The following is a 72,089-nucleotide window of genomic DNA, read 5'->3' as shown; positions in this document are numbered from 1 at the left end:
TAACTAAAGGATAGATTAATCTTGTGTTAATGTTAGAGTCACCGGAGTGTCTGACCAAAGGTCAGATGACTGACTGTCACTACCATGTATGACTCTTTGTAACTGTGTTGGTCACTACCATGTCTGATTTAAGGGGAGATAACTGTGTGCTACTGTGTCTTACCAAAGGGGAGATAACTGTTGGTCACTTTCATGTCTGATTTAGAGGATATACAAATCTGTGTTGTCTGACCAAAGGGTAAACAAGTCTTGTGTTACTGTGTGATTCCATCACTGCTGTGTCTGACCAAAGGGGAGATAACTGTCAGTCACTACCATGTTTAATTTAAGGGGAGATACATTTTTGGTACTGTATCTGACCAAAGGGGAGACAACTTTCAGTCACTTCCATTTCTGATTTAAGGGGAGATAACTTTGTGTTACTGTATCTGACCAAAGGGCAGACAACTTTGTTTTTCTCTTCTATGTCTGACCACTGTCAGCCACTTCAATGTACTTGGTATATACTATTTTACTTAAGCTTGTTATGTGATTGGAAATGATGACCTTGGCAACATCAGGTGGTGTCTGCTGTAAAAACTTGTGACTGGATTAAGTTACTACTGTCGGAAGGAGGGAGATAATACTGGGCCTGGTTGACAAATCGTGATAATATTTCACATTTATTGGTGTTAAGATGCACCATCAAAACCCCCAACAAAGCCACAGTGTAATATAGACTGTTATTAGATCGTTCACTTCATACCTGAATTTCACCTTTTATATTTATATAATAATTTACAGTAAAATGAGACAGTACCCAGCCTATTGTTTACTATGTTACTCTTAGTTTCTGGTAGGTAACTGTTGATGTCCACTAGAGCGGTGATGTAGATTCTGGGTATTAAACATTGTCCTGTATCCCATGATAGTAAAGGTTCTGGCTGTTTAAATATACCCCTGTCGCTATATTCTGAGATATTTAAATCGCCTGACCGTAGCCCATCAGGTGTTCTAGTGACTACAATGCTTCGGTTTAACACAGTCAACTCGATCTTGTGTGATCATTGATTTGAGCGTACAAATGAGAGACAATTTAAAGTGACGTCTGCGGATACTACAGTGATTTATTTCACTGCTCTCTGGCATACACATTCCTCACACTTAACCGCCCAGCTAGACAGTTCAATATTGGAATCAATGGATTTTACTTACGAGGTTCTATTGACATTTTGAGTAGACTATGATGATATTAACAACATGAAATTATTATATTCATCGTGGTCTCCAGGGCGTCAATGTGGCAAGCTAATGACTTATTACCATATTAGGAGACATGTATCATACTTCGAGTGATGCTTCTAATCCCGCCTCCTGCCAAATATGTAAAAATTAAATGTGGTTTTTCTTTCCAGTATAGCAGAGTTAATCTTATATCTTTTTTGTAGTTTTTAACTGCAGCATCACTGGTCTTTGTCTGTCAGACCGTCCGACTGTGCGACCAGTATTTAACAGGACGGATCAGGCATTGCCTTGGTGATGTCTGGTTGGTGTATCATACTCTGGCTAATTCTACAGAGAACAAACATATTTATCAAGCCCCCCCCCCCCCCGATGAAGCTCTTTGGATTCTTTCTAAAACTGTTATTAAATGGCCTCCTTGAATCTGATATTAGTAATTTAAGTATTTGGTTGAAGATGTTGAATTCTTTAAACCCCTCCACAGTTACGGTGTCTTTATAAAACCAATTTTTGCATGGAAAAAGTAAAGGAAAAAAAAAAAAAGGAAAAGAAAAGGAAAAAAAAAAGAAAAAGAAAAAGAAAAAAAAAGAAAAAAAAAGGAAAAGAAAAAAAGTTAAATGTTTTTACAAATATGAAGTTGTAACTAATTTAACTAAACTAAGACTAATACTGTATATAACTCCATAGTTACCAACCCAGGCACACTATCTGGAAAAGATGAAGTGTTCATGCAAACATCTTCTTGAACTAATTTAGTTGTGAAAATATAAGTCATGTTTGATTTTGGTCTCCAAGGAAATTTTCAATTAAAGAATATTCAGAGAAAGAAAATAGCAATTTGTTTCTACTACTGTGTTTGGTGGCCTCATTTCACATCCTATAGATTTCCTATCTGTTAAACGATTTCCTGAGGCAAATTTGTTCCTCCATGTTGGCATCATCAGTAAGCCACCACTCTAATCTACAGTAATCCACAGATATTTTAGCTATAACGAAATCCAACTCTTATTGGATTTGAAATGAAAAAATGTCTTAATTGAAAAACAAATTTTTTGACTGATAGAAGAATTGGAACAGATTTAATGTAACAATGTTTTTCCTGAGGAGGATTCGACAGTCTTGTCATCTTCTATCAGATTTGATGGCACGATCGCAGAAAAACGTTCTGTCGTTCGTAACATAGGGTAAATACCAAATGGTGTGCAAGAGAATGAATGTGGAATATATCGGAAACAATTATGGAGCCTTATCTGACGATTGATAGAATGACGTGTCGGAATAAGGTACGGAGGAGATAGCTCGGTGTAATGACAATCACAGTATGACAATGTCTTGGTGGTGTGCCAGTGAAAATTAAATTGAAAACAGACAGGAAAGCGTCCAATCAGTGATGGTTTTAATGTTGGGTGTAAAGGGTTTTTTGATCTGTCGTGAGTGACGGTATCTTTGTCTCCTACTGTTACATCCACAGCAGCAATCTGTGTAATAGTAACAGACTTGTCAGACAAGATAGGGTGGGGATGGGGAGCAGGGCTTTTTCTGAGGGCTTTTAGGGGCCATTAATGGGCCCATTCCCTATTGAAATTATTTCATATTTAAGCCAAATTCCCAAAATTTGCAGTTACTCCTGAAAAAATCTTTCCGAATTTGTTGATTTTCTTCCCAAAATGAGACAAAAAAGCCCCTTCCCAAACCAGCGAGAAAAGCCCTGGGGAGGGGAAAGATTTTGCAAAAAAACCAGTTGTGTAAAGATACAGCTGTGGATGGGGGCGGACATTGTAGTCTTACTGAAATAGCCCTGCAGGGTAAGGCTACAGTAAGCTGGTAGTTATTGGTGATAAATATGGGGACAGGTGTCGAGGAGACTCGACATATGAGGACAGGTGTCAAGCAGACTCGACATATGATGACAGGTGTCAAGGAGACTCGACATATGAGGACAGGTGTCAAGCAGACTCGACATATGAGGACAGGTGTGAAGGAGACTCGACATATGAGGACAGGTGTCAAGCAGACTCGACATATGACGACAGGTGTCAAGCAGACTCGACATGTGACGACAGGTGTGAAGCAGACTCGACATATGACGACAGGTGTCAAGCAGACTCGACATATGACGACATGTGTCAAACAGACTCGACATATGACGACAGGTGTCAAGGAGACTCGACATATGACGACAGGTGTCAAATTAATGGATACTCAACATATGAGGACAGGTATCAAATTAATGGATACTCAACATATGAGGACAGGTGTCAAATTAATAGATACTCAACATATGAGGACAGGTGTCAAGAAGACTTTACATATGAGGCCAGGTCTCAAGGAGACTAGCTATGCAGTAATGTATTAAGAAAATAAAATTATGACATGAAGCTGCAAGTTTCTCAAAAATGTTAACGTGAGAAATCTATGTGAGGTGTTATTTGGGGATTGAAGGGAGATAACCCTGAAAACAATTACTACAAGGGAGATGAACCAGAAAACAATAACTACAAAGAGTACAAGGGAGATAACCCTGAAAAATTAATACAAGGGAGATAACCCAGGAAACAATTACTACAAAAAAGACAAAAAAACAAAAAACAAAAACAAACAAAAATGAAAGAAAGATAGCGTTTAAAATGAAATCCCTATAACATTTCCATCAGACCATAGATGATGGATGAGGTAATGTAATATCCTTGGAGGTGACCATCAGAGATAGTTTACCTTGGTGTGACCTCATATACATCATTATGTCATCACTATTCCTGTAATGAGGTGTTAACTACCAGGTCTTTATCTGAAATACACTCTTCAAAACTTCTTCTTTCTAAATTAAAAAAGTGAGATTGTTAAATTGATAAAATTAGAGACAAAATAGATTAAAGCATTCCTTAATGACACTTCTGGTCAATCAAAGGTCATCTCAAGGTCAATCAAAGGTTAATTATTCAGAGTTGTCATTAGTAGAACATAAAAAAGACAAAAAAAAAAAAAAAAAACGAGATCAAAAACATTTGATATTACCAAATGATAATTTTCTGTATCTTATTTGATAGATATTTGTTGTGGTTAATCCTGGGTATTATTTTTTTAGTCTTAGATTTGTAGTCGACTGAAAAAGTCAGATTTAAGTTTGAAAATATTAATATGCTATAACCCCTCGCAATGTCTGAAAATATTCTAAGTCCAAAATAAGTACAAAAAAAGCACAGTGGCATTAGCTGAAAAATTCTAAGTCCCAAAAAAGTAGGAAAAAAGTACTCTGAAAAATTTCAGAGTCCAAATAAAGTACAGAAAAAGTACCCTGAAAAGTTTCTAAGTCCAGAAAAGTACAAAAAAAGTACTCTGAGAAATTTCAGAGTCCAAATTTAGTACAGAAAAAGTACTCTGAAAAATTTCTAAGTCCAGAAAAGTACAAAAAAAGTATACTTTTTTGGTACTTTTTCAAAAAAGTAGGAAAAAGTGTATACTTAAAGTAGCATAAAAGTATACTTTAGTGTGCTTTATTTCGGTATGGGTTATTCAGAGTTGTCATTAGTATTGTGACCTCCTTATCAGAGTCTGATGATTGTTAAGGTTGAGGGGTATAGATGTTCTAATGTTGAAAATGTGTTAACTTCCAAAATGGAATTACAATAGACATTCATGGATTGAATGTTTGAGAAGATTAATTAATTATCTTTAAGACCATAGTGCCCTCAATCAAAGGAAATAATGTATAAATATAATTAAAAATTTACAATCTGTTGAAATGGCATTTCCTGTTAAAAATATCTACATGAATTAAAATAAAGATCTTTATGTTATATTGTTACTCATCAATCTCTAACTCTACAGTTTAATAGATTTACGCCCCACGAGGCACAGACTGCCAATAACTACAGGGATTATCTGTGTAATTATAAAGTCGTGTAAATTATGATATCCCGCCCCATTATCTATACTTACTGGGGCTGTCAGCATATCTAACAGTGTATAAAGTCATTCATCGCCTCCTGTGTAGATGTTCAACGACCCCGCCAAAGATTTCAATAAAAAGCAGATTTCTGTTGAAGACATACGAAGATTAGATATATAATTATTCAATGTACTTTCTCACTATAGAAACATATCCATTCTTCATTTCAGTGAAGCAAAAATCTATATAGGGAGAAATGTTTCAGTAATGTACGTTTTAGCTGTGTATGTCTTGAACAAATGACGCAGAAAGATAATGAAATTGTAGTCGTATAACAATCGTATGACGATAACGCTAGAAAATGGGTACGGAATGAATTGTCCATAAGGCACGCGTGTCATGGTAATAGAATGATCGGAGAAGGGAATACTGTTTGAAAACAATTTACGGGTCGAATCATAAAGGAAGAATATGTTCCACACCAATAATCGAGGTCGATAATTGATTTTTTTTAAACAGGACTTTTGTAAACCCAGATTTCGTTGGTAATTGTCTCAGGGTATTTGACTCGTACAGTGAGATGTAAATTGGAGTTTGATCTGATTCATTGTGGCAGAATGCTGTTGGAATGCTCTTTCACTTTATTATCGATACAAATTATATGATCAACCGTAGCATTAGGCAGCAGTTAAACCACTTTATAACATCTGTTTTGATTGGTTGAATATGGTCACATGGTACTCAACTGTCATAATCTGCTGTTGAAGGTTTGAACTCCAAGATGCCATCACAATTTGTGTGAAGTATGTCTTTTTAAATCTCACAGTAACGTTAATAATACTGAAAGACAGCTTCTCATGCTTAATATTTGTTATGTTTTAAATGAATCCGTTTTAAAGGAATCCATTTTTAGAGGAATTCCATTTTAAAGTAATTCCATTTTAAAGGAATCCATTTTAAAGGAATTCCATTTAACAAAGTATATCATGGAAGATTTTGCCTTCATGTTGATGTTTTTGAAGTCATTAAGCCAATAAACTTAACTATCTCAGATGAAGCTATCCCATAGAGCAGGATGGTGTTGTGATGTCTCCCATACCATGATCCAGAACATTCTCTTGATGGCATTGTCATAATCATTGTTATAATTTCTGCCAAACAATGATCTTGCGATACTTACAGGAAAATATCATCGGGCCCAAGACTCTGTTACAGATATCATTGGGCCCAAGACATCGGGGCCCAAGACTCTGTTACAAATATCATCGGGCCCAAGACATCGGGGCCCAAGACTCTCTTACAGATATCATCGGGCCCAAGACATCGGGGTCCAAGACTTTGTTACAGATATCATCGGGCCCAAGACATCGGGGTCCAATATAGACTCTGTTACAAATATCATCGGGCCCAAGACATCGGGGCCCAATGGAGAATCTGTTACAGATATCATCGGGCCCAAGACATCAGGGTCCAATATAGACTCTGTTACAGATATCATCGGGCCCAAGACATCGGGCCCAAGACCCTCTAACAGATATCATCGGGCCCAAGACATCGTGGCCCAATATAGACTCGGTTACAGATATCATCGGGCCCAAGACATCGGGGTCTAATATAGACTTTGATACAGATATCATCGGGCCCAAGACATCGGGGCCAATATAGACTCTGTTACAGATATCATCGGGCCCAAGACAGCGGGCCCAAGACCCTCTAACAGATATCATCGGGCCCAAGACATCGTGGCCCAATATAGACTCTGTTACAGATATCATCGGGGCCCAAGACATCGGGGTCTAATATAGACTTTGATACAGATATCATCGGGCCCAAGACATCGGGGCCCAATATAGACTCTGTTACAGATATCATCGGGCCCAAGACAGCGGGCCCAAGACCCTCTAACAGATATCATCGGGCCCAAGACATCGTGGCCCAATATAGACTCTGTTACAGATATCATCGGGCCCAAGACATCGGGGTCTAATATAGACTTTGATACAGATATCATCGGGCCCAAGACATCGGGGTCTAATATAGACTTTGATACAGATATCATCGGGCCCAAGACATCGGGGTTCAAGACTCTGTTACAGCTGATATCATCGGGCCCAAGACATCGGGGTCCAATGGAGAATCTGTTACAGATATCATCGGGCCCAAGACATCGGGGTCCAATGGAGACTCTGTTACAGATATCATCGGGCCCAAGACATCGGGGTCCAATGGAGACTCTGTTACAGATACCATCGGGCCCAAGATATCGGGGTCCAATATAGACTCTGTTACAGATATCATCGGGCCCAAGATATCGGGGTCCAATATAGACTCTCTTACAGATATCATCGGGCCCAAGATATCGGGGTCCAATATAGACTCTCTTACAGATATCATCGGGCCCTTGATATCGGGGTCCAATATAGACTCTCTTACAGATATCATCAGGTCAAAGTCTTGGTTACAATCAATGATGCGGTAATAATTTCATGGCTAATTAACATCCCCCTTGACATGATCTGGGTAAACTTTCTCGGTTTACCCCAGTCCAACCTAGCTGTGACACTTTTCTACACAGCTGTATGATAATGTTATATACCTACTAGGAAGTGTCAGCGTTACTGTTCCTCGCCATGGTAACCGTTATTCTGTAGTTACCTGGTCACCTTAGCGATTGTTCTTGAGTTGGTCACGGTTCATGGTTCATGGTTTTGGTGACTAATTGACATTTTGGTGTTGATAGATTCTGACAGTGCCTTTGTATAAGAGGTGTATTACCTCACAACTGGTGTTGTAGAGATACGATCACTCTCGCCCCGGGTAATCACTCCTTACACAGGTAGGGTATCGCCGTAGTAAAGGTCCATTAGCATTTTAACAATGTCTCATGAAAGGTGAGAGGTCGTATATATCTTGATCACAATAATTTTGGTTTATACTTTAAAATTGGATTACAGAATCATATGGATGTATTTACATTTTCAAACATGACCTTTAACCTTATATATTGTGAGTATAAGTTTTATGTGTGATTTTAAAGAGATTTTGGGATATACGATACACTGGTTTGAACTGTTTGAATTGTTTGAATGTACCAGTGTAGATGTGGATAACTGAAATGTTTTATCTGAAGAGTTGAACTCACATGGAGTATAGTAGCTGACGTGGTATATACCTGATGATTTTTAAGCAATAAGATCCAGGTGGAAAAAGGTAAACAAAACACATGGTTTTCACACTCTTAAGGTGGAAAGGTTATGTGTAATACTGAATGGTTTACAATATTGAAGATTTCTTGTTGATGAGTAAATACTTCACATTTTAAAGAACACTTTTCAATCTCTGTGCATCTGTTTAAATGAAAACACTTAAGTGCAAGATCATTTAAAATTTCACATGAAGGAACTCTTTGATTTGTAGAAGTAATTTCGATCTATACATCATGATATTTGGTTTCTAGAGCTTTTCCTGATGAAGTAGTTCACTTTGTGTTGTTTGACTTGTGACTTGAATTTGTTCTTTATCATGCAATTGTGAGTGTTGAGATTTCATTTTGAAAACATGTGCAAGTTTTGAATTGAAGATAATTTCAATGGCAGGATGCATGGCTGTTTTTAGCGGAATGATAACAGTTAGTTTATGACATGTAAAGAAAATATTAAACTTAAATTACTTAAAAAAAACCCAAAAAACCCAGACATCAAATTTATTCTAAAAATTGTTTGAGGTAAGCATAAAAGTTGTAATAAAGTTCGTCTGATGTGGAAAGGATTCAGTCGTAACTTCTAATTAAGATGAGAAAAGATCACAGTTCTATAGTTCTCAAGGGGATATGCTAAAGTTGATAACTTTTTGTGTCATGGTGAAGGGAAAATTCAGGTTTGGATCGATTCAGGTTTACTGGGCTATAAGGGGACTGTTGTGAGATGTTTTCAATAGTAATAATATTTCTGTCTGACATTCCTATACAAGTTTGTACACCTTTATAGAGAACTTCTAAAGTTGTAAATTTAAATAGCTGCTATGAGGCCTGAAATCTCTGTCTGTCGTATAGCATTGTTAATCGATGAATACGATTTTGTTGTGTGTTTGAGCAGCGTGCTTTCTGTATACGCTGCAGCGAATACGCTCCCTGCTGATAAGTATACTGTCTATACACTGATAACATTTTTATAACACATTGATTGGATTTGGGACAAAAATGTTTTGATGCGAGAATTTAACCAGAATTATTTGACGTCACAAATCATCACCATTTCACTATTTTTGTGAGTGTGAAGTGAATCATTGGGACTGGCATCCTTGTAACACAGGTAAGAGAGGTCATTTCGATGGTAATTATCATGACTATAATGACTTTACCTGTACAGGTAAGGGAGGCTATTTAGATGTTAATTATCATGTCTATAATGACTTTACCTGTACGGGTAAGAGAGGTCATTTAGATGTTAATTATCATGTCTATAATGACTTTACCTGTACAGGTAAGGGAGGTCATTTAGATGTTAATTATCATGTCTATAATGACTTTACCTGTACGGGTAAGAGAGGTCATTTAGATGTTAATTATCATGTCTATAATGACTTTACCTGTACAGGTAAGGGAGGCTATTTAGATGTTAATTATCATGTCAATAATGACTTTACCTGTACAGGAAAGGGAGGTCATTTAGATGTTAATTATCATGTCAATAATGACTTTACCTGTACAGGTAAGAGAGGTCATTTAGATGTTAATTATCATGACTATAATGACTTTACCTGTACAGGGTAAGAGAGGTCATTTAGATGTTAATTATCATGTCTATAATGACTTTACCTGTACAGGTAAGGGAGGTCATTCAGATAAGAAGCACTTTGTGGTAGATGCAAATTACATTGCAATTATGTATTGTGAACCAGAAATACTTTTCATTATCTGAATCAGCAGAATGTTTGTTTTACATATAAAACCATACACAAGTAGGACATGATGTATCGCATCCTTTATTGATTAAAAACAAAAGAATTAATTGTTAATACATGAAGTTTGCGTTTGTGCCACCAACCTGGTGAGGATTTATTGATTAGGAGTGCAGTGATTGATCAGGTGCTCCAATTTTACCTGTGGGGAGAAATCTATAATTAGTTAATCGAGTACATCATTACCCTATCATAATGTATCTCCTGAGAGGAGGATTTGTCAATGAGAGCTGGAGGGATGATATCTATCTGTCAGGTGGGATACAGAGGATGTCCAATCAAAGCTGTGGTTTAAGGCTTATAACTGCTCTGTCAGATCTACAGACAATTCTCCTCTCCGTAAATCTCTTTATTCAACTTCCATTGATATATCTGGAAAAAAAATGCTGATGCTATTAGTCCCCTATCGCTTCACATACTGTCTGTCTGTCTGTCCGACTGTCTGTCCATCTGTCTGTCCATCCACTCAGTTTTCCCCACTTTTCTCAGCTATGCTTTAAGGAATAATGGTGAAAGTTGGTATATAACAGACTATAACATCAGTAGCTACAGATAAAGAGTTTCAGGGTTATTGTTGATATTCCTACTATCCCTGTAGTATATGTAGTCCAAACACGTACAGAATTCCTTCATTCCTCTCAGTTCTTTAAGAAGTGATAATGAATATTATCTCCTGTAAATGAGGACAAACATTCTCACCGATCCGCCCAGAATATTCTCGTCTGTCGTCTCATTAATCCGAGCCTTTGTGTTTTTACAGGTTGAGAACGTATAACAGTGTTTCCACCAGTGAGGTAAGTCTACATAAGTAACACCATCGTTTAATGGACGATTGGGATAGATCTCTAGTCGTTAAGTACCGTCATTATCAGCTCATGAACACGGTCACAGAGGGACTCATTTGCCACCTTTAATACTAACACACTCTAAAGATTACAAAACATTTTGTCAGTTAATGTAACATTTCAGAAAGTATAGGAAACATTTTTGTTTCAGCGGAGTCTTTAAGGGCTGGTAAAAAAGAACCTCACTCATATTTGTACTTTAGAGGAGTTTATTGCATTTTATCCGACCTGGTATAAATGTTTGTATTCTAATGGTCAATTTGGGTAACTGTTGTTCATCTGTCTTACTTTTCTTCAAAACTTTTTAAGAACTGAAAAATCTAGGATCAGGTGAAAAGATACAGGAGGTCTTTATGCTAATGGTAAAATTGGGTTGCCGTCGTTCATCATTCAAAATTTTTCTCGAAAAACTTCTTCTTAAGAACCGAAAAACCTAGGATCAGGATGTTTAGTTAAAAGATAGATGGGATCTATGCTCTGATAAAATAGGTCCCTATTGTTCATCAATCAAGCTTTTTCTCTGAAAGCTTTTTAAGAACTTGAAAACCTGGGATCAGGTTAAAAGATACAGGTGGTAGAGCTGTGTTGTAACGACCTTCACCTACCTTCAAGGTCACACTGATCTTATATGCTCAGACTTCCATCAACTTTAGATAAAGGGCCAAAGAGTTTAGAGCTACGTCCCATAAGTTTTGCAAACCAAGACATTTCTTAACATAATGATGGTGAAATGCTAAACATTTATCGTGGATTTCGGTAAGGTCATAGACTGTGAAATATAGCCAGTCGGTAATTTAAATGGAGCTAGTGATAAAGTATGAAAATGCCCTTATCCTACTTTTGAATTAAAACTTATAAACAACATAAAAAACCATAAAAGTTTAAAAGCTAGGTTTTAAAGTAGGAAAAAAAATTATCATTTTTTTTTTTTTTTTTTAATTTTTTTATTCCAATTAAACCAAGTTCCAGAAATCATTACCTAATCCAGTCTTTTGTCATTTATTCACAAAGGAATGATACTTTTACTTAGTTATGTAACAGTTAAAGTCGGAGCTATCTTAAAGGATTTGGATTTCAGGTTGAGAGTACTGTTTGTCATTAGAGTACTCTTAAGATGAATAAACAAAGCAAATATATAAATAAAAAAAGTTACCTTTCCTTGTCTTGTGAGATTTGTTCTGAGAATTCTGTGTGGAATTTCCACCATGATTAAACAATTAAAAGGTAAAGGTACATTACACAACAGAGAGTCTCGTAAGGAAATCTTACAGTGATAAAATGGTTCAAGTTAACACTTTAACAATCCCATTGTGTCCTCATTGGTAATTAACGATGCATGTTAATGTCGTCGGAAACAAGTCTTCACAAACAATAACATTAGGAGCAGTTTCCATCACGGTTTGAATAGGAAATGAAACAGAATTTGTGTCTTTGTTCCTGTCAGGGGAAAAATTATTCTACGGTTAGCCCCCACCTCCTCCCAATGCTATCAGGAACCCTACCACACACCTACACTAAACAGCTGGAGTAGCCATCCACACTTCTGCTATGTCCTCACATTCAATTGAACCATTTTAATTCAACAAATTTTTATTGTAAATTTATTTTTTTGTTATTTAGTTAACTCCCTCTCCTCAACTTAGTGACGCACTCTCCTCAACTTAGTAACAGTCCCTCTCCTCAACTTAGTAACAGTCCCTCTCCTCAACTAAGTAACGCCGTCTCCTCAACCAAGTGACGACCTCTCCTCAACTTAGTGATGTCCTCTCCTCAACTAAGTGACGCCCTCTCCTTAACTTATTGATGCCCTCTCCTCAACTAAGTGACGCCCTCTCCTTAACTTATTGATGCCCTCTCCTCAACTTAGTGACTCCCTCTCCTTAACTTAGTAACAGTCCCTCTCCTTAACTTAGTAACAACCTCTCCTTAACTTAGTAACACCCTCTCCTTAACTTAGTAACACCCTCTCCTTAACTTAGTAACAACCTCTCCTCAACTTAGTAATGTCCCTCTCCTCAACTTAGTGACGCCCTCTCCTCAACTTAGTAACAGTCCCTCTCCTCAACCAAGTGACAACCTCTCCTCAACCAAGTGACAACCTCTCCTCAACTCAGTGACGACCTCTCCTCAACTTTGTAATGCCCTCTCCTCAACTTAGTAATGCCCTCAGTAATGCCCTCTCCTCAACTTAGTAACGCCCGCTCCTCGACTTAGTAACGCCCTCTCCTCAACCTAGTAACACCCTCTCCTCAACTTAGTAACACCCTTTCCTCAAATTTGTAACACCCTCTCCTCAACTAAGTGACACAGTAACACCCTCTCCTCAACTAAGTGACACAGTAACACCCTCTCCTCAACTAAGTGACACAGTAACAACCTCTCCTCAACTAAGTGACACAGTAACACACTCTCCTCAACCAAGTGACAACCTCTCCTCAACTTAGTGTCGCCCTCTCCTCAACTTAGTGTCGCCCTCTCCTCAACTTAGTAACACCCTCTCCTCAACTTAGTGTCGCCCTCTCCTCAACTTAGTGACGCCCTCTCCTCAACTTAGTGTCGCCCTCTCCTCAACTTAGTGTCGCCCTCTCCTCAACTTAGTAACACACTCTCCTCAACTTAGTGTCGCCCTCTCCTCAACTTAGTGTCACCCTCTCCTCAACTTAGTGACGCCCTCTCCTCAACTTAGTAACACACTCTCCTCAACTTAGTAACGCCCTCTCCTCAACTAAGTAACAGTCCCTCTCCTCAACTTAGTAACAGTCCCTCTCCTCAACCAAGTGACAACCTCTCCTCAACCAAGTGACAACCTCTCCTCAACTCAGTGACGACCTCTCCTCAACTTAGTAATGCCCTCTCCTCAACTAAGTAATGCCCTCAGTAATGCCCTCTCCTCAACTCAGTGACGACCTCTCCTCAACTTAGTAATGCCCTCTCCTCAACTAAGTAATGCCCTCAGTAATGCCCTCTCCTCAACTTAGTAACACCCTCTCCTCAACTAAGTGACACAGTAACAACCTCTCCTCAACTCCAAAGACAACTCACAAGTGTGAGTTTGGTATTTATAAAACGATTGTAGATATTGGTCTCTGATTGACTCCCAAGGATGACATGGCTCTCAAACAGGGAAGTGTTTCTATCTTAGACGTGGGGCTGTTGAGTGTGAAGTTGTATCTTAGACGTGGGTTGTCGAGTGTGAAGTTGTATCTCAGACCTGGGCTGTCGAGTGTGAAGTTGTCTGGGTACACGGGAATCCCTACTATGTTGTTCTGTTCCTTGATCAGTTTTTCCAAACCATTTACTCAATAGTGTTATTTCTTGATGGTCAGTTACTATCTTGATAAAAAATCAAGTGGAATCGTATACGATTTTCCATTGGCCAGGAGATTATCTCCAAATATTGGTTGATACTTAACACAACTCTAGAGAGAAAATATGTAAAATAATCTGATATAAATATTCTAGTCATCAGCGATCGATCATCATGGCTCTTCTGTCTGCAGCATCCTTGATCACTGATAGATAAACCTCCAGTACAGATATGGAAAGTTGTCTGATCAGTCTCAAGTGTGGCTTCTAATCAGGGGAGATAAGTTTGTATGGAATTACCAAGGGGAGGTAATCTTATTTCAGCCAAGGGAGATAACTTAATAAACTGTGTTTATGGGCTTACATATTTGTTTGTTCAGCTGTATGAACAATACAAGCAATTGGAATATGTGTGACCTGATTTTTTACCACATGCAATTTCAGATAAAAATTATTAGTAAAAAATATAAATTATTAGTGAAAATTATTCATTTTTCCTAATTAAACAGTCCAGTTTGTCCGCCACCTACCTCCAAGGGAATGTTTTGGTACAAAGATTGATCAAGACTGGGGGAGTTTAAAGGTCAGTATATTGTTGAGAAATGTGTTATTACCTTTTATAATATAGACATATTTTGACTTGTTCTGATTCTGAGGATGTTGTATTCCTTACATGTGGCCTAATTGTTTAGGCGACCTGAGACGAACTGACCTATTCTAATCGCTGTTGTCCATCACCATGTGTTTTCTGTTCACAAACAATTTACATTTAAATGATCCAGAGGCCTAGATACCTGATATTGGGCCTGTAGCATGCTAGGGTGAAGGGCTACCAAGTTTGTTCAAATTAATGACCTTGACCTATATTCAAGGTCAAATAGGTTTTAATCTTTAAACAATGATTTCACCATAGCCATGAGACTTCAACCTGATATTAGGCCAATAGTATCCTTGGTGAAGGACCTGGAAATTTATTGACATGAATAAACCTAGCCTACTGTTTATTTATATAAAGTGGTAATCAGTTTAGTATCTGCAGAAATGACCTCAATCAACTTCACGGTTTCTGTAGAATCAGGTGAACAATACAGGCCCATTTTGCCTCTTGTCACTGTGATGTTGCCGTTGTAGTAGAAGATGCTGTATACTCTTCCATGCTTTAGTAATACTCATTACCCTTGTTCAATTATATCCTGTGTTGAACAGTTTCTAGACATGCAGAAAAAATTATTGATTTATCTATAATGGATATAAGTGTGTACCTGCATGGTTTTAGACAGAAGTTTAAAGATAAATTAGACATAGTTTGATGAGAGAGAACCTTTTTTTTCTGAAATTTCTTAGTTAATTGTCATGATAAAATATATTAATTGAATTCCTGATAAAAATTCATGGGAAAATGTTTTTTAAAACAGGTATTTGGTTTTCCATGTGGATTTAATTTAGAAGTTAGTGGAAACCATTATTACAATAAAGCTTCAATTTAGATTCACTAACAGCTAAAAATGGACGTGAAAAGACATCTGTATTTTTAACTTGGGCTGAATTGTTTGTAGGATGGCTAATAAAAATGATATTATTGAAATTATGGCGATATGGGCTATCCCATGTCACAAAGGGCTACCCACATCAATAGTTCATACTGACGACAATGTACTGTGTATTTAAGTATCAGGGAGCGATCTCTGGCCCGGATCGACTCGTATTTATAGGAATTTGAATGGTGGGAAGATGTAACAACAGGTTATGTCCTGTTGGGATGTATTTTGTGTGATTGACAATAATGTTGGATCTCCGTTTATAACGTTTATGGCACGGCAACAATTGTTAAAAGTGTGAAGTGGATGACAATTGTGTGGGGAAAGCAATCTATATATGTATATATCAGAACAAGCTCCACATAGAGACCCAAGGTTAAAGCGTTTGTGCGACCCTGATGCGACTCGTTGATCTGTTGCCTCGGATTATGTCATGAGCTATATGTTGTCGGTAAATAATACATCACGTTTAGCGTGACCTTGGGAGAATGGTAAAGAAACTACAGAGTCGGAAACATTTCATTTGTGACTTTCTCTGTACTGTATTGTGGAATATATTTACAGCAAAGTATTTAGATGGGAGAGCCCTGTTTACAACAAGATGGAGACTACCCGATGTCATTATAACTCTGATAGATAATAACTCTGATAGATAATCTATTTAGTGAATTGTCAAAAGAACGATGTGAACAACAGAAGCAGGGATTGCTCTCTTATCATTTCTGGAGTTTTATAATAATAGCTTGAGATATGAAAAATAAAACTAGAGAATTAAATTAACAAAAAAATTTTCAACGTAACATGGTTATACAAAGACATTGCTGATCTTGAAAACAATACAAAACTTGCTGTTTTGTATTTCAAGGATAATATTCCTAGAATTCTGTATTCAGGAGATTTGAAGAAATGGTTGGTGGTGGTAGAGATTGACCATGGTCAGCTGAATGACTGTCCAGAGGTCTGGTCAGTGTCCAGAGATGAAACCAGTCTTAATTGACTATACTGTCCAGCTGTCGTTGTTTTTAAAACCCTTATTTCATTTCGGCTCTTGATAAGCTGATCAAAACAGCCGATCATTGCCAACAATTAATTTGGACAGATCTGGCCAAAAATGTATTAAATCCTTCATTCACATCGATAAGATACATTTTGTTGTACGATTCATTGATGACACGTTTAATCTGATTCTCATTAATTTCGTAGATTTGACACGGTGACTCGCTCCGGGACTGACACAGGACCAGACGGACAGCCCTTAAATTATGATTTCAGATCACCCCGAGTCAACGGAAGACATTTTCTGTAGTCATGATTCGGTTTTCAAAAGGAACTGTTGTGGTGACGATATTGGATTTACTATAATTGATAGGCAATCGCATGGTGCCTTCCGTGAGGCAGATTAAATCATTGCGTTCCTAATATCACCGCTCCACAATTCTTCCAACGGCGAGATACATTGATTTTTATAGCCTAAGTTGCATTTCCGATCGGGTCTTGGAAGACGTTTTGGCGCTTTGATATTTTTGGTGGGGTATGAGCCGGAGGGGGATAGTGTCTGGCCTTTCTGTGAGCGTTACAGGCCGATTATGTATTGGAATAGTGTCTTATTTATATGATACAACATTCTTCAAATTTGGTTTGTCAATTCCAACAGATCAAGGTTATATGAATCGTGAATGAGAATATGGCACACTTGGGTAGGATGGTCAGGATGTGGAGGCGTGTAGAGATTGGCTGTTATCACAGAAATCTTTCTTGGGAAACTTTCTCTGTAGCAAATCTAGCAACAAAGCTATGTAATTGTATTCCTTTCAATATTCAAGATTAGAATAATCAATTCTGACATGACGTATTAACTCTAACCAGGTTAGGAACGGCTGACTTTAACATGTCCTCCATGGGTTAGTTATAGCTGAATAACTGCTTTTCCTTATAACTAGGTTAGTAAAACTTGATTAACTTGTGTTTTGTAAAACTAGGTTAGTAAAAGGTGTATATAACCAGGTTATAGTAAAAGATGACTAACTTGTGTTGTCTATGACAAGGTTAGTAAATGTTGGCTAACTAGTGTTACACTAGGTAGTTCAAAGGTGACTATAATTTATGTACTCTATGACTGGGTTAATAAAAGTTTATTAACTTGTGTTCACCATAACTAGGTTAAAAACAGGTGATTAACTTGTGTTCTTTATAACTAGGTTATAGTAAAAGATGACTAACTTGTGTTCTCTATAACTAGGTTAGTAAAAGGTGTCTAACTTGTGTTCTCTATAATAGGTTATAGTAAAAGATGACTAACTTGTGTTCTCTATAACTAGGTTATAGTAAAAGCTGTCTAACTTGTGTTCTCTATAACTAGGTTATAGTAAAAGATGACTAACTTGTGTTCTCTATAACTAGGTTAGTAAAAGGTGTCTAACTTGTGTTCTCTATAACTAGGTTATAGTAAAAGGTGTCTAACTTGTGTTCTCTATAACTAGGCTAGTAAAAGGTGTCTAACTTGTGTTCTCTATAACTAGGCTAGTAAAAGATGACTAACTTGTGTTCTCTATAACTAGGTTAGTAAAAGATGACTAACTTGTGTTCTCTATAACTAGGTTAGTGAAAGGTGTCTAACTTGTGTTCTCTATTACTAGGTTAGTAAAAGGTGTCTAAATTGTGTTCTCTATAACTAGGTTAGTAAAAGATGACTAACTTGTGTTCTCTATAACTAGGTTAGTGAAAGGTGTCTAACTTGTGTTCTCTATAACTGGGTTATAGTAAAAGATGACTAACTTGTGTTCTCTATAACTAGGTTAGTGAAAGGTGTCTAACTTGTGTTCTCTATAACTAGGTTAGTGAAAGGTGTCTAACTTGTGTTCTCTATAACTAGGTTATAGTAAAAGATGACTAACTTGTGTTCTCTATAACTAGGTTATAGTAAAAGATGACTAACACTTGTTCTCTATTAGTAGTTGAATAAAAGATGACTAACTTGTGTTGTCTATAACTAGGTAGGTGAAAGGTGACTATAATTTATGTACTCTATGATTGGGTTAATAAAAGTTTATTAACTTGTGTTCACCATAACTACACAGGTGACTAACTTGTGCTCTTAATGTCAAGGTTAGTAAAAGTTGACTAACTTGTATTCTCTATCAGTAGTTAAGTTAAGTTGACTAACTTGTGTTCAATGTAACTAGGTTAGTAAAAGATGACTAACTTGTGTTCTCTATCAGTAGTTAAGTAAAGATGACTAACTTGTATTCTCTATCAGTAGTTAAGTAAAGTTGACTAACTTGTGTTCAATGTAACTAGGTTATAGTAAAAGATGACTAACACTTGTTCTCTATTAGTAGTTGAATAAAAGATGACTAACTTGTGTTGTCTATAACTAGGTAGGTGAAAGGTGACTATAATTTATGTACTCTATGATTGGGTTAATAAAAGTTTATTAACTTGTGTTCACCATAACTACACAGGTGACTAACTTGTGTTCTTTATAACTATAGGTTAGTAAAAGATGACTAACTTGTGTTCTCTATAGATAGGCTAGTAAAAGATGACTAACTTGTGTTCTCTATCAGTATTTGAGTAAAAGTTGATTAACATAACAGTTGTGTTCCCTTTAACTGTCATTAAAATGCTGTAGCCTCTCCCAGCCAATTCATGCCATATTACACAAACTGCAACATGGAGCCTATTCTGGAATGACGTATAAAATTGACAATTTTAACATGAGACATCATCTCTCTAGGTACATTAATAGCTGTGCACCTACTGTGTGATTTTTACATGTCGTAAATCAAATCATGTACGCAGAAGGTAAACCTCCACTAACAGTGCAAACTGGAGAAAAGATCGTCCATCTCTCAACGAAATGTCATTGCTGTTTCCATAGAAACGGCCATTATCAAATTCAGACATTGTTAAATGAATTTTATGGATTCAAGCATTTAGATGACAGAGACGTTACGATGGATTTAAACTTGTTAGAGATGCGGACTCTGATGTTGGCTTGAAGAGTTTGATTCTCCAGGTCGTCAGCTCTGTAAGGACTTTTAAGGAAAGCTTGTACTGAAGTAATTGGGTCATATACCTAGCAGTGTACGCCTACTCTTGATAAATACCACCAGAATCTACGTAGACGTAGCGGTCCATTTTTCTTTATTATTCAAAAACTAGCAAATGGCATTTAAAGTATCCTGATAAATATTGATTCGAAATGTCAACGGCTTAAAGTGAACACTGTAGTACTACTTCTTTATAACTTTGTAAAATATCTTGAGTTTTGTTACATAATAAATGAAAATTTAAAAAACATTTAGATGTTAGAGGAATTTGGTAAGATCTCTACTATGATGATAGAATGTTAATTGGGATTTTTATCAGTATTTACAATGCTTTTCCAATTATATTTTTTTAGCACATGTTGTACCATCAGGATATATTCTATATGACTTTGTAGAATTCACAGCCCGAGTAGTTTACAGTAATGGTCCCATGTTGACTGCTATGATCTAACCATCGGCTGTCAATTCTCAATCACATACTTCCTATCAATCTTTAGGATAACCGATACCTCAACAGATGGGAAAAAAGAAGTAATACAAAAAAATCATCTGGATTATTTTTACGAGTTCTATTTAAAATTGTAAGAAATGTGCTAATTGGACAATTCTCTTATCCACCACACATGTCAGGGCCATAACGTACTAACTCTGTGACTGAAAATTTCATCGGAAAATCCACAGATTTATCAAACATATTTCTGATAAAACCAGAACTCCATCTGATGGAAGACTTAACACCTATAGTGGTGTATGACACGGTACAGTACTGTCTCCGAGGTCACACCTGATAATAGGCCACCCAGCTCTACTGCGATTGTCTCTGAGGTCACACCTGATAATAAGCCACCCAGCTCTACCTGATTGTCTCTGAGGTCACCCCTGATAATAGGCCACCCAGCTCTACTGCGATTGTCTTTGAGGTCACGCCTGATAATAGGCCACCCAGCTCTACTGCGATTGTCTCCGAGGTCACGCCTGATAATAGGCCACCCAGCTCTACTGTGATTGTCTCCGAGGTCACGCCTGATAATAGGCTACCCAGCTCTACTGCGATTGTCTCTGAGGTCACACCTGATAATAAGCCACCCAGCTCTACCTGATTGTCTCTGAGGTCACCCCTGATAATAGGCCACCCAGCTCTACTGCGATTGTCTTTGAGGTCACGCCTGATAATAGGCTACCCAGCCAGGGCTCCGATAAACCACTCGTCCACTCGTCTTGCCCGGGTCAAAACAGTCAAGTGCCGAGTGAACTGTTGGGTCAGACTCGTCCTAGTGCCGAGCAAAAGTTTAGACCACACAGTCTGTGTCGAATTGTTACTAATCCAAAGACATTTAAAAAAAAAAGATTTTAATATCATATGTCGATAAGATGAACCATACACATACCTTAGGCTACCGTGACATGTGTTTACAAATGACTTCACTAGTACGGGCCGGGTCGTTCAAACGCTTGTAATTTACTAAAGCATGCGTCTGATAATAAAGCATCAAAGAGATGCTGTTAACAAACCAGTGCGCATGCGGGCGTTTCTTCACAACTTCCTTTACAACAACGAGCGAGCGGCTCGTTGATTTCTTTTTCAAAACAATCACTGACGAACGTTAAATGACGGTAATGAGTATTAGTAAGTCCGACAAACTAGAGATCGAAATGACACAAGTGTTTGGTTTAGGTTGGTTTGATTCATTTAACAGATGGACTGCCTCCTGTGCGTGCGATATGCATGATTGTGTGTGGCGAGTGCGTATGTGTTTTTTGAGGTTGCAGCGTATTCCTGTTTAGTTTCTTTACGACTCAAGTGAGGGCGAAAGGTGAAGGGTAATTCCATAAAGAATAGATGACGAAATACGACATTTAATATATCATGAACTGACTACTACTATAATATAAGAGGCTGCTGGTCGGCCCTTTTTCTATCGGAAATGATTTTGCCGACTGCGCTGTGTACATGTAAAACCTATAACATTGTTGGAGTATCACGAACTGTTAATATTGTACAGAGTGCCCCAATCTTGCAGATACTTAGTTGGCACTTTTTATAGGTACTGGTTCTATGAGATTAAAAACTTACAAAAGATAATTTTGTGATGTTTTCTTTCTTCTATAACTAAATATATTATTAAGACATGATAAGATGTATGCACTCACACAAGGACATACAATATAAAAGTCTTAACTTAAAACAAGATGAAATCACAAGTTAGCTATTTGGTGCCAAGTGGATTTCAAATAGTGCCGAGTGCTTGTACTATTGTTACTAGGCACAGTGCCTAGTTGTTCTAAAAATTCTATCCGAGCCCTGCCAGCTCTACTGCGATTGTCTCTGAGGTCACCCCTGATAATAGGCCACCCAGCTCTACCTGATTGACTCTGAGGTCACACCTGATAATAGGCCACCCAGCTCTACTGCGATTGTCTTTGAGGTCACGCCTGATAATAGGCCACCCAGCTCTACCTGATTGTCTCTGAGGTCACCCCTGATAATAGGCCACCCAGCTCTACCTGATTGACTCTGAGGTCACACCTGATAATAGGCCACCCAGCTCTACTGCGATTGTCTTTGAGGTCACACCTGATAATAGGCCACCCAGCTCTACTGTGATTGTCTCTGAGGTCACACCTGATAATAGGCCACCCAGCTCTACTGCGATTGTCTCTGATGAGGTCACACCTGATAATAAGCCACCCAGCTCTAATGCGATTGTCTCTGAGGTCACCCCTGATAATAGGCCACCCAGCTCTACTGCGATTGTCTCGGAGGTCACGCCTGATAATAAGCCGACCCAGCTCTACTGCGATTGTCTCCGAGGTCACACCTGATAATAAGCCACCCAGCTCTACTGCGATTGTCTCTGAGGTCACCCCTGATAATAGGCCACCCAGCTCTACTGCGATTGTCTCTGAGGTCACACCTGATAATAAGCCACCCAGCTCTACTGCGATTGTCTCTGAGGTCACACCTGATAATAGGCCACCCAGCTCTACTGCGTTTGTCTCCGAGGTCACGCCTGATAATAGGCCACCCAGCTCTACTGCGATTGTCTCTGAGGTCACGCCTGATAATAGGCTACCCAGCTCTACCTGATTGTCTCTGAGGTCACCCCTGATAATAGGCCACCCAGCTCTACCTGATTGACTCTGAGGTCACACCTGATAATAGGCCACCCAGCTCTACTGCGATTGTCTTTGAGGTCACACCTGATAATAGGCCACCCAGCTCTACTGCGATTGTCTCTGAGGTCACGCCTGATAATAGGCTACCCAGCTCTACTGCGATTGTCTCTGAGGTCACCCCTGATAATAGGCCACCCAGCTCTACTGCGATTGTCTCTGAGGTCACGCCTGATAATAGGCCACACAGCTCTACTGCGATTGTCTCTGAGGTCACCCTGATAATAGGCCACCCAGCTCTACTGCGATTGTCTCTGAGGTCACGCCTGATAATAGGCCACCCAGCTCTACTGCGATTGTCTTTGAGGTCACACCTGATAATAGGCCACCCAGCTCTACTGCGATTGTCTTTGAGGTCACACCTGATAATAGGCTACCCAGCTCTACTGCGATTGTCTCCGAGGTCACGCCTGATAATAGGCCACCCAGCTCTACTGCGATGAAGGGGTCCTTTAAACTGCAGGGACAATATACAGGAATGAGAATTTTCAGTTAAAAATCTGATTTCAAACTTTGTTCTCATGTTGGCTGTAAAGTTAATTTTAATATTTCATCATAGAAAACATACAACAATTTGGGATTTCAGACTTTTTTTAACATACAGCTGCTCTCGTTCCTGTATACAGTCAAAATTGCCTTAGCGACCACCTGAATTCAACAACCTTCTATCTTAAACGACCGTAATGATTTTAAAATGCAATATATGGTCAATTAAACAGTCTGATACTGTAAATGGTCTTTCTTAGTTTTTGTAAAATAGTGGTGATTTAATTAAGAGACTGACTGTCATATGTGACCTTTTCTCCACGATTCCTTGGAGTGTCTCTTAAAACCATTTTGACTGTATAGGTTTTGTGTCTGTTGGCCTTATACAGATGTACATTAAAGTCTGTCAGTGTTCTAGTGGCTGTGCATTCTTTTATGGATTTGGATTAAACTTCACACAATGATAAAGGACCATAATATCTCACACAACTCTCATACAATCCTGGCTGGGGCTAAACTGTTAATGATTTTTATAGATCACGTGTTAGTCGTCAGGGCTTATTACAGGATAAGTACGGTAGTATATGATAAGTACGGTAGTATATGATAAGTACGGTAGTATATGATAAGTACGGTAGTATATGATAAGTACGGTAGTATATGATAAGTACGGTAGTATATGATAAGTCTGGTAGTATATGATTAGTACGGTAGTATATGATTAGTACGGTAGTATATGATAAGTACGGTAGTATACGATAAGTACGGTAGTATACGATAAGTACGGTAGTATACGATAAGTACGGTAGTATACGATAAGTACGGTAGTATACGATAAGTACGGTAGTATACGATAAGTACGGTAGTATATGATAAGTACGGTAGTATATGATAAGTCTGGTAGTATATAAGTATGGTAGTATATGATAAGTACGGTAGTATATGATAAGTACGGTAGTATATGATAAGTATGGTAGTATATGATAAGTACGGTAGTATATGATAAGTACGGTAGTATATGATAAGTACGGTAGTATATGATAAGTACGGTAGTATATGATAAGTACGGTAGTATATGATAAGTACGGTAGTATATGATAAGTACGGTAATATATGATAAGTACGGTAGTATATGATAAGTACGGTAATATATGATAAGTACGGTAGTATATGATAAGTACGGTAGTATATGATAAGTATGGTAGTATATGATAAGTACGGTAGTATATAAGTACGGTAGTATATGATAAGTACGGTAGTATATAAGTATGGTAGTATATGATAAGTATGGTAGTATATGATAAGTACGGTAGTATATGATAAGTACGGTAGTATATAAGTATGGTAGTATATGATAAGTACGGTAGTATATGATAAGTACGGTAGTATATGATAAGTACGGTAGTATATAAGTACGGTAGTATATAAGTATGGTAGTATATGATAAGTACGGTAGTATATGATAATTACGGTAGTATATGATAAGTACGGTAGTATATGATAAGTATGGTAGTATATGATAAGTACGGTAGTATATAAGTATGGTAGTATATGATAAGTACGGTAGTATATGATATGTCTGGTAGTATATGATAAGTACGGTAGTATATAAGTACGGTAGTATATGATAACATATCATAACACTCTTGTGATTGTAACATGTGTTTTAATTCCGTTCTGTGTTCTAAGCTCTACTGCGATTGTCTTTGAGGTCACACCTGATAATAGGCTACCCAGCTCTACTGCGATTGTCTCCGAGGTCACGCCTGATAATAGGCCACCCAGCTCTACTGCGATGAAGGGGTCCTTTAAACTGCAGGGACAATATACAGGAATGAGAATTTTCAGTTAAAAATCTGATTTCAAACTTTGTTCTCATGTTGGCTGTAAAGTTAATTTTAATATTTCATCATAGAAAACATACAACAATTTGGGATTTCAGACTTTTTTTAACATACAGCTGCTCTCGTTCCTGTATACAGTCAAAATTGCCTTAGCGACCACCTGAATTCAACAACCTTCTATCTTAAACGACCGTAATGATTTTAAAATGCAATATATGGTCAATTAAACAGTCTGATACTGTAAATGGTCTTTCTTAGTTTTTGTAAAATAGTGGTGATTTAATTAAGAGACTGACTGTCATATGTGACCTTTTCTCCACGATTCCTTGGAGTGTCTCTTAAAACCATTTTGACTGTATAGGTTTTGTGTCTGTTGGCCTTATACAGATGTACATTAAAGTCTGTCAGTGTTCTAGTGGCTGTGCATTCTTTTATGGATTTGGATTAAACTTCACACAATGATAAAGGACCATAATATCTCACACAACTCTCATACAATCCTGGCTGGGGCTAAACTGTTAATGATTTTTATAGATCACGTGTTAGTCGTCAGGGCTTATTACAGGATAAGTACGGTAGTATATGATAAGTACGGTAGTATATGATAAGTACGGTAGTATATGATAAGTACGGTAGTATATGATAAGTACGGTAGTATATGATAAGTACGGTAGTATATGATAAGTACGGTAGTATATGATTAGTACGGTAGTATATGATAAGTACGGTAGTATACGATAAGTACGGTAGTATACGATAAGTACGGTAGTATACGATAAGTACGGTAGTATACGATAAGTACGGTAGTATACGATAAGTACGGTAGTATATGATAAGTACGGTAGTATATGATAAGTACGGTAGTATATGATAAGTCTGGTAGTATATGATTAGTACGGTAGTATATGATAAGTACGGTAGTATATGATAAGTACGGTAGTATATGATAAGTACGGTAGTATATGATAAGTACGGTAGTATATGATAAGTACGGTAGTATATGATAAGTACGGTAGTATATGATAAGTACGGTAGTATATGATAAGTACGGTAGTATATGATAAGTACGGTAGTATATGATAAGTACGGTAATATATGATAAGTACGGTAGTATATGATAAGTACGGTAATATATGATAAGTACGGTAGTATATGATAAGTACGGTAGTATATGATAAGTACGGTAGTATATGATAAGTACGGTAGTATATAAGTACGGTAGTATATGATAAGTACGGTAGTATATAAGTATGGTAGTATATGATAAGTACGGTAGTATATGATAAGTACGGTAGTATATGATAAGTACGGTAGTATATAAGTATGGTAGTATATGATAATTACGGTAGTATATGATAAGTACGGTAGTATATGATAAGTACGGTAGTATATGATAAGTACGGTAGTATATAAGTACGGTAGTATATAAGTATGGTAGTATATGATAAGTACGGTAGTATATGATAAGTACGGTAGTATATAAGTATGGTAGTATATGATAAGTACGGTAGTATATGATATGTCTGGTAGTATATGATAAGTACGGTAGTATATAAGTACGGTAGTATATGATAACATATCATAACACTCTTGTGATTGTAACATGTGTTTTAATTCCGTTCTGTGTTCTAACAATTCCCCGTCAACATGAGCTAATGTATTCATTGTGGAGACATTCCTAAACAGCGGCTCTGTTTCCAGTGACACTTGGCAGACACATCATCTTCTGAGATGATTCAACCGTTTTATGGCTTTTTGGATTAAAATTTAAAAAGGTTCAAATTTTTAATTCAAGAAACATATAATGGATTTTAAGATTAAGATATTGAAATGTCAGTTTCCTCAACAGAGCCTTTTTCCTATGATATAGATCTAGATTTCTTTAGATTCCTCTGACCCACGCCGTCTCTAAGTAACCTCCCATGTTTACCTGTTAACACTACTAGTAATAGCCTAGCTTGATATCAACGGAAGTTAATCTATTTCTTGAAAAATGAACATGGTGTTTGATCATGTGACTTTGATGTTAGTTTGATCATGTGACTTTGATGTTAGTTTGATCATGTGACTTTGGTAATTGTTTGATCATGTGACTTTAATGTTAGTTTGATCATGTGGCTTTGGTGTTGGTTTGATCATGTGACTTTGGTGTTGGTTTGATCATGTGGCTTTGGTGTTGGTTTGATCATGTGACTTTGGTGATTGTTTGATCATGTGACTTTGGTGTTTGTTTGATCATGTGACTTTTGTGTTGGTTGTATCATGTGACTTTGGTGTTGGTTTGATCATGTGACTTTGGTGAAGTTACTAATGATCTGTAATGATGCTGTAAAAAATTAAAAGTATTACACTGGAGCTTGTAAAGTATTGTGTAAAAGTACAAGAGGGTTGTGGGCAAGTAAAGGGGAGAGGGAAAGAATTGGGAACAGAAAGACGGGGAAAGGGGAAGAATTGGGAATGAAAAGAGGGGGGAGGGAAGAATTCAGGATGGAAAGAGGAGAGGGGAAGAATTGAGGATGGGAAGAGGGGAGGAGGGGATGAATTGAGGATGGGAAGAGGAGAGGGGAAGGATTTGGAATAAAAAGAAAGAAGGGTAGAATTGCGGATTGAAAGAGGGGAGAGGGGAAGAATTGAGTATATATAGACAGAGGGGAGGAGGGGAAGAATTTTGGATCGAAAGAAGGAACAAGAAGTTAGTAGGAGTGCATGTTATGACTGCAGATACAAGTAACAGTGTTTTAATATATATATTATGATTGATTATTCATTAAGACTAGATGTCGAGAACGATGATATATTTTCCAAATTACCAGCACAGAAATGACGAAAATGTTACCAAATTAACAACGTTAAAATGACAAACAGCCATCAGAATTGATACAGCAGGTCCCACCACACAGACTTGGAGGATATATCAAAGGACTGGGCCCCGTACAAGTTGTCATGTTTATATCGATGGGGTGAAAGTTTGAAAATCTATGTGACGGACTCGGTCGTAAGTCTTTTGGTTTTAGACAATTCATTTCTTTTAAGCAATCAATAACATTGTCTATAGTATACAGAGCATATCATAAATCTGCACCTCCCAAAATTGGCAGCAAATTTAATAACTGGATAGGTTTCGATAGGAACAGCTGACTTCATATAGTTTACTTATATATTCTAAAACTGTAAAAAAAAAAGTTTTATTTCCTAGAACAAACAGGATTGATTGATGGAATGAACTTTTAAAGTGAAATTAAACACCTCATAATCTAATAGTTCTCTCTTAAAAAAAAAAAAAAATTATCATGTAGTTCTCCTAAATATATATATGATTATTTTTTTTTAGAGAACTATAAGATTTATTCATATACAGTGGAACTTCGTTAACTCGAACTCAGATAACTCGAATACCCCGCTTAACTCGAAGTACCTCGCCGGTTCCGGCCGAATTCTCTCTTTATCTTAGTAAAAAAAAGTCGGAAAATTCGAATTCGGATAACTCGAAAAACTCGGATAATACGAAGTAAAAATTTTGTCCCAACAATAAAAATCCTACTTGAAATGTTTGAATAACTCGAAGTATAATTTTGGTCGATCGGTGGCAAACGCCGACATTTTTTAAGAGCTAAATTCCGTTTGTAATACTGAACATATCGGCACTACTAACCTACATGCTATTATAAGTGTTTCATAAATTCATAAAAAAAAATTTCGGTTGAATCTTATAACAAGTCTTGGTGATAAAAAGTACTGCTTTACCTACATCAGGTAATTTCCCAAGGCGGTTGCCGATATCAGTACACACGATAGTCAACAACTCATCTACCCGTTCGCTCAAGCGGAACTAATCTCTGACACACCGGTAGATCTACCCGGCTGATGTTTTTACAGGTGTAGAAATGACACAGTCACCGGCGCCTATTAAATCTTTAAACTGCTGAAACAATAGCGTAATTACTGCCGAGGTGTTCAGAGTACAACTGTAACGGTCAGTGCTGTCTAATAATTAAATCGGATAAAACGCCAACTCAGTTACAGTAACATTTTATACGCACATGCGCAGCCCAACTTCTGGTGCTAATACACATGGAAATGGCGTGGTTATCAATAAAAAGTAAGTAGGCCGATCAAACAGTATTTTATATATGTCCAATAAAAGGTAATGGTTCTGTTACGTTTTGTATGCAATCTGTGTAAACTTAAACGGTTATTTGTTTTGACATTAATAACTTGTTATTTTGTCGAATTCCGTTTTATCGTTTACCTTGTGCAAACATGACTTGCACATCAGATCGTTATTGAAGTGACTAAGTGAAAGAAACTTTATCGTGACTGTATATCGGCAAAACTACACCAAATTACAAGAGACATAACGAAACATTACATATATATTTACATGTATTGACCAGTCTTCACACTTAACTGATGAGTGACAGAGCGAAGTTATAATGATTATATAATGTTGACAAATATTGACCAAACTTTTCACCAAAAACGATAACTCGCTTAATTCGAACACTCGGATAACTCGAAGTTTTTTCGTGGTCCCGTCGACTTCAAGTTAACGAAGTTCCACTGTATTCAGCTTAAAAACACTGAAAAAGACTATTTACACTCTGAGGTGTATATAGTCTGTTCTTCTTTTGAGTTTCTTTATAACAACAGTATTATCAGGAGCCAGTTAATTCTGTAACCTACATTTTCCATTGTAAAACATCACACAAATTAAGGAAAGTTCCTAACTATTATGTTTTCCCTTAGATTCTGTAATGCCTAAATATTCTACAAACTTTCATTCCCTAACATAGGAATTTTTCTTAGTTAGGGAATGGACTGTTCTCCTCTCCTGTAAACTTGTTGGTGGCCTGTCCTCTGATCTTGTCTATTAAGACTGAATGGTTGACATTGAACAACACACCGCTCTACCCTCCACTAATTGAACCCCTCAAATCACCCTAACTAATACCATTTATGGTTTCAATTTTCAAACATAAAATTTCTCCAATTGGTATTTTTTTGGTTCAGTAAAACTATGAGAGGAAAGCCTTCATTTTCAAGGACAAATTCCTTGAAACCTTGCACTAATGTGCCTGTCAGTGAGGTAAAATACTCATTTAAATTTCGGTGTCAATTTCTCAAGGTCTGGTATTTAGGGGATCTTTGAGTCTGTAGAGCTTAAACTCATTGTTTGATTGAGGACATCTCAGTAACAGAAACCAAAAAATGAACCTAACCATGAGGATGGTAATTCTTAATACTTTTTGATGATAAATACTAAAAATACTCAAGTAAGTGATGTAATTATCTCCGTTGTACAAGTGTGGAGTTATCTCCTTTATACTTGATATAGAGTCATCTCCCTTACACAATTAAGGAGTTATTTCCCTTATACGAGTAAGGAGTTATCTCCCTTATATGAGTAAGGAGTTATCTCCCTTATACGAGTAAGGAGTTATCTACCTTATACGAGTAAGGAGTTATCTCCCTTATACGAGTAAGGAGTTATCTCCCTTATACGAGTAAGGAGTTATCTCCCTTATACAAGTAAGGAGTTATCTCCCTTATATCTGTATGGGGTTATTTCAATTATACAATTTCTCTTAAAGAAGTGATGTAATTATTAAGAGTTATCTTCCTCACACTATCATAGAATTATCTCCCTTATACCAGTATAGAGTCATCTCCCTTAAATGATTAAGGAATTATCTCCCTTATATGGGTATGGAGTTATCTACCTAATATTAGTTTGGATTTATTTCCCTTGTATGAGTATGAAATTATCTTCCTTTTACTAGTATGGAGTTATCTCCCTTACATAAGCATGGATTTTTCTCGGTTATACTAGTATGGAGGTATTTCCCTTATTTGACAGTAATATGGTGTTATCTCCCATATATAAGGACAGAATTATCTCCCTTATACATGCATGGTATTGTACCCCTTATATCAGGATTGAGTTATATCTCTATAATATATCAGGATTGAGTTATATCTCTATAATATATCAGGATTGAGTTATATCTCTATAATATATCAGGATTGAGTTATATCTCTATAATATATCAGGATTGAGTTATATCTCTATAATAAATCAGGATTGAGTTGTATCTCTATAATATATCAGGATTGAGCTATATCTCTATAATATATCAGGATTGAGTTATATCTCTATAATATATCAGGATTGAGTTATATCTCTATAATATATCAGGATTGAGTTATATCTCTATAATATATCAGGATTGAGTTATATCTCTATAATATATCAGGATTGAGTTATATCTCTATAATATATCAGGATTGAGTTATATCTCTATAATAAATCAGGATTGAGTTGTATCTCTATAATATATCAGGATTGAGTTATATCTCTATAATATATCAGGATTGAGTTATATCTCTATAATATATCAGGATTGAGTTATATCTCTATAATATATCAGGATTGAGTTATATCTCTATAATATATCAGGATTGAGTTATATCTCTATAATATATCAGGATTGAGCTATACCCCTTTTATCAGGATAAATTTATCTCCCTTATACTAGTATGGAGTTATCTCCCTTATACTAGTATGGAGTTATCTCCCTTTAACAGTTCAAACTACTGCTATTTGGAGCTTGCTTTCGTTATGTCATATCTACACATTTGCCATTGAGATGAAAACATGAATCCTCAGAAAAGTACATATATCGATCTCCTTTCAATAAATTAATATATTAAAACAACAATTTTAAGCTGTTCTGCGCAGGTGGAATAACTTAATTTAATTGATGAATAATAAGAACAAAATAAAGGCAGAAAGTTTGGAAGTCTCCTAGCTTCCCAAATGGATTGGTTTGGTAAGTGTAATATTAGGAAGGTAATTACCTCCCTTAATCCTGTTTTATGTTGGAAGTTACAGTGACTACTAAAGTGCCTCCTACTTTGCCAGGAATATTTGCCTGTGTTTTAAAGCCAGTGTCAGAGCATTCTCACTTGTTTTTAGCCCCGGGCTTATGCTTGTTTGGAATAACTAGATTTTTGTTGAAATCAAAATGAAGTTGAAATTGAAATGAAGGCTTACGTTTGTGATGGCTTTCTCCATTTTGTGGAAGTTTTTGCCAGCCTGCTTCTGGAATGGATTCTGTTGTTTAATGGCTGAGAAGTAATGGTCCCGCAGGGCTACATTGTTTATCAATTAATTGACTCCAGTTCCTCGTACAATGATCCGTCCTTGCTTTTAAAACATTATAGAATTTAATCCTCACAGAAAACTTCCAGAATTTTTTTTACTAAGAATTTTAAATGATTGTGCATTCCTTCAACAGAATTGAAAATATGGCAGATTTAAATGTCAATTCTAAAGTTTTTTTCCCATTGTATCAGAACAGAAATTCTCCTCTGGGTCCATTTAGATGTGTAGAATGTTTTGAGTGATCAGCAGAATTCAAGTAAATGTCTCGGTTACAAGTGGCAGTGGAATTAGCATGGATTGAGCTTGATTTAGTCAAACGGATCAACTCATTGGAGGAGTTTAAGACCAAATTATGTCTGCGACATGCCCATGGATTCACTTTTATCATGTTACAAAATCCAAAATTCAAATTTGTCTCCTTTCTGGATTTAATGTCGGTCCCTGTTATGATGATATCAGGACGATGATACTGTTCCTCTGTAATCAGTTTAATCTTGTCAAATATCCAGATCCCCACGTCTGGAAGTCATTTAAGGGATTCAAATAAAAACGAAAAACAAATTTTCTTCCCTAATTTTTCAACTGGTATTAATTTGTAGCTCTTGTGTTGAAGCAATTCTGGATTCAGATTTTCTTTATTTCTGTGAATGCATGTTTTGATTTGTATTTTTTTTTTACCTCGAAGTCGATTTGGAGTCCGTAATTCTCTTCACTTCATTTTGCATGGTTTTATTAGATTTCCAGAGATTTTAGAACTGATTTTAAAACAGATAATTTGAAAATTTAATTTGCTATTTCATAAAAACACATTGCAGAACAAGATAATCAGCATCTATTAATTGTTTTTACATAAAACCTTTGATATTGGAGCAAGCCTGAGAGCTTGGTGTGTGTGTTACAAAGGATTCTTCTGATACAGGCTCTGTGTAAACCAGGATACATATTTCCTTTGGGGGTTTACATGCATTAGGGTTTATAATAACAAAAGGTTCTGAATTAATTGCTCTCATGGAAAAAATTTCGACAAAACCACCAGTTTTTAATTGATGACTTAGGCCTGCATAAAATGATTGCTGGAGATCTAGCATACTCTGGTAAGAGTCGTCTCCTATGTGAGGAGAAGAAAAAGACATTTTTTAAGGTGTCCATTTTCTGATAGTAGGCTGTTGGAAGTCACCCTTCATCCCAGGTCATTCTTCTGTCCTTTAACAGTTTTTGATAGCACTATTTCTTGGAACATTACTAATAGGCTGTGCCTATTGCATTTCAACACTCATCCAAACTTAAGATGGAACAGTCATCTTGAATATTGAGAATTGGTCAAAGTCACTCTAGTTTCTTTTCTTCTTAATGTTGCTGACTTTGTTTTACGGCTGTCTGTAAATGGATGTGTTTGTGTACCAACCTTCCCTACATGGGAGAGGAACTCACAAATTTGTGCCATTATTAATTAAGATGAAAATCATCAGCAAAACGCTGTTGTTGTTTGTAAATATTCAAAATTCAAGCTGACCACTAGGTAGAACAGTAAATGTACAGAGTTCACTCGTCAGGAGAGGACTAGAAATATTCTTTCCTGAATTTTGGGAAGCTTGTGCAGTCTCCTTCATTAAAATTCAAAAGAAGTTCACATGAAATTCTCTTTAGCTATCTCTTAAATGCTAATATAATTTCTGAATAAGCATACTGAGTATTGCTAAATTAATGAAGATCCCAACCATCCCCAGCTAAAAATAGTAACAGTGACCTCAGCCTTGACCCCCAAAAAACCCAGAAACTCAAACTTGTCTTAGATATGAAAGTCTTTTATCATGTTGTGAAGGTTGATCAAAATCCCTGAAGGAATGAAGCCACAACATTGCTAACACACAAGTACAAGACGGACAGACGGGACATCTATTGTACCTGCTAATTCACCCGTTGGGGACCATTAGCAAAGTTTGTGGCATTGCCCACACCGAAATAAAGTACAAAAAAAGTATGGGAAAAAAGTACTAAAAAAGCATAGAAAAAGTATGCTTTTTTTTACTCAATTTGGAACCGATATTCCAACACGGTTCCAAATTGAGTCAAAAAAAGTACTAAAGTACAAAAAAAGTCTAACAAAAGTATACCTTTAGTACATTTTATTGTTTTCATTAAGTACAGAAAAAGCACAAATATAGTACAGAAAAAGTACATTAAAAGTACAATAATAGTATAAAGTGCACAGGGCCAAATTGATGGTGTACTTTTTTTGTGCTTTTATACTTTTTTAGTACTTTTACAGGTAAGTCCATAAAGTACAAAAAAAGTACAAAAGTACAAAAAAAGTATGAAAATGGTACAGAAAAAGCAGGAAATTAGTACTGAAAAAGTAGGAAAAAAGTACCAATAAGGTAGGAAATTAGCACTGAAAAAGTAGTGGAAAAGTAGGAAAAAGTACTAGAAAAGTAGGAAAAGAGTACTAAAAAAGTAGGAAATTTGTACTGAAAAAGTATCAAAAAAGTAGGAAAATGGTATTGAAAAGAAGGAAATTAGGACTGAAAAAGTAGGAAAAAAGTACCAATAAGGTAGGAAATTAGTACTGAAAAAGTAGGAAAAAAGTACTAGAAAAGTAGGAAAATAGTACTAAAAAAGTAGGAAATTTGTACTGAAAAAGATTAAAAAAAGTACTGAAAAAGTAGGAAAAAATTACCAAAAAAAGGGACTTAATTTAATGGTGTAGGAAATTAGTTCTGAAAATATAGGAGATAAGCTTAAATGAGAATACTGCATACTTAAACAATACATACATCAGTCCCATTCCTAAGAGAAATGCACAATTGTATCAAGTGAAAACAAACATTGAAATACAAGATTAGTTATCCAATCACAATTCCACTGAGTATAATTTCATGCCATAGCAAAGTCTTGATCTAATAAGCTCGAAATTTGTTTAAGGGTGTGGTTAAGGATTTACAGATGGACATCTATGTATAAGGGCAATAACTTTTGATAAATTATTCTAATATTTTTTTCAAGCAGGAAAACACAATTTTATATCATGTGTATGTAGGAGATCCAGACAAAAAAAATATACTATTCTAAATAAAAAGGGCAATAACATTTGTAAAAATTGTCGAATCATAATTCCTCTTGAGGAAACACAACAAAAAAATGTAAATAAAAAACAATGCATAAATGCATACTGAATACAATGAAGTATGGTATATGCATAATGTTGCTTGCTTAAACTGGTCAAATCCAAGTAAGTGTGAATTCGAAAAATAAAATGTCTGATTCTCTTCATTCCTTTTTTGCTTTATGCGAATCATTGCCCTCCATTCGGACCACAATGCAATATCTTCAAGCTTTCCGTCACTTCAGAATGTACTGCATAATCTGTTGGAAGAAAGAGAAAATTTTAAAATATTTTTTATTTCAAAACTTAGAATAATTGTGAAGATTTGTTCAATATAAAAATGTAGATAATTTTCCTTATATATGCACCTGATCACTTTACTGTCATTTATTACATGCATGTCTGCTTGGAAGTCTTTTTATCAAGAAAAGCTAGCCACAGGTATACAAGTTTAAAGCTACAACATAAAACTTTTAATTATAAGGATAAGTACTTTAATAAAAATCAAGCTACTCCAGAATTCTCTGACAGTTTGTTTCATCTTAAATTATGCAACTAACTATCAAAATACTCCAAAACACAGATTTTTTTATTCAATCATTTCTTGAGATCATTTTTTTGTGAATTGATCATGACATACAACACATTTTCAATGGATTTTATTGACTTCGTTTTTGAATGTATTTTCTTCAAATTCCATATACTATAGTAGACAATTATTAGCTCATTTACCGATATTTTTACATATATTCCCTAAAATAGATATACACATGTTGCCCGAAATGTGACGTTACTTTCGTTCTTATATTCTAACTTAAAAATGTCATTGCTATTTTTTTGAAATTTTATGCAATATCTCTTGAAATCAACTACAAAAAATTCTGTAAATATTATCAGATGAATAAGCAAATAATTCTTTACATGTAAGTGAAATTTCAATTAATTCCATTGAAAAACGAAGTCATAAAAATTAAAAGATATTACGAATTTACCGTTACGTGACAGAAATAAAAATGCAATATAACTACGTCGAAGTTCGTCAATAAAGAAATAAAATTCTTCTTGTTCTCAATATTTGGGTGCTATCAATCAGGATGCTTATAAAATCCCAGGCGTATGGTAGCATAAATCTGTAAATTGAATACTTACGATTGAAACACACGTGGATCTAGCAGTTCTTTGTTAATTAAACTCGGGCCGTGTAAACTGTAATCGGTGATGAATTCATTATGAAAACCCTGAAACACGAAGTAATCAAGTATTAATATTAACATGTGTAGGCCCCCATTCACCTATATAATGTGAAACGATGTAGGAACGTGCAGAAGACGAAATAGATTTAAATAATAAAATTGTAAACTTACCTGGTCGCGATATCTGTGATATTTTCGGGTGAAAATGAGCATTTGTCGCCAAAAACAACAAGAAAGCTGATATTCTTTGGCCACTTACTGACAGATAGTCGATCTTCTTCAGTTAGGCAAGAAAATGAATTTCGTTTTTAGGCTATTCTATATCAAAATCGTGTTTGTTTATGTTTCTTCCGTTGATAAACATCCGGTGAAATTCAAACATGGCTATCAGACTTCCCGCTAAAATCTCGCTGTTTGTTGCATCATGGGATAAAAAAAAAATTTTGTCGGAGATCTACTGTATCGATTTCATTCTTTTATTACTTGTTTTTTTATATTCTACTTCCTTAACCTCTATTGTTCCATACTTTTGGTATTACTACTTCAGCATTTAAAGCTTGCACATTGCACAAAATGATCGCACGAAGCAAACTCGTCAAATCTCGGTAGATTCCGTAAACCGAAGTAAACAAACGAGATCACGGCCCCGAGGTCATAGGTGAACCGACCGATGGTAATCTGACACAGGTATAAGCCTCGTCAGTACCTGTTATGTAATCCGGATGTTTTGTTTAAATGAGGGTAGGCACCTGTGATCTGATCATAGTGAAAGGCAGTCAAGCTTGACAATATAAATTGTTATAATTAACGCCGCGGGCATAAGACTTAGTCTAAGAGGGGCAATATGTGTACAGGTGAGACGGGAGGTACACAGGTAACTCCAATAAACAATAAAGCTAGGTATGATTTGCCATTACAGTCGACTGTCGCTTATATTAATTAACACCACGGGTGAAATTAACTTTCGGTACGACGTTAAGCATATATCCTGATCGCTTTGTTAGCTTAACACACAGGTTTCAAGATTTAGTTTAAAACAGTTGAAATATTTTTGATCGATCTTGGTGTTGCAGTTATTCAAGCCGTCTACTATATCAATTAAAATATTTATGATAGATCTTGGTATTGATCTTGATTTTTGTATACAATAGAGTATTTTATTTGTACACACAACACTCCTACGAGATCATTCTACAACAGATTAGAGTACAGCTACATTGTGTCGTTTTCCGAATTATCGTACGATCTTGCTAAATAAATATCAGACAAATTAAAGTTTTCTTTTTGTGTTCACTTTCACCATTTCAATGAATGCGATGTAATTCTGATTTAAATACCGGAATATTGTTCCTTGATCATGCCTGTTTGTTGTCAGTCAAGCCATATCGAGATCGAGATCATCACAGCGCTTGACATCAATATACGTTTTACAAAGAAGCGTCCGAGTGACTATATCAGTATTACACATGTTTATATGAGTATATTGGTGAATATTTTGACAGAACACGACGTGATTTCGGGTGCAATTATCAGATGTAATCTTAAAACCACGTATATCCAGCAAGTATATGATATGCAGACAAAGAGCAGGTGATTTTAATTTCATTTGAATGAATTAAAAGCGTATTACAGGCACGGGCACATGTGTGTTCGTAGAGTGATCCCCGATCTGGTTAACGTTTGGATAAACGAAATGTTTTAAACTCCGTTAAAGAGTTTATAATTAAAGCCAAAATACTGTAACTTCAAAGAACGATCTGGAACAAAATTTTTATAGAGCTAAGTTTTGACGTTCGTCACATGAACGTATAGTAACATTCATCAATGTGAAGTTTATTACTTCTGAGATGCATATGGAAATACAAACGAAAAGTGACAAAGAAATCACCGTTAAAATGTGTGAACCTTACTAACAAAGTACATTGAAGTGAAATACTTATGATAATAATTGTTGAATTTTAATTATTTTTAGATAAATTTCTGTGGTACTGATCAAAGTATGAAAAGTATTTTTTAGAACATAAAAAAGACAAAAAAAAACAACAACAAAAAACGAGATCAAAAACATTTAATATTACCAAATGATAATTTTCTGTATCTTATTTGATAGATATTTGTTGTGGTTAATCCTGGGTATAATTTTTTTAGTCTTAGATTTGTAGTCGACTGAAAAAGTCAGATTTAATTTTGAAAATATTAATATGCTATAACCCCTCGCAATGTCTGAAAATATTCTAAGTCCATAATAAGTACAAAAAAAGCACAATGGCATTAGCTGAAAAATTCTAAGTCCCAAAAAAGTAGGAAAAAAGTACATCCATATTTTCACAATCTTTCAAAAAAATTCTAAGTCAGATTTTAGCACAAAAAAAGTACTCTGAAAAATTTCAGAGTCCAAATAAAGTACAGAAAAAGTACCCTGAAAAGTTTCTAAGTCCAGAAAAGTACAAAAAAAGTATACTTTTTTGGTACTTTTTCAAAAAAGTAGGAAAAAGTGTATACTTAAAGTAGCATAAAAGTATACTTTAGTGTGCTTTATTTCGGTATGGGTGTGTATGGAATACATTAATTTTCAAAAAATTTGTTAACATGTTAGTTTGTCAGTTCTGTTTGCTTACTGATGATTATTTAACCAAATTCAAAGAGAACAAATTTAGTTTTTGTGTGGACTTACATATTCCTGATCAGAAAGACTGATTCCGAATATCTGTCCATTGTGGTAAAAAATATATATCTGGAGAAATATAATTATTCTTAAAGATTGTCTCCTGATAGAAAGACTGATTCAGAATATCTGTTTGTTGTAGTAAAAATAGAAAATATATATCTGGAGAAACATGCATATTCTTAAAGATCTTCTCCTGATAGAAAGACTGATTAAGAATATCTGTTTGTTGTAGTAAAAATAGAAAATATATATCTGGAGAAACATGCATATTCTTAAAGATCTTCTCCTGATAGAAAGATTGATTCAGAATATCTATTCATTGTACTTTGTAGGAAAAGTTTCAAAACAAAAAAGTCGTCATGAAAATGATTTAATGTTGTTTTGTGACAGTCGATGCAAATTTGACAAGAAAAGAAAATGGGCAGCATTTTAAACTGATGTGGTGTGCTGTGTATTACATCAGATGTTGTTAATGTATAGCTAACATTAGCAAGGATTTGACAACTCGTGTCTCTCATAGGAGGGGTTTTCTATAATAGTGACACACGCATGAAAAGAGGGTTGATATGTACTCTGGTAAGAGAAAATTGTAATCAATAAACTGGATTTTAAATTTAAGATATTTTGATTTCTGTAATCCAAAAGTTATGAAATGAATATCAATGGTGATAGTTACGCAAGTTACGTTCAACTTGAACTTGAAGTAGATACACAACCCAGCTAGACATGCACACCTGGGTTTGTAAATGTTTAGAAGTAGATACCCAACCGAGCTAGACATGCACACCTGGGTTTGTAAATGTTTAGAAGTAGATACCCAGCCCAGCTAGATGTGACATGCACACCTGGGTTTGTAAATGTTTAGAAGTAGATACCCAGCCCAGCTAGATGTGACATGCACACCTGGGTTTGTAAATGTTTAGAAGTAGATACCCAGCCCAGCTAGATGTGACATGCACACCTGGGTTTGTAAATGTTTAGAAGTAGATACCCAGCCCAGCTAGATGTGACATGCACACCTGGGTTTGTAAATGTTTAGAAGTAGATACCCAGCCCAGCTAGATGTGACATGCACACCTGGGTTTGTAAATGTTTAGAAGTAGATACCCAGCCCAGCTAGATGTGACATGCACACCTGGGTTTGTAAATGTTTAGAACTGACATGGAATTGGAGAAATGGCTGCATGGTTGAAAGTAAAAAAAAACGGTGCTAAGATAAAAAAGATGGGCGGTTGAGTTGGCTTGATTTTGAGAGGAGCAAAGCAATACAGAATATGAGTTCATTTTTTGACAGAAAAATTAGAAAAACTTAAATCACAAAGACGTGTTGACATTTGTGTTGGGGCTATTTTGAGAGTTACAAGGCGTTTAAATCACCAAGACGTGGGGAGTTGAATTGGCTTTATTTAGACTAACAAGATGTTTTGACGATGTGTGGAATTCGAATTGAATGTCACCACGGTTACCTTGAAACAGGAAGTTGGAGAGAAACAACAATGATGATCATTTTATAGTCACGGTGATGTCACGCAAAATATTGGACAAGGATCAATTATTTCACTGTTAAAGTGCAGTTTGACATTAGCCGTAATTAGTGTAGGACATTTTTATAATGAGATTACGTAAATGGTCGGTAATTCCTGTTACTAAGAAGCTTAATGTAATATAATACGGGGGATATTGGGCGCATAATTTTATCTTCTTTTAGAGAAGTCTATGAAATGACTAGTGATAAATGATAGCATAGGTATGTTATGTTAAAGCTGACAACGCAAGTTAAAAAACTTACATTTTGAAAAAAAAAAAAAAATTGAAATGGTTTGGAGAGTTCCCGATGATAAATATATATCTTCCGGTCACCGTTTCCAAGGAAGTGGCAGACATTTTAGTTGCTTGGATACGAGATTCGGGATCTGTACCTATAAAAGCGCAAATGCACGTGAAATCACCTATCATTATATCAATGTCAGTACAACGCGATACACACACACACACACACACACACATACATACATATATTGCTACACTATAAAAACGTAACGAATCATACCCTTGCCATTTTTTATTTTCTTCTGAATAGCAGAGACCATGCATGACACAGAATTTGAAGAGGTAAATATGATAAATAATAAATACTTTCAAGTAATAGTTACAAACTCATTTACACTTTATATGTACATGTACATTCTCTATGAATAGTGTAACCATGTGCACATAGAAAAAAAGTCGTGTCAACACATGTAAAAGAATGCAAACCTTACCTTGGTTTATATAGGGATGGAATACCTTATATGCTATTACATTTCCAATCAATTCCAGTGATAAAATATTCCTTTAACGTACAATATTATACATATATGTAGCACGTAGGTGACATTATAAAACCTCGTTCAGCTTCGTGAAATGCAAAAGAAATAAATGTGTGTAATGCGAACTGCTGTACTCTAGTTGTTTTGCCTTTTGATTGTATTTTGTACATAATTTGGGATGTTAGCTGATAAGTACTGACTTTCCTCACTGTCATGTTCTCGGGTGATTGCATTCTTTATTTCCAGAAGAAGATCATTGGGTCATGTATGTTTACGATACTCGTCAAGCGTTCATTGTTAGAATGGGAATCGGGTTTGATGGGTATCGCACTTTAAAAGGCACTGGTCCCCAGTCTCGTATCCAAACAGACTTCAACTAAAATGTTTGCCACTTCCTTGGAAACGGTGACCAGAATATATTTATGTATCACAGGGAACATATCAAAAAACAATTTAAAAAAGGATGTGCTTTTTTTTTTCTCAAATTTTTATTTCTAAAAACGAAAGGTTTTGAACTTGCGTTGTCAGTTTTAAGGTTTATTTTCATCCTGTGACCAAATTATGTTTCCAAACACGAGTTCATTACATTTGATCAGAAACACTTGAATTATAATGGTAACAATTTCAGTCGGTTAGAAGATTTTTATTGTACAAGTTGTCTAATTACAGACCAAAATTAATTAGTTTGACCTTTTCAAGGTCTCCATCAAGGTTTCCCACTTGGGACTGAACAGGACTAGCTGTAAAATTAAGACTGAAGGAGCCGTTTAAATGTAATTGAGGATGCTGAAAATAATTCCGTGTTGGCTCTTCGTAAAAAATTGTCATAAAAATTCCACAGAATAGTATCTGGTATGAGGTTCACTTTATCTTCGGCTCCGACATAAACATGTATCGTCTTTTACCCAAAGAAAGACCTATATATATTTTGACATTCGTATCGATCATAAAGAATGAAGTTATCACCCACCCAACTATATCGCACGGCGTTGGCTTTGTTACCTGAATCTGTCTATATTTATTTTACAACAATTGTGAAACAAGTTATATCAACTTATATTAATCATGCATGTTGGCCAAGATTAAAGTGACAAGGAGGTCTTAGTGTGGGATGATCCAAACTACCCTGAGAAAACCCACATGGTTGGACAGTTGGTTCCATACCCATTCACCTTTCGGTAGGGGAATCGAACCCCGGCTGTCTATGTGGAAGGCAAGTGTGTTACCACTGTGTGACTCGACCAGCCCTTAGATTTAGAAGAGTTTTCATGTTGGAAAAGCCTTGTTCTGAACCTGAAACCTGAAAAAATATATAATTTATATATGGTGTTCCTCTGCTTTTCATCATACAAAAGTGATTGACTTTACAGGTCTCCAGCCAAATGTTACCGTGTCATGACCTTGCAATTGACCTTCTTCTCTTACCTTTTACATGACACAGAATAGCTCTTGTTACAGCTAATGTGACTAAACGAAGATGACAGTTTGGATATGATGATAAATCAGGGTTACTGTGATGCAGCGCTGTAAATTTTAAATTCATTTAATGACGAAAAAATTAAGATGGATGATCTCAAGAGACAGCGATTGTCAACCTCCACATTTTCCCATTTTCAGATATTTTTTGTTTATGTGCAGCGGTACAGTACACTTGAACCATCTTCAGTAGTTTTATAACCAAGCATGTACAGAGTTTGACCCTAAATATGTATATCTCATCATTTTGTTGTTGTTGTTTTTTTTGGGGGGGGGGGGGGGGGGGGGGGCACTTTGCATTTGGTGTGTTCTTAATGGGAAAGTAGCAGTGTGTGTCACTGTAGGACTTGGTGTGTCACTGAAGGACTTGGTGTGTCACTGTAGGACTTGGTGTGTCACTGTAGGACTGGTGTGTCACTGTAGGACTTGGTTGTGTCTATGACTCTGTGTGTCACTGTAGGGGACTTGGTGTGTCACTGTAGGACCTGGGGTGTCACTGTAGGACTTGGTGTTGTCACTGTAGGACCTGGTTGTGTCACTGTAGGACTTGGTGTGTCACTGTAGGACCTGGTGTGTCACTGTAGGACTTGGTGTGTCACTGTAGGACTGGTGTGTCACTGTAGGACTTGGTGTGTCACTGAAGGACTTGGTGTGTCACTGTAGGACTTGGTGTGTCACTGTAGGACTTGGTGTGTCACTGTAGGACTTGGTGTGTCACTGTAGGACTTGGTGTGTCACTGCAGGACCTGGTGTGTCACTGTAGGACCTGGTGTGTCACTGTAGGACTTGGTGTGTCACTGTAGGACTTGGTGTGTCACTGTAGGACCTGGTGTGTCACTGTAGGACTTGGTGTGTCACTGTAGGACCTGGTGTGTCACTGTAGGACTTGGTGTGTCACTGTAGGACCTGGTGTGTCACTGTAGGACTTGGTGTGTCACTGTAGGACTTGGTGTGTCACTGTAGGACCTGGTGTGTCACTGTAGGACTTGGTGTGTCACTGTAGGACTTGGTGTGTCACTGTAGGACTTGGTGTGTCACTGAAGGACTTGGTGTGTCACTGTAGGACCTGGTGTGTCACTGTAGTACTTGGTGTGTCACTGTAGGACCTGGTGTGTCACTGTAGGACCTGGTGTGTCACTGTAGGACTTGGTATGTCACACTTTTACTTGGTGTGTCACTGTAGGACTTGGTGTGTCACTGTAGGACTTGGTGTGTCACTGTAGGACTTGGTGTGTCACTGTAGGACCTGGTGTGTCACTGTAGGACTTGGTGTGTCACTGTAGGACCTGGTGTGTCACTGTATGACTTGGTGTGTCACTGAAGGACTTGGTGTGTCACTGAAGGACCTGGTGTGTCACTGTAGGACTTGGTGTGTCACTGTAGGACTTGGTGTGTCATGACTTGGTGTGTCACTGTAGGACTTGGTGTGTCACTGTAGGACCTGGTGTGTCACTGTAGGACTTGGTGTGTCACTGTAGGACCTGGTGTGTCACTGTAGGACTTGGTGTGTCACTGTAGGACCTGGTGTGTCAATGTAGGACTTGGTGTGTCACTGTAGGACCTGGTGTGTCACTGTAGGACCTGGTGTGTCACTGTAGGACTTGGTGTGTCACTGTAGGACTTGGTGTGTCACTGTAGGACTTGGTGTGTCACTGTAGGACTTGGTGTGTCACTGTAGGACCTGGTGTGTCACTGTAGTACTTGGTGTGTCACTGTAGGACCTGGTGTGTCACTGTAGGACCTGGTGTGTCACTGTAGGACTTGGTATGTCACACTTTTACTTGGTGTGTCACTGTAGGACTTGGTGTGTCACTGTAGGACTTGGTGTGTCACTGTAGGACTTGGTGTGTCACTGTAGGACCTGGTGTGTCACTGTAGGACTTGGTGTGTCACTGTAGGACCTGGTGTGTCACTGTATGACTTGGTGTGTCACTGAAGGACTTGGTGTGTCACTGAAGGACCTGGTGTGTCACTGTAGGACTTGGTGTGTCACTGTAGGACTTGGTGTGTCACTGTAGGACTTGGTGTGTCACTGTAGGACCTGATGTGTCACTGTAGGACCTGGTGGGTCACTGAAGGACTTGGTGTGTCACTGTAGGACTTGGTGTGTCACTGTAGGACTTGGTGTGTCACTGTAGGACCTGAGAGCTGTACTTTAAATGTCAAAGGAATTTTATTTTGACGTTTTGAAGGAAAAAAGTATGGTAGTTTAGTTTTCTCTGTCAGACTGTAACAGGCCGTGTATAGGACTATGATAAAAACTGACAGGTTCAGCATGATATTTACACCAATTACAGGGTTCAGTATGAAATAATTTCCAAATAAGGATGATCAAATAATGTATTACGTTTGAGTCATTACACAAGGCTCTGTTGGAATTTTCTGTACCAGTGTTCCTTAATGGTCTAGCTATTATCATCATCTCTCGTCAATAAACCATATCTATACAGCAGTCATGGAGACTGAATGAAATCGGTGACATGTGGGGACAGCGATGAACATTATCTTATAATCCTGGACTATAAGTATAATTGGATGATGGAGTTATCTCCCTCTTGCCAGTCAGTATGTATTAATTACCAGACATTGTCTCTCTGTACAGATAAACACATAGACCAGGTTCTGACAGTGATTTTGTTTTGTTGAGTGGAGTATTTTTCTGATGTTTTGTGGTCGTGATAGACTAGGTTCTGACAGTGATTTGAGCTGTTGATTCGGGTATTTTTCTGATGTTTTTCGGCCCGTGGTATAGACTAGGTTATGACAGTGATTTTGTTTTGTTGAGTGGGGTATTTTTCTGATGTTTTCCGGCCCGTGATAGACTAGGTTCTGACAGTGATTTTGTTTTGTTGAGTGGAGTATTTTTCTGATGTTTTCCGGCCCGTGATAGACTAGGTTCTGACAGTGATTTTGTTTTGTTGAGTGGAGTATTTTTCTGATGTTTTGTGGTCGTGATAGACTAGGTTCTGACAGTGATTTGAGCTGTTGATTCGGGTATTTTTCTGATGTTTTTCGGCCCGTGATATAGACTAGGTTATGACAGTGATTTTGTTTTGTTGAGTGGGGTATTTTTCTGATGTTTTCCGGCCCGTGATAGACTAGGTTCTGACAGTGATTTTGTTTTGTTGAGTGGAGTATTTTTCTGATGTTTTCCGGCCCGTGATAGACTAGGTTCTGACAGTGATTTTGTTTTGTTGAGTGGGGTATTTTTCTGATGTTTTCCGGCCCGTGATAGACTAGGTTATGACAGTGATTTTGTTTTGTTGAGTGGAGTATTTTTCTGATGTTTTGTGGCCGTGATAGACTAGGTTCTAACAGTGATTTGAGCTGTTGATTTGGGTATTTTTCTGATGTTTTGTGGCCGTGATAGACTAGGTTTTGACAGTGATTTTATTTTGTTGTGTGGGCCGGGTATTTTTCTGATGTTTGCAGCTCTTGATTGTGCCCCAATTCCTAATGACACATCTAATTTTTAAGTCAAATTCACAATATTTGCAGTTCACTTTCCCAATGCACAAATGATTTCACTCTACTGTTATTTTGGTGCATTTCTTTTACTTGGAATAAGATCAGTTCAGAAAGGAACCAGAATTGGACTCCAATCCTAATGACAAGAAGTCAAATGCTTTGTTCCTGAACTGATGACCTATTAGCCCTGGGGAGGGTCTAGACAGTACTGTTGTCATGGAGATGAGGACTCTAGATTCCAGTCTGGAAACGATATTATTGGAGCTGTAGAAGTGAGAATGACCATATTGAAATGTACTCTAACACTCTCTAATATTATTGACAAGTTATGGTCCGTGCCTGGGGCATGTTAGCCGCTGTCGAGTGTTATAATTTGTCACATCAGGTTGGTAATCTGACCTCTGGTGATGTTCTTTTGGACAATTGTCTGATCATGCTCGTAAAATAGGGTAACTGTGCATGTTTAACCTCCAAAGTCTCCAGTACATGATCTCGTGTCAAAGTCTCTGGTACATGATCTGATGTCAAAGACTCTGGTACATGATCTGGTGTCAAAGTCTGGTAAATGATCTGATGTCAAAGACTCTGGTACATGATCTGATGTCAAAGTCTGGTACATGATCTGATGTCAAAGTCTGGTACATGATCTGATGTCAAAGACTGGTACATGATCTGGTGTCAAAGACTCTGGTACATGATCTGATGTCAAAGACTCTGGTACATGATCTGATGTCAAAGTCTGGTACATGATCTGGTGTCAAAGACTCTGGTACATGATCTGATGTCAAAGACTCTGGTACATGATCTGATGTCAAGCTCTGGTACATGATCTGATGTCAAAGTCTGGTACATGATCTGGTGTCAAAGTCTCTGGTACATGATCTGGTGTCAAAGTCTCTGGTACATGATCTGATGTCAAAGACTCTGGTACATGATCTGATGTCAAAGTCTGGTACATGATCTGGTGTCAAAGTCTCTGGTACATGATCTGGTTTCAAAGACTGGTACATGATCTGATGTCAAAGACTTGTACATGATCTGGTGTCAAAGTCTCTGGTACATGATCTGGTGTCAAAGTCTGGTACATGATCTGATGTCAAAGTCTGGTACATGATCTGGTGTCAAAGACTCTGGTACATGATCTGATGTCAAAGTCTGGTACATGATCTGGTGTCAAAGACTCTGGTACATGATCTGATGTCAAAGTCTGGTACATGATCTGATGTCAAAGTCTCTGGTACATGATCTGGTGTCAAAGACTCTGGTACATGATCTGATGTCAAAGACTCTGGTACATGATCTGGTGTCAAAGTCTCTGGTACATGATCTGGATGTCAAAGTCTGGTACATGATCTGATGTCAAAGTCTGGTACATGATCTGGTGTCAAAGACTCTGGTACATGATCTGATGTCAAAGTCTCTGGTACATGATCTGGTGTCAAAGACTCTGGTACATGATCTGATGTCAAAGTCTGGTACATGATCTGATGTCAAAGTCTCTGGTACATGATCTGGTGTCAAAGTCTGGTACATGATCTGGTGTCAAAGACTCTGGTACATGATCTGATGTCAAAGACTCTGGTACATGATCTGATGTCAAAGTCTGGTACATGATCTGGTGTCAAAGTCTCTGGTACATGATCTGATGTCAAAGTCTCTGGTACATGATCTGATGTCAAAGACTCTGGTACATGATCTGATGTCAAAGTCTTCTGGTACATGATCTGGTGTCAAAGTCTGGTACATGATCTGATGTCAAAGTCTGGTACATGATATGGATGTCAAAGGACTCTGGTACATGATCTGTGTCAAAGCTCTGGTACATGATCTGATGTCAAAGACTCTGGTACATGATCTGATGTCAAAGTCTCTGGTACATGATCTGATGTCAAAGTCTGGTACATGATCTGGTGTCAAAGTCTCTGGTACATGATCTGATGTCAAAGTCTGGTACATGATCTGATGTCAAAGTCTCTGGTACATGATCTGGTGTCAAAGTCTCTGGTACATGATCTGGTGTCAAAGTCTGGTACATGATCTGATGTCAAAGACTCTGATACATGATCTGATGTCAAAGACTGGTACATGATCTGGTGTCAAAGACTCTGGTACATGATCTGATGTCAAAGACTCTGGTACATGATCTGATGTCAAAGTCTGGTACATGATCTGGTGTCAAAGACTGGTACATGATCTGATGTCAAAGACTCTGGTACATGATCTGGTGTCAAAGTCTCTGGTACATGATCTGATGTCAAAGTCTCTGGTACATGATCTGATGTCAAAGACTCTGGTACATGATCTGATGTCAAGCTCTGGTACATGATCTGATGTCAAAGTCTGGTACATGATCTGGTGTCAAAGACTCTGGTACATGATCTGATGTCAAAGTCTGGTACATGATCTGGTGTCAAAGTCTCTGGTACATGATCTGGTTTCAAAGACTGGTACATGATCTGATGTCAAAGACTTGTACATGATCTGGTGTCAAAGTCTCTGGTACATGATCTGGTGTCAAAGTCTGGTACATGATCTGATGTCAAAGTCTGGTACATGATCTGGTGTCAAAGACTCTGGTACATGATCTGATGTCAAAGTCTGGTACATGATCTGGTGTCAAAGTCTCTGGTACATGATCTGGTTTCAAAGACTGGTACATGATCTGATGTCAAAGACTTGTACATGATCTGATGTCAAAGTCTCTGGTACATGATCTGGTGTCAAAGTCTGGTACATGATCTGATGTCAAAGTCTGGTACATGATCTGGTGTCAAAGACTCTGGTACATGATCTGATGTCAAAGTCTGGTACATGATCTGGTGTCAAAGACTCTGGTACATGATCTGATGTCAAAGTCTGGTACATGATCTGATGTCAAAGTCTCTGGTACATGATCTGGTGTCAAAGTCTCTGGTACATGATCTGGTGTCAAAGACTCTGGTACATGATCTGATGTCAAAGTCTGGTACATGATCTGATGTCAAAGTCTGGTACATGATCTGATGTCAAAGTCTCTGGTACATGATCTGATGTCAAAGTCTCTGGTACATGATCTGATGTCAAAGACTCTGGTACATGATCTGATGTCAAAGTCTCTGGTACATGATCTGATGTCAAAGTCTCTGGTACATGATCTGATGTCAAAGTCTCTGGTACATGATCTGATGTCAAAGTCTCTGGTACATGATCTGATGTCAAAGTCTCTGGTACATGATCTCGTGTCAAAATCTCTGGTACATGATCTGGTGTCAAAGACTCTGGTACATGATCTGATGTCAAAGTCTCTGGTACATGATCTGATGGTACATGATCTGATGTCAAAGTCTCTGGTACATGATCTGGTGTCAAAGACTCTGGTATATGATCTGATGTCAAAGTCTCTGGTACATGATCTGATGTCAAAGACTGGTACATGATCTGATGTCAAAGTCTCTGGTACATGATCTGATGTCAAAGTCTGGTACATGATCTGATGTCAAAGTCTCTGGTACATGATCTGGTGTCAAAGTCTCTGGTACATGATCTGGTGTCAAAGTCTGGTACATGATCTGATGTCAAAGACTCTGATACATGATCTGATGTCAAAGTCTGGTACATGATCTGGTGTCAAAGTCTCTGGTACATGATCTTGTGTACTATACTTATAAAATGGAAGAACTTTTGGTAGCTTTAATGGAAATAGAATTTCCTGTAGCATGCAGCTGATGATAACATTGTCATGGGAAGGGTTAAGGATCTTTTGTCATAAACAATGACTTTGATACAGTTACAGCTAGGGATATTCAAATTACTCAGAATCATAATCATACAATGAGCTTTTTAACACACTACAAATATCCATCAAAATTAATGTCCCCCTCTTTGACAACTAATGTTGGCCACTTTGACATGCTACAAATACCCATTGATTGTAACTGATCAATCCAGACCCATAATATGTATTAATTTTGTGTATTCTCAACCTAATTAACACTCTATGCATCAATGAGTGCCTTTGACCTTTATTACTGTCATTATGGTATACTGAGTTCCTTTAATTCAGGATTTAGGGCCATTCAATACCATATGACAATGATTATTGATGGATTTCTTGGTTAAAAAGAAAAAATGATGATCGAGGTATGAAAAGTTCGAAAAAATATCTAACTGAGAAATGAACAACACCAGTATTTCTCATTTAAGGCCTCGATAACATTATCATTCTGACCTTAATATTAGATCAATAAATGAAATTGTTGGAGATCCTTTGGGTGGAGTAAGCTCATTAAAGTTGTTAAGTCTCCTCGGTAAACCTTGCTAATTACCTCCCAATCAATGAGTTCACACACAGTACTCGGTGAGTGTGGCCTGATCTGATCAACCTGATTAACCCATGTCTTTAGACCTGTCTCAGGATTTCATTAAAATCACTTGCCATCAATTTATAATTTTGTCCCTGTCAGATTTTAACAAGAATTGCGAGCTTTATTCAGGAATGCAAATTTTATTGTTGTAATGGAAAATATTTTTGTATTGAATGACGTTGCTTTCATTATTTTGTCATTATGAGATGAAATGTTTGAAATTGTTTAAGAAATGATTTACTTTCATATTAAGAAGAATTAAGTTGGAAATTCAAATGTCCATCAGTATAGATAAAGTTGACTAGTCATGTCAGAGGTGACATCAGGTCAATGATGAGTGTGTTATAGGACAAATAAGGTCGGGGATTAATTAACAGTCCGAGGATCAGTCAGCATCTGTCACTCTACGTTCCTTATACATCACCTCGCTGTCTCAGCCTGAAAATCTTTTTATCAATATATTGAAAATTGGAACAGTTGAATTTAACAAGTTCAAAGCAGAAATATGCCTTCTTAATCCAGATTACTCAGGATTACAAGATTATCATTAAATTTGCATAAAAGTTGCAGCATAACTGGACTGGGCTGAACCCTGGTGATCAGAGTAGCTCAAATGGTAAGGGCGTCTGTCTAGAGTTCAGAGGTCCCGATTTCGAGTCCCGATCTGGTCGTTACATTTTCCGACTTCTCTTATAAAGGCGTAAACCATGTGCATGTGATTTAAAAAAAAATGTAAAACTTCCCTTAAAAATGAAACAGAATAATAAATTATATTTTGTTTTAGATGTCACCCAGGGGCATCTGGTCTACTTGTCCCGTCCTGGACCAATTAAAGTAAAGAGAAAATACAGGCAGTATTTACCAGGGTTTCAAAAATAGGTGAACACATTTTCTTTGCTGGAAACAAACTTGTCTACATTACCAGTTGTCTATTGTTTCTAAAGAGGGAGGTAAATGGAACATCCAGATGGTCCAGTATTCTAATGAGTATTACAGGTGGTAATGCGAGGGAGGTAAACAGAAGAGAATGTAGAATTCTGATGAGTTTTTCAGGTGGAGGCTGTTCGGAGGGTGCTGGTGCATGAACTAAGGTGACAAGTTTGTCATTGTTACTTGCCTACTTCCTGTAGGTGTGGGAGGTCAAGGTCAATAGAGGTACCAAGGTCGTTGGGAGTGGGAGGGAAGCTGTTTGCTATGATATACATCACAAACATTGTGTAGTTTATTCTCAATTTACCTACCAGACATATCATCCCAATTTCAGATTCATCAAGTTCTAAAGTTCAGCATCATTCTAAACTCACAATATCAGACAAGATTTAAACTCCATAATGTCCATTGTTGATATTAATTGAGATACAAAGACAGGTGTCATTCATCTCTCAAAGACAGGTGTCATTCATCTCACAAAGACAGGTGTCATTCATCTCACAAAGACAGGTGTCATTCATCTCACAAAGACCGGTGTCATTCATCTCACAAAGACATGCGTCATTTATCTCACAAAGACAGGTGTCATTCATCTCACAAAGACATGTGTCATTCATCTCACAAAGACATGTGTCATTTATCTCACAAAGACAGGTGTCATTCATCTCACAAAGACAGGTGTCATTCATCTCACAAAGACAGGTGTCAATCATCTCGCAAAGACAGGTGTCATTCATCTCACAAAGACATGCGTCATTCAACTCACAAAGACAGGCGTCATTCATCTCACAAAGACAGGTGTCATTCATCTCACAAAGACAGGTGTCATTCATCTCACAAAGACAGGTGTCATTCATCTCACAAAGACAGGTGTCATTCATCTCACAAAGACAGGTGTCAATCATCTCACAAAGACAGGTGTCAATCATCTCACAAAGACAGGTGTCAATCATCTCACAAAGACAGGTGTCAATCATCTCACAAAGACAGGTGTCAATCATCTCACAAAGACAGGTGTCAATCATCTCACAAAGACAGGTGTCAATCATCTCACAAAGACGTGTTATTCATCTCGCAAAGACAGGTGTCATTCATCTCACAAAGACAGGTGTCATTCATCTCACAAAGACAGGTGTCATTCATCTCAGAAAGACAGGTGTCATTCATCTCACAAAGACAGGTGTCAATCATCTCACAAAGACGTGTTATTCATCTCGCAAAGACAGGTGTCATTCATCTCACAAAGACAGGTGTCATTCATCTCACAAAGACAGGTGTCATTCATCTCAGAAAGACAGGTGTCATTCATCTCACAAAGACAGGTGTCATTCATCTCACAAAGACAGGTGTCATTCATCTAACAAAGACAGGTGTCAATCATCTCACAAAGACAGGTGTCATTTTGGCAGTTTTTCTGAGATGAATAAAAGGAGGACATGTTATACACTATAATATAATGTTATTGAAGTTTATATTAACTTGACATAAGTAATTAGAAAATGATAATATTGACCCTGATATAAGAGATAAGACTCATTCTCATATACTTATTGTTCCTCCGATCCTGTCGTCATACCTAATACTATCTGTATGTATCTTTGTAAAGATAAAAGATTAACAGCTATAACCTCCAAACTGAATATAAACTAGGATTGAAATTTGAAAGTCATTTGTTTTGAGGTTTTCATGATATTTGTATGACCTTGACAAAATCCTTCAAGGTGAAAAACCTGTAATCATGTTAAACATCAGCCCTGGGAAATATTGGTGAAATCATTTTACACAAGTGTACGTGAGGGTGTTGTTATAGCCATAGTGTATCCATGTAGTACATTTACTATGAATGAAAAATTACAAAAAACTTAAATAATTTGTTTAAAAAACTAAATTCTAATCGAGAATGTGTCTTCTTATTCCCAAGCTTGCTGTAAGTTTCTTGTAAATTTTTCATGTAGGTTTAGATCGAGATATTAAAAAATATGTAAGTGTAAAAAATTGGTATGAGTTCCTTGTGAAGTTCACGAGGAAGTAATTCTCATGATGGAATCTTTCCAGTTGTCTTCATTATTGATAAACAGTACTTGTTCCGTCGCCAAATTCTTGATCTCAAGGATGTAGAAACACCCGATTTCAATCTCCCTGTCATTTTTAGGTGTGCAAATCATTGATCCTATCCATTATCATAACACTATTAAGGTATCTCTGGATTCAAGCACCCAGACGACTTGATTGTATCCATTCATCTGCATGGCGACCAGGTTTCTGGGAAGAGGCACCTGACTTGAAGGTCATTTGGTTTGTGTTATGAATTCTGACTTAGATGATATAAACTTGGTGTTGGCTTCCTCCTTGACAGTAAATAAGCCAAAATGAATTTCTGGTCTCCGTGCTCAGGTCTGTGTGAGTGTCTCCTCTATGATATATTTGGTATTGGAACAGATAACGACCTTGAGGGTTTGTACCATATCTATCCAGTATTAAACCCATGCCTGGTAATAACCAAGTCCATGTCTATTTAACATCCTAAACAATGCTATTTCACCTCCTGCTTTGTGTGAAAGTTATGTGTTGCCCAGTGAACAACATACAGGACCGCTATATGCCCTTCAGAGCAATTAGGATTAAATGTTTTCCCAAAGACACAACCACAACAGCACAGATTGATCTGTTTCTCAGCTTTCTAACACTAACTGACACTGGTATATTATAGACAATGGAAGCTGATATGGGGAAGAGAAAGGAAGGAAAAAGGGAGAAAATGTATGATATAGACGATGGAAGCTGATATGGGGAAGAGAAAGGAAGGAAAGAAAAGGGGAGAAAGTGTATGTTATAGACAATGGAAGCTGATATGGGGAAGAGAAAGGAAGGAAAGAAGAGGGGAGAAAGTGTATGTTATAGACATGGGGAAGAGAAAGGAAGGAAAGAAGAAGGGAGAAAGTGTATGTTACAGACAATGGGAGCTGATATGGGAAAGAGAAAGGAAGGAAGGAAGAGGAGAGAAAGTGTATGTTATAGACGATGGAAGCTGATATGGGGAAGAGAAAGGAAGGAAAGAAGAGGGGAGAAAGTGTATGTTACAGACAATGGAAGCTGATATGGGGAAGAGAAAGGAAGGAAAGAAGAGGGGAGAAAGTGTATGTTATAGACAATGGAAGCTGATATGGGGAAGAGAAAGGAAGGAAAGAAGAAGGGAGAAAGTGTATGTTATAGACAATGGAAGCTGATATGGGGAAGAGAAAGGAAGGAAAGAAGAAGGGAGAAAGTGTATGTTATAGACAATGGAAGCTGATATGGGGAAGAGAAAGGAAGGAAAGAAGTGGGGAGAATGTGTATGTTATAGACAATGGAAGCTGATATGGGGAAGAGAAAGGAAGGAAAGAAGAAGGGAGAAAGTGTATGTTATAGACAATGGAAGCTGATATGGGGAAGAGAAAGGAAGGAAAGAAGAAGGGAGAAAGTGTATGTTATAGACAATGGAAGCTGATATGGGGAAGAGAAAGGAAGGAAAGAAGAAGGGAGAAAGTGTATGTTATAGACAATGGAAGCTGATATGGGGAAGAGAAAGGAAGGAAAGAAGAGGGGAGAATGTGTATGTTATAGACAATGGAAGCTGATATGGGGAAGAGAAAGGAAGGAAAGAAGAGGGGAGAATGTGTATGTTATAGACAATGGAAGCTGATATGAGGAAGAGAAAGGAAGGAAAGAAGAGGGGAGAAAGTGTATGTTATAGACAATGGAAGCTGATATGGGGAAGAGAAAGGAAGGAAAGAAGAGGGGAGAAAGTGTATGTTATAGACAATGGAAGCTGATATGGGGAAGAGAAAGGAAGGAAAGAAGTGGGGAGAAAATGTATGTTATAGACAATGGAAGCTGATATGGGGAAGAGAAAGGAAGGAAAGAAGAGGGGAGAATGTGTATGTTATAGACAATGGAAGGTGATATGGCCGGGGAAGAGAAAGGAAGGAAAGAAGAGGGGAGAAAATGTATGTTATAGACAATGGAAGCTGATATGGGGAAGAGAAAGGAAGGAAAGAAGAGGGGAGAAAATGTATGTTATAGACAATGGAAGCTGATATGGGGAAGAGAAAGGAAGGAAAGAAGAGGGGAGAAAGTGTATGTTATAGACAATGGAAGCTGATATGGGGAAGAGAAAGGAAGGAAAGAAGTGGGGAGAATGTGTATGTTATGGACATGGAAGCTGATATGGGGAAGAGAAAGGAAGGAAAGAAGAGGGGAGAAAATGTATGTTATAGACAATGGAAGCTGATATGGGGAAGAGAAAGGAAGGAAAGAAGAGGGGAGAAAATGTATGTTATAGACAATGGAAGCTGATATGGGGAAGAGAAAGGAAGGAAAGAAGAGGGGAGAAAGTGTATGTTATAGACAATGGAAGCTGATATGGGGAAGAGAAAGGAAGGAAAGAAGTGGGGAGAAAGTGTATGTTATAGACAATGGAAGCTGATATGGGGAAGAGAAAGGAAGGAAAGAAGAGGGGAGAAAATGTATGTTATAGACAATGGAAGCTGATATGGGGAAGAGAAAGGAAGGAAAGAAGAGGGGAGAAAGTGTATGTTATAGACAATGGAAGCTGATATGGGGAAGAGAAAGGAAGGAAAGAAGTGGGGAGAATGTGTATGTTATGGACATGGAAGCTGATATGGGGAAGAGAAAGGAAGGAAAGAAGAGGGGAGAAAATGTATGTTATAGACAATGGAAGCTGATATGAGGAAGAGAAAGGAATGAAAGAAGAAGGGAGAAAGTGTATGTTATAGACAGTGGAAGCTGATATGGGGAAGAGAAAGGAAGGAAGGAAGAGGGGAGAAAATGTATGTTATAGACAGTGGAAGCTGATATGGGGAAGAGAAAGGAATGAAAGAAGAAGGGAGAATGTGTATGTTATAGACAGTGGAAGCTGATATGGGGAAGAGAAAGGAAGGAAAGAAGAAGGGAGAAAGTGTATGTTATAGGCAATGGAAGCTGATATGGGGAAGAGAAAGGAAGGAAAGAAGAGGGGAGAATGTGTATGTTATGGACATGGAAGCTGATATGAGGAAGAGAAAGGAAGGAAGAGGGGAGAATGTGTATGTTATAGGCAATGGAAGCTGATATGAGGAAGAGAAAGGAAGGAAGGAAGAGGGGAGAATGTGTATGTTATAGACAATGGAAGCTGATATGGCCGGGGAAGAGAAAGAAAGGAAGAGGGGAGAAAGTGTATGTTATAGACAATGGAAGCTGATATGGGGAAGAGAAAGGAAGGAAAGAAGAAGGGAGAAAGTGTATGTTATAGACAATGGAAGCTGATATGAGGAAGAGATAGGAAGGAAGGAAGAAGGGAGAATGTGTCTGTTACAGACAATGGATTGTTGTTGCCGTGTAACTGTTTATTTATATCGGTGTTACAGACAATGGATTGTTGTTGCCCTATAACTGTTTATTTATATCGGTGTAGAGGTGACCACCCTCCTGATGGATGGCACACTTTGTGTGGTAAATCATACACCACTAGGGTAGACAATGACTACAACAGATGCTGCTGTATATATACCAGTCTTAAGGAGTACAAGCGGGGTTCAATTAAAAAGCTACAAGAATCTTCCCTATTTTGTGTCAAACTTAAGAAAATCAGTTTCTTTAAGATATTTAAAACATTGGTATTGAAGGAATGGTTTGTAGATTTGTTATATGGATGATGCAGCGTAACAATAATGAATAATGTTACATGTAGAATACTATCTTTCTGAGCTCTTCATTGCTTAAAGGTTTGGGGAATTTTTGTGTTTTCTGTTTTAAAATTAAATAGTTTTTCTGTTACTAATAGTTATGAGGGGAAAAACAGAATGATAAAAAATCATAGAAACAAAAAGTTGTATTTGTCTGAAACTGAAATTACTGTAATTTTATACCTACAATGATTGTAAGTTTACATACAACAGGTACAAATGTATCTCCATTGAGATAAAATGGTTCCAAAACAAACATGTAAAGGAGCCAGAATTGAGAGTCTGCTGTATGCTTGTTTTGCCTACAGCCCCACACATGTAGACTGATGTCCCTCCATTTGATGTGTGCGTGCCAAATCTAGACTGTTTCCGTTCTCCTCCCCAATGTTTTCTGTCAGATTTAATAGCCGAACTAAAAGGTTTGATTTCAGTTTGTTTATTGTGTCATGTTGATATTGATTTTACATGATAAGTCAGATATCAATTCACACATTCTATTTATCATTTTTATAACAGTAAATAAAAACAGATATTTAGTAATTTATCCAACAGCAGATTTTGGCCTTCTGTAAAGTCTATCCATCTCAATGAAATGGATACATAGAAACTGATTATGTCTCAAGGTCAGAAACATCGTTTGGAGACTGAAATCAGAAACGTTTATGTCATACATAGTAATCTTTTCAATTTCAAGGCTGAGATTTCTAACAAGGGAGAAGGTAGAATGACAGATGGCCTCCCTGGGCCTCTTAGTTTTGTAGTCACATGGATCATTGACTTAGACAGCTTGTTTGTTTGGGCTTCAGAGTTACTAGTTCATTTCAAACAGCATGGCTGTTTCCATTCTCAGGTCTCCAGAAAAAAAATTTAGGATTTAAAAATCAACTGGTCCAGAACAATGGTTATGTTGCTAAAAAATGCTTTGAAACATTTGTGTATGAAGTAAACTGCAGGACCTGTTCTATTGTTTTTTAGGTGCTGTTGATGGCCAGATTCCCTTTTAATGTTTGTGTTGGGCCTTTCACTGTCTGATTTTCTTTTAATGGGTTTAAGGTCACCTAGGAGACGAAGTCTCTATAAGTCACTCAATCGTCTTTGTCTGTTGTCCTTCTGTCTGTCATAATGTCCACTCATAAACAATTTACATTTTTAATTTCTTCTCAATAACCAAGAATCTTAGAGACTTAATATTAGGCATATAGCATGCTTGGATGAAGGGCTATCAAGATTGTTCAAATGAATGACATTGACCTTCATTAAGGTCACAGGGGTCAAAGATGCTAAACTCTTTAAATAACTTCATCTTACTAACCAAGAAGCCTTGATGATTGATATTGAGCCTGTAGCATGCTGGGGTGAAGGGCTATCAAGAGTGTTCAAACTAATGACCTTGATCTTCATTCAAGGTTATAGGGGATCAAATATGCTAAAATCTTCTCTCTAAGCAAGAGGCCTAGAGACCAGATTTTGGGCCTGTATTATGCTTGGGTATTGACCTCAGATTCATAGTCACTAGAATCAAATCTGTCAAAATATATCAAAACTCAGGTGACTGTTAAGGCCCCATCCCAAACAAGTAGACAAGATTCTGAGTTAATTGTTTAGCTAAAAAAGGTTTCTATGCTTTGCATAATAATAAAGTTTTCATTTCATTTTGAATATATTTTAGTGGTCCAACAATAGGATTGAGCATGAGGCTTTCCTGAAACTCTCTCCGTGGCTTCCAGCATTCTGTTAACAGTTAAAGAGATTAAATACATTATAAACATGCATTATATTTCAACTCATCTCACAACACTTGGGTAGATTGTTATGAAATAAAATGATTAAGACTGGGTTAATATTTTCATGTTTTACAAAATTATATTATTTCATGTGATATAATGTCTGTAGATAAATAGATACAAAACTTTGCAATATTGATATTTAATATTGTTGTATGTTTAAGTTTGTTTTCTAAATGTGTGCCGTTTCCTCCATTACAGGTTGTCGTACTAAGAAGACAACTCCTGTTGAATCAGTAAGTCCGGATGTGGTTTATTATTTTATTTCTCACTGAATCTTTGTTTCTGGAACTGCCAGACATGTTGGCCAAAAAAGCAGAGCCAGTATTATGTGTTGATGAAATGACCCCAAGGGTCACTTCATAATGGTGGTCAAAATACAGTACTCCAGTCCAGTTACATACCTAAATTACACCTGGGCTCAGTCTCACAATGTTCCCAAATTACACCTGGGCCCAGTCTCACAATGTTCCTAAATTACACCTGGGCCCAGTCTCACAATGTTCCCAAATTACACCTGGGCCCAGTCTCACAATGTTCCCAAATTACACCTGGGCTCAGTCTCACAATGTTCCCAAATTATACCTGGGCTCAGTCTCACAATGTTCCCAAATTACACCTGGGCCCAGTCTCACAATGTTCCCAAATTACACCTGGGCCCAGTCTCACAATGTTCCTAAATTACACCTGGGCCCAGTCTCACAATGTTCCCAAATTACACCTGGGCTCAGTCTCACAATGTTCCCAAATTACACCTGGGCCCAGTCTCACAATGTTCCTAAATTACACCTGGGCCCAGTCTCACAATGTTCCCAAATTACACCTGGGCCCAGTCTCACAATGTTCCCAAATTACACCTGGGCTCAGTCTCACAATGTTCCTAAATTACACCTGGGCTCAGTCTCACAATGTTCCCAAATTACACCTGGGCCGAGTCTCACAATGTTCCCAAATTACACCTGGGCCCAGTCTCACAATGTTCCCAAATTACACCTGGGCTCAGTCTCACAATGTTCCCAAATTACACCTGGGCCCAGTCTCACAATGTTCCCAAATTACACCTGGGCTCAGTCTCACAATGTTCCTAAATTACACCTGGGCTCAGTCTCACAATGTTCCTAAATTACACCTGGGCCCAGTCTCACAATGTTCCCAAATTACACCTGGGCCGAGTCTCACAATGTTCCTAAATTACACCTGGGCCCAGTCTCACAATGTTCCTAAATTACACCTGGGCCCAGTCTCACAATGTTCCTAAATTACACCTGGGCCGAGTCTCACAATGTTCCCAAATTACACCTGGGCTCAGTCTCACAATGTTCCTAAATTACACCTGGGCCCAGTCTCACAATGTTCCCAAATTACACCTGGGCCGAGTCTCACAATGTTCCTAAATTACACCTGGGCCCAGTCTCACAATGTTCCTAAATTACACCTGGGCTCAGTCTCACAATGTTCCCAAATTACACCTGGGCTCAGTCTCACAATGTTCCCAAATTACACCTGGGCCCAGTCTCACAATGTTCCCAAATTACACCTGGGCCCAGTCTCACAATGTTCCTAAATTACACCTGGGCCCAGTCTCACAATGTTCCCAAATTACACCTGGGCTCAGTCTCACAATGTTCCCAAATTACACCTGGGCTCAGTCTCACAATGTTAATTATCTTAAGGAAATTCCTTAACTTCAAATTTCCCATAGGAAAGCACTAAACAGTTTAAGAGTGCTTTCCTATGGAAAATTTTAAGTTAAGGAACAATAAGGAAACCAGTGCCATAAACAAATGTTATACATAACATAATCTTTATATGAAAAAAAAGGTTGAATGAATTTCTGATATGAAATGACTTGAATAAATTTACAAAGGGTGTCTATCATGACTGACATCCAAGACTGGTAATATGCCAGTATGTTTACAAATAGTATCCGTCATGACTGTACGGCAATGAGTCCATGACTGGTAATAGGCCAGTATGTTTACAAATAGTATCCGTCATGACTGTACGACAGTTACTCTAAGGCTGGTAATACGCCAGTATGTTTACAAATAGAATCCGTTATGACTGTTTACAGCAATGAGTCCAAAACTTGTACTAAGCCAGCTCCCATGTCTTTGGTAGTTTAGTGAAAATACAAATTATATTTTACAGTAAAAAAAATCGCACATCAGCTGACTTCAAGGTAAGTGTTTTGGTTGCAGGTCTTATTGAGAGAAAATTGCAGATGACCTTGACAACAAGGAAGAAAGTTATTGGGTACAGTTAATAAAAGATAATATACGATTAACATTTCCTTCAACCTTTGTTTCTGTCACAAAATGTAGGACACAATGAAATTAGTATGTTGAAGGTCGTAAATCAAAAACCACTTCCTGCTTCATAACTGTACATGAGGGATGAGGTAACAATACTGTGCCACATTTTGAAGTATTGTCTCGACTTGTAATATCCTGTTCTCCAGACAATCGGAACATAAACCTAAAGTCACACATATACCAGACGATGACCTTTGACCTGTTTATGTCCCTGACCTCTGACCTTTTAATGCTATGATTACTACCTGAGCTTGTTTGAGTTAAGCAGAAAAAGACATAAACAATTTATTTTTGGCTTCTTTACATATTGCAATTCTCCTGTAGGAAAATCCCATTGTTTTCTTTAAAGACTGTGAAATGTTAAGTTAAATAGTCATGATATCTTATGATTCATTTATTTATTAGACTTAATATGATGATTGTAAAAGGTCACTTGAATATTGAGTTTCATTGTGTCTTGGACGGTAGAAGTAGGTACATACTGTAAAGCCTTATTGTAGTGCCACCAATTGTCTCTACCCTGAAGGTAGGGAGTAAGAATTATGTCTTGGACGGTAGAAGTAGGTACTATGTATACTGTAAAGCCTTATTGTAGTGCCACCAATTGTCTCTACCCTGAAGGTAGAGAGTAAGAATTGTGTCTTGGACGGTAGAAGTAGGTACTATGTATACTGTAAAGCCTTATTGTAGTGCCACCAATTGTCTCTACCCTGAAGGTAGAGAGTAAGAATTGTACCTGCCTACCCTATTGTAGTGCCACCAATTGTCTCTACCCTGCAGGTAGGGCGTAAGAATTGTACCTGCCTACCCTATTGTAGTGCCACCAATTGTCTCTACCCTGCAGGTAGGGCGTACGAATTGTACCTGCCTACCCTATTGTAGTGCCACCAATTGTCTCTACCCTGCAGGTAGGGAGTAAGAATTGTACCTGCCTACCCTATTGTAGTGTCACCAATTGTCTCTACCCTACAGGTAGGGAGTAAGAATTGTACCTGCCTACCCTATTGCATGATCATAAGAGGCGACTAAATTCTAAACAACTTTCTCCTTCCGTCAGTTCCGTGCTATCACAAGGAGACAAAACACACATATACCACATGCCATATACCATATGCATCTTGCACACAGGGGAGGCCGTCCTTAAATGACTATAACTGTTAATAGGATATTCAACAAAATAAACCCAAACCAAACCAACACAGGGGAGGCCGTCCTTAAATGACCTTAGCTGTTGATAGGACGTTAAACAATACACGAGAGGCCGTCCTTAAATGACCTTAGCTGTTGATAGGACGTTAAACAATACACGAGAGGCCGTCCTTAAATGACCTTAGCTGTTGATAGGACATTAAACAATACACAGGGGAGGCCGTCCTTAAATGACCTTAGCTGTTGATAGGACATTAAACAATACACAGGGGAGGCCGTCCTTAAATGACCTTAGCTGTTGATAGGACGATAAACTATACACAGGGGAGGCCGTCCTTAAATGACCTTAGCTGTTGATAGGACATTAAACAATACACAGGGGAGGCCGTCCTTAAATGACCTTAGCTGTTGATAGGACATTAAACAATACACAGGGGAGGCCGTCCTTACATGACCATAGCTGTTGATAAGACATTAAACAATACACAGGGGAGGCCGTCCTTAAATGACCTTAGCTGTTGATAGGACATTAAACAATACAAAACCAAGTCAAACCCCCAATTGTCTTGCCCGAGTTTGGCTATCCTAGAGTATTCAGGGTGTTACAGAATCATACAATACCAGCACCAGAACAACATAACATGTAATCACAGATAGATGAAGAATAATTGAAAATCATGTATTCCCATATATATAACTGAAAACAAAGAGTATCTTGTAGTTCCTAGGACTGTATGTAAATGAAAGCTCCTTGTTTCTTTGTGATTGTTGATGGGGTAGAGTCTAAAACAGCTGTCAGACTTCCGGGCAACTGGAAATTAAATAGCTGTCATTCTAACAATTCCTGGGTAGGTCTGAGAGACCACAGTAATTGGCTGGTAGATATATTCCCTTTGAGCTAATTGACCTATCAGGTGTCTAGAACAATTAATCACGAGACCAATTTTTGGAAATCTTGATCAGAAACTGTCAGAGTCGATTTCTCTCTTCACATACCATCTCTGTCACAATGCAAATATACATTTCATACAGATTTATTCTCATTCCATGACTTTCAGATCTCTTCTCTGATTTCCCTGTTCTGGACAGGTTTTGATTTTCATTACGTCAGATTTTTCAATTTCGTCCGGTCAATCTGATATTGGTTAATATATCAAGACCTCGATCAAGTCAAACTTCTTATATCACCTGATATTATTGAGGAATGATCGACTCCAGCAATGATGTTTTCGTAGTCAACAGAAATTCATTATAAGTTAAGTTTGATGTCAATATGTTTTTCAGAAAATTCAAAAGTTCTTACATGTATCTAATTGTGTTGAGATTGTGTTACTGGAAGGTGAAATGTAATATTGAACTGCCTACCAACTAGAGAGACCCGTCATAGTAAAGATATCAGTGGATTCCATTAGAGTGACATATTCCTGACATTAACAGACACAGTAGTTAATATTTTGAAATTGGAATTTGAAAAACAGAAACATTTAAATATTGAAACTGTAAAATTAATATCAATTAAAGATTTAATTTGAACATGATTTCAAATAACGAATTTAAAAAGAAACAACAGTTCAAATTCAGACAAAAGAATTTGAACTGAATGTACCAAAGTTATTTTCAGAGTGTTGTGTAAATCATAAAGGACAGGTGTTTTTTTGTCTGTTTTGTCCGTTTTTTGCCCTTTTCTTTTCATTTTTTTTTTTTTTTTTTAAATTTTGAAATATTTTCAACAGTGTTTTATTTCAATTAATGATATATTAAACTTATGACAAATTTGAGTGGAATCAAAACAAGAGGAGCTGTTGTTGAGGAAAGCGACAGTAAAACAATGCCAGCAGACAGTAGATTAAATCTTAGTGCCAAGGATGAAATCAAATATGGAATGACAAAAAAAAATTTGACAATCAGCAAATGGTGTCTTTTTTTCAGAATTCAATTCATTACTGATTATATTTCCTTTAAGAATTCAGACAAACAATTCACTGTAATACATCTCCTGACAATCATAAAAATGATTTCAACAGTTGAGAGTATACTTACTAGAACAAAATCTCTGATTCAAGTTCTTATAAGCAGTGTGTATAATTATTTTCTCTGGCTTACCTGATGAAAGTATATTTATCTTTACACTTTGAGGGGGGTGGGGTAGGTTATTTAGCCAGCATTTAACTTGCAATTTTAGTAATATAATATATTGTAACTGTGTAAACCTGTACAACAGTTTTGTGATAAGTAAGTTTGTGCAGCATGTACAGTTTTTAAGTGAACAAAAATGAAAATAAAAACCTGTTGTAGTAACGGAGGTAACCGTTTGTCTCGAGGAATTTGTAATTTACTTCTGAGATTACTTTTACCTTTTGTTGTTCCTGATGCACAAACCACATGTCATGCTCGGCCATTGTCGGCCATCAGGGGTGGGGAATGGCAGGTGCTGTCATGGTTACGACCAGATATGATGCCCTCGACAGCTTTATGACCATTTTGCATTGTTTTGGGATGGAGAGTGCATTTTTTGGCTGTTTTAGTGGTACTGATGAGCTTCTCTGTCTGTCTGTATAGAAAAGATCTGTTATGTTGTCTGTGTAGAGGATAGTAACCCACCACCAGCTGTCTGGTAGGTCTGTCTGTGCAGAGGATAGTAACCCACCACCAGCTGTCTGGTAGGTCTGTCTGTAGTAGAGGATAGTAACCCACCACCAACTGTCTGGTAGGTCTGTCTGTAGTAGAGGATAGTAACCCACCACCAGCTGTCTGGTAGGTCTGTCTGTAGAGGATAGTAACCCACCACCAGCTGTCTGGTAGGTCTGTCTGTATAGAAGAGATCTGTTATGTTGTCTGTAGAGGATAGTAACCCACCACCAGCTGTCTGGTAGGTCTGTCTGTGTAGAGGATAGTAACCCACCACCAGCTGTCTGGTAGGTCTGTCTGTAGTAGAGGATAGTAACCCACCACCAGCTGTCTGGTAGGTCTGTCTGTAGTAGAGGATCGTAACCCACCACCAGCTGTCTGGTAGGTCTGTCTGTAGTAGAGGATAGTAACCCACCACCAACTGTCTGGTAGGTCTGTCTGTAGTAGAGGATAGTAACCCACCACCAGCTGTCTGGTAGGTCTGTCTGTAGTAGAGGATAGTAACCCACCACCAGCTGTCTGGTAGGTCTGTCTGTAGTAGAGGATAGTAACCCACCACCAACTGTCTGGTAGGTCTGTCTGTAGTAGAGGATAGTAACCCACCACCAGCTGTCTGGTAGGTCTGTCTGTAGTAGAGAATAGTAACCCACCACCAGCTGTCTGGTAGGTCTGTCTGTATAGAAGAGATCTGTTATGTTGTCTGTAGAGGATAGTAACCCACCACCAACTGTCTGGTAGGTCTGTCTGTAGTAGAGGATAGTAACCCACCACCAGCTGTCTGGTAGGTCTGTCTGTAGTAGAGGATAGTAACCCACCACCAGCTGTCTGGTAGGTCTGTCTGTAGTAGAGGATAGTAACCCACCACCAACTGTCTGGTAGGTCTGTCTGTAGTAGAGGATAGTAACCCACCAACTGTCTGGTAGGTCTGTCTGTAGTAGAGGATAGTAACCCACCACCAGCTGTCTGGTAGGTCTGTCTGTAGTAGAGGATAGTAACCCACCACCAGCTGTCTGGTAGGTCTGTCTGTAGTAGAGGATAGTAACCCACCACCAGCTGTCTGGTAGGTCTGTCTGTAGTAGAGGATAGTAACCCACCACCAGCTGTCTGGTAGGTCTGTCTGTAGTAGAGGATAGTAACCCACCACCAGCTGTCTGGTAGGTCTGTCTGTAGTAGAGGATAGTAACCCACCACCAACTGTCTGGTAGGTCTGTCTGTAGTAGAGGATAGTAACCCACCACCAGCTGTCTGGTAGGTCTGTCTGTAGTAGAGGATAGTAACCCACCACCAGCTGTCTGGTAGGACTGTCTGTAGTAGAGGATAGTAACCCACCACCAGCTGTCTGGTAGGTCTGTCTGTAGTAGAGGATAGTAACCCACCACCAGCTGTCTGGTAGGTCTGTCTGTAGTAGAGGATAGTAACCCACCACCAGCTGTCTGGTAGGTCTGTATGTAGTAGAGGATAGTAACCCACCACCAGCTGTCTGGTAGGTCTGTCTGTAGTAGAGGATAGTAACCCACCACCAACTGTCTGGTAGGTCTGTCTGTAGTAGAGGATAGTAACCCACCACCAACTGTCTGGTAGGTCTGTCCCTGGTACATCCTTGTCTTGTGTGGTTCAAATTAAGAGGAAAAATCACTCATCAAATTCTGAAAAGTTCTGCTCATGTCTGATATGATTGTTAAAAACGAAATTTCTGTTATCTAATTGTGTTTCCTTGACATCACATTGACAGGCAAACATTTTCTGTTATCTAATTTTGTTTCCTTGACATCACATTGACAGGCAGAAAATTACTGTGGAGATTTCCCTGGGAATAACTACGGATTTTCTGACAGAAGAAATTCCTAGAAACAGCTGCGTTGACAAATGAGGGAGTTGGCCTTCTCTCACAGACAACAATAGATCATAACAGTGGCAGTAAACCTGGGCTACATATTTGGTACCAGGTGTTAATGGAGATTTGATACTTCTTACCTGTCTGTCCTGTTGTCCAATGGTGGCCACGATCCGCACTTTGATTGAAAAAAAGGGAGATAACTCTTTCGCATACATCCTTGAATATATGATGAACTTAACTGAAAGATAGATTGTTACATGTGTTTGTTATATTCAACATAGAAAAAGATGTAAGGGAGATAACCCTTACAGATATGATAGCATACACCCTTAAATAGATGTGAGACATTAGCAGAGATCAATGCAGCTGCTGTCTGTGTGTTGTTTATCATAGAAAATATCAGTTTATAGATGAGACTATTGATAAATCTGGACAGGGTGAGAGTCTTGGTATCCCAGACTTTATTGTGGACAGTAGGGATATACTGGACACAGGGTGAGAGTCTTGGTATCCCAGACTTTATTGTGGACAGTAGGGATATACTGGACACAGGGTGAGAGTCTTGGTATCCCAGACTTTATTGTGGACAGTAGGGATATACTGGACACAGGGCGAGAGTCTTGGTATCCCAGACTTTATTGTGGACAGTAGGGATATACTGGACCCAGGGTGAGAGTCTTGGACAGTAAGGATATACTGGACACAGGGTGAGAGTCTTGGTATCCCAGACTTTATTGTGGACAGTAGGGATATACTGGACACAGGATGAGAGTCTTGGTATCCCAGACTTTATTTTGGACAGTAAGGATATACTGGACACAGGGTGAGAGTCTTGGTATCCCAGACTTTATTGTGGACAGTAGGGATGTACTGGACACAGGGTGAGAGTCTTGGTATCCCAGACTTTATTGTGGACAGTAGGGATATACTGGACACAGGGTGAGAGTCTTGGTATCCCAGACTTTATTGTGGACAGTAGGGATATACTGGACACAGGGCGAGAGTCTTGGTATCCCAGACGTTATTGTGGACAGTAAGGATATACTGGACACAGGGTGAGAGTCTTGGTATCCTAGACTTTATTGTGGACAGTAGGGATATACTGGACACAGGGTGAGAGTCTTGGTATCCCAGACTTTATTGTGGACAGTAGGGATATACTGGACACAGGGTGAGAGTCTTGGTATCCTAGACTTTATTGTGGACAGTAAGGATATACTGGACACAGGGTGAGAGTCTTGGTATCCCAGACTTTATTGTGGACAGTAGGGATATACTGGACACAGGGTGAGAGTCTTGGTATCCCAGACTTTATTGTGGACAGTAGGGATATACTGGACACAGGGTGAGAGTCTTGGTATCCCAGACTTTATTGTGGACAGTAGGGATATACTGGACACAGGGTGAGAGTCTTGGTTTCCCAGACTTTATTGTGGACAGTAGGGATATACTGGACACAGGGTGAGAGTCTTGGTATCCCAGACTTTATTGTGGACAGTAGGGATATACTGGACACAGGGTGAGAGTCTTGGTATCCCAGACTTTATTGTGGACAGTAGGGATATACTGGACACAGGGTGAGAGTCTTGGTATCCCAGACTTTATTGTGGACAGTAGGGATATACTGGACACAGGGTGAGAGTCTTGGTATCCCAGACTTTATTGTGGACAGTAGGGATATACTGGACACAGGGTGAGAGTCTTGGTATCCCAGACTTTATTGTAGACAGTAAGGATATACTAGACTCATGTACAATCTTGTCCCATCTTTGGACCTGTCAGTCATCTGACCACACTCTACTGACCACACTGACCTCAGACTACACTGACCAGTATGATAAGGAAGCTTCTCTCTCACTAGTTTATTGACCATGGTGATAAGAAATGTATTGTCAATATTTCACACAATCCAAACATAAAAATCCATCACCTGTTTGATCTGTTATCGGATAAAGTTAAAGATTTTCTTTTCCTTCTGATCATGTGGACTGTCATGTAAAATTGATGTTACTATTTCATAATCAAGTGATAATTAGAGGTTATATATATACATTTCACAGTACAATAACATGCCCATATCTATTGTTTGTAGCTCAGTAAAAATGCTTACAACCAAACACTCAATTTCATTGTCTCAAAAATAAGAACTGCACTCCTTAAATTGTGTAAACATTTATTCATTCACCCCTGGTTATACTACAGGAAAAGTGTGGGTAAGTTATATTGCTGGCTTGAGTAGTATATACTACCTAGTTATTTTCTTGAATGAGAAGTTAAAGAGCCTGTTTCTCTTTTGGTCAAATCCAATTTTTCCATTTGATTGATGACAAGTTGAAGAACCTGTTTCTCTTTTGATCAGATCCAAGTTTTCCATTTGATTGATGACAAGTTGAAGAACCTGTTTCTCATTTGATCAGATTCCAAGTTTTCCATTTGATTGATGACAAGTTGAAGAACCTGTTTCTCATTTGATCAGATTCCAAGTTTTCCATTTGATTGATGACAAGTTGAAGAACCTGTTTCTCTTTTGATCAGATCCAATCATTTCATTTGATTGATGACAAGTTGAAGAACATGCTTATCTTTTAATCTAATCAGATCCAACTATTTCATATTGAGGATGATAAAATGAAGAATCTGTTTCTCTTTCGATCAGATCCAGTCCTTTTATGAAGGACAAGTTGAAGGGCCTGTTTCTCTTTTGATCAGATCCATTTTTTCCATTTGATTGATGACAAGTTGAAGAACCTGTTTCACTTTTGATCAGATCCAAGTTTTCCATTTGATTGATGGCAAGTTGAAGAACCTGTTTTTCTTTTGATCAGATCAAAGTTTTCCGTTTGATTGATGACAAGTTGAAGAACCTATTTCTCTTTTGATCAGATCCAATCATTTCATTTGATTGATGACAAGTTGAAGAACATGCTTATCTTTAAATCTAATCAGATCCAACTATTTTAAATTGAGGATGATAAAATGAAGAACCTGTTTCTCTTTCGATCAGATCCAGTCCTTTTATGAAGGACAAGTTGAAGGGCCTGTTTCTCTTTTGATCAGATCATATCCCTTTAAACAGGACAAATTGAAGAGCCTGTTTCTCTATTGATTTAAACCTTGTCCTGATCATTTACAATATGTACTGAAGGCTTGTAATGATAAGGAATGTTCTGTCTGGTCACAGGCCATATCTGAGACAGATATATGTCCTAAATACTTTGTCTTGTTCACCAGTTACAGGGAGGATAGAGAAATGTGATTTGGATTATGCATGTGTAGAAGTGTATTGTGGAGATTCTATCTGAGATGCTTTAAATACCCCATGTATCTATTTCTAATAGCTTATTTTATGACTGTTATCAGCTTGATTTTTTGTTTAAAAGTAGAGCTGACAAGATTAGAATTCTGATGTGGAATCTATCGGCCAGGATAAATGGTTTTATATACTGAGAGGCTTTTAGTGATGGGATATGAAACTTAATTCTATGAGCTTGACAAATGAGTCTGAAGTGCACATGTATATATAGGAATATCCATATATACCTCATAGGGTGCTGAGTTTCCATTTCATACAAGATTTAGGAAATGATAATAGTAATTTTCGATTAAGCAGGGCTTTTTGACATCTGAACATATGTAGTAATGTAAACAGGCTGTAAACTGTTATACTGCCTTCATCGACAGGGGTCTCCATTTTATATGACGTTTAGACAATTACAGTCGAAGTATTTTTTTTAAATTTTTCTGGGCCTCCCATGGTACATTCCAATTTCATTCAAAATAGAATTGAGGAAACGAGTCTGAAGAATTTTTCAGTTTACTGATCGAGCATTTGACAAGTTTAAAAAATTCAATCACTATTAGTTTGATGGTGAACCCATTTTGTAGGCCATCAATGTTTTATGGTGTGCTTACTGGGTGTTGGTTAAAAAATACCCCTATTTCTCGTCTATTGATAAATAAAATGGCGAGCTGACTTCTATCAATACGGGGGTCATGATAACTCAGTCAGTTAGAGCGCCGGACATGTAACCTCAGGTGAAGATCTGAGGTGCGTGGCTCTATACACCCTACGTACTTCTGGCAGTTTGTATTTCTTGAGAAGCTGACAAAATGGACTGGTATGTGCCATGGACAAGACACATTAAATTGTTCTCGATGGCATGCGACCGGCCTCCCGTATGTTGTTCAGTGAGGTAGTCACCAGCTGCTACAAGGAGACCCTGGCTCAACATAACCCTAGCTGTTCACAGGGCGATAAACCCAGCAAATAAATGTATCAATACTGTATTTATCCTGAAATAAGCTCCCTCCCCTAGTGTAAAGATGTGACACTATAGTTTGGGGACGGGAGTACCTTTATCTGACTATTTCAAAATTGATGATTCTGCAAAATGAAGAAAGGGGATTGTTTGTGGGACAGGGGCTTATTTGTGGGTAAAGATGGTACAAATATCGGTTTAAACTCAATCAGTATCAGTGTAAAAATATCCGGGTATTTTGTAAAACTAGGAAATTAAGAGGCCGTATCAATGTCCAACCCAATCACATCCAACAGGGTTTGCTTGGCGAGTAACAGTCATTTCTTGTTGATCTTCAATATTCGCTGACCTTCAATATTCGCTGACAATGTCGTTTTACCATTTTGAGAGGAAATTATTGCCGATCTCTGTCCATCTTGACCTTT

The 72,089-nt window shown here is 37.7% G+C and overlaps 1 protein-coding gene across 1 annotated transcript; it reads right to left on the bottom strand.

Annotated features, from left to right (window-relative positions):
- Positions 1-52,421: 52,421 nt before the first annotated feature.
- LOC117340372 (protein psiD-like) lies at positions 52,422-53,018 on the bottom strand. The gene has a single exon (XM_033902134.1). It carries the CDS (start codon positions 53,016-53,018, stop codon positions 52,422-52,424), a length of 597 nt encoding a protein of 198 aa, XP_033758025.1.
- Between the last annotated feature and the right edge of the window lie 19,071 nt (positions 53,019-72,089).

Source organism: Pecten maximus, chromosome 13 (genome assembly GCF_902652985.1).
Source record: "Pecten maximus chromosome 13, xPecMax1.1, whole genome shotgun sequence".
Lineage (NCBI taxonomy): Eukaryota > Metazoa > Mollusca > Bivalvia > Pectinida > Pectinidae > Pecten > Pecten maximus.
This window is presented reverse-complemented; position numbering and strand designations above follow the sequence as displayed.

Excerpts from the sequence above, each read along its gene's own strand:
- LOC117340372 (XM_033902134.1), bottom strand. The coding sequence starts at position 53,018 with ATGATTGACACCTGTCTTTGTGAGATGATTGACACCTGTCTTTGTGAG.